The sequence below is a fragment of the Capsicum annuum genome, chromosome 4 (assembly GCF_002878395.1).
Source record: "Capsicum annuum cultivar UCD-10X-F1 chromosome 4, UCD10Xv1.1, whole genome shotgun sequence".
In the NCBI taxonomy this organism is placed as follows: domain Eukaryota; kingdom Viridiplantae; phylum Streptophyta; class Magnoliopsida; order Solanales; family Solanaceae; genus Capsicum; species Capsicum annuum.
The window spans coordinates 100,214,360-100,280,767 of record NC_061114.1 but is presented as its reverse complement, the minus strand read 5'-3'; the positions used below and the strand labels follow the sequence as shown (position 1 = coordinate 100,280,767).

Genomic DNA, 66,408 nt, shown 5'->3' with positions numbered 1-66,408 from the left:
ATGCCCATGTTGTATTTGGTCCCTGTGATGTGCGTATTGAACCTTATGACTCACAAGATTAAGGCTTATCAGATCCAACCCTACTTTGTCTATTAAGGTTCTCAAAATGAGGCTTCTCGAACACAACCCAACTTTCAACAAGGGCCTTACTTAGCAAACAATGTTTTTCATTAATCGAAGAAAATGGGGCCCCAAACCCTTACTCCTTTGATTGAGCCTTTGGTAAACATATTAGAAAGACTGAGGACCTTAGGTATTATATAACCAATAAAGGGATGGATTCCTGTACATCCACCCATAACTTTAATCCAACTAAAAATTATGCTTATCACTCAAATATGTAAGGTCATGATATTGAGGAATGCTGCACTGAGGTACAAGATTCAGAATTTGATTGAAAATAAATGGTTAAAAGTTTAGTGAGGCCCAAGAAGCAATACCTATGATTCCATCACTACAAGTGAAATCTTTGTTCAAGGTGATCCAACAAAAATATTTCCAAGACGTTTGCGGAAGAAGCGTAAAATACATCACATGGATTGATATACAAAACTTTTTTGTTTCTCGTTACCATTCTCCTTTGATCCGTCTTATGGATAATAATATTTTTCTTGTCTTATCTATCTCTCCTTGTACTCATGAACTATGTTTGACTTGATTTCCATTTGGATACGTAGGTAGCCCACGTTGGGTCCGGTCTTAATCTAATAAAAATTTTCTTTCTACTCTATCCAATTCTAAAACTCTTCTCAAAATTTTACACCCCTAAAATGTCAGGCTAATCAGCCCAACTCTTGAGCATATAAAGACAGATTCAAATTAAGATCGTGATGTTCAAATGTAGGACAACTATTTCTCTTAAACTAATGTTTTCTTTGAGTGGATCAGGAATATAAGACTCCAATAGAAAATTAGGGCCGAAATTTTTTAGAATTCCTCAAAAATTTTCACCATGATGGAATACAAGTCCCAACGGTCCATGAAATAGAAACAACAACTAAGAAAACAAATCAAGTAAGGTGTGAATCAACACTTTTTTTTCGACTGACGATTTTTCTTTGAGTGCAGACAACAGGTGCTAAATGCAGTAACAATTCTGTGATACCATCAAGAAAGTTAGAATTACATCCCTAATAGGGGAAAAGAGCTAAGTTAATTTATCGTTCAACTTTGACAATATTAAAATTGACATTAAACTAAAAAATATTGTGTTCCTCATAAAACCCTAAAATCGACATTAGGTTCTTGTAAGACCTTAAATGAATAATATGGGGTTTCTTGTAAAACCCTTAAAACAATATGGGTGCCTTATAAAACCCTAAAAAAAATATGGATGCCTTATAAAACCCTAAAAACAATATGGGTTCCTGTAGAACCTTTTGAACAATATTGGATTTCTTGTAAAACTCTAAAAAAAAAAAACATGGGTTCCTATAGAACCTTTATTGAATAATATTGGGTTCCTTGTAAAACCCCAAAAACAACATGTGTTTCTGTAGAATCTTAATTGAACAATGTTGCGTTCGTTGTAAAACCTTAAAAATAAAATGGGTCCTTGTAGAACCTTAATTGAACAATATTGGGTTTCTTGTAAAACCCTAAAAACAACATGGGTTCTTGTAGAACCTTAATTGAATAATATTAAGTTCCTTGAAATGATATAGTTTCTATGCATTTCTTATAGATGTACATATTTTATATTGAAATAATATAATTCTATACACATCATATACCAAAAGCATATTCTATGCAACAATTATACAATTTATATATAATTCTTTATAATAATTATAGAGTTTCTACGCATATCCTCTATAACATTTAGCTGCAATTATCATTCAGATACTTATTTATACAATCACCATCTAGTTTGCATACACATTCTGCACAGTTTTTATATATTGTCTATATAATAATTATACAGTTTATAAACATCTCATATAGTTTCAATACATACATCTAGTACAAGTAAATATTTTATATAATAATTATACAGTTTCTACAAAATTATATTTAATTAATATTTTTTTACAAAAAAATATATTTTTAGCCCAAGAAATAATTGAAGAAATAAATAAATATATAAATGGCTCGAATAACCCTGATTGTTTAATGACCATTATATGAAATTTATTAGGCCGACTGGCCATGTAATGTCCAATAACCCACATGGCTCAAACGTGGGTCATAAATTTTGAAGAAGATCAGCCCATTCCCTTTTCTCTAGTACAAGAAATCAACAGTCCATGCAAGCACGGGTTCAATATATGTTATTTTTTATCACAATATGACACAAATAAAATTTAGATATAATTTTAAGAGTTAGATAAACATTTTCTATCTTTTGAATTTCTTAAATTGTTAATTAGTGATTTGTAATATTTTTTACATAATTTTTTAATAAGATATGAATACTCTCTCCATCCCAATTTATGTGACACGGATAAAAGTTCGACAGTCAATGAAATTTTTTAAATATTTTTTATATATTTATTTTAAATTCTTAATTAGTGTGATTTACAATATTTTTATATCATTTTCAAATAATATGATGAATTTTGGGTGTTGAAAATTGTAAAAGGTAGTTTGAATTTTCCCCCCACTTGTTATTTCTACAGTATTTTAAGATGTTTTATAATTAGAGTTGCTTAATTGACTTTCTCATCTTAAATTGATTAATGATATGAGTTAAGGATTGAATTACATGGCTCTCTCATCGAAGGATTAGTGTGGATGTCACTCATAACTATTTGAATCGTGACATCCTTAGATGTAAGTGAAAGGCAAAAAAATATAAGAAAAATCTAATAAATATTTATTACATCTCCTTTTTAATTATTGAATACTTTATAATTAATTAAGTACATAATTATTAACATTAAAACTTATATTTTAAATTATTTTTCTTTCTTTCTTTGTAACATATTTATTTTCCTCCTCACATTTAGATTTTGTTTCTTTTTTTCTCTTTCACTAATTTCGTAGCTTTTCATTTTAAATTAATTTGAAAACATTGCGTGCATTTTTTCAAATAAAAATTTAATTTATTTATTTATTGAAACAAAGTGTCCTTTACTTTTAATGTTTTAATTTTTATACGATTTTTTTTTTTTTTTTTATATCCGTTCAAAATTAACTTATATTACATATAAGGCATAGAATAAATTTGAAATCAAATACAAAGGTAAGACAAACAAATTAAGAAGAATAAATAAAAGCAATAGAAAAAAAAAAGAAAAAAAAATAAAAAAGGAAAAAAAAAAAAAAAGAAACATATATATTATTTTTTTGTGTATTTCAAAAAAATCTAAATACAAAGCAAAAGAAAATAGCTAGAAAAAAAGCTATTTGTATTAACTAATGCTGAATACAAAGGCAAAGGAAAAAATATGTGTATTAACTAATTTTAAATACAAGGCAAAGAAAATAAGAAGAAAAAACTCAAAAAAAATAGAAAAAGAATGTTATACATATAAGCGCGTGTGTATATAGCACTATAATTAGTAAAATTGAGTTTTGGCTCATGTCAGCACGTAAGGTGTAAAGAAATATCTTTCATTACATGATATGATTTATGTCAGGTGACAACAAGATGATCTAACATTTTATAATGAAAAAAATCTTGTTGGTGCATGCGTTTTAATGAATAAAAGTCTATTTTTTCTTGTATTTAGATTTAGAAGTGGTTATCATTGATAATCTTTTAATTTATAGCTATATATATTTTGTGGCCAATAATTACACTAGACATTTAAATCGTAGCCATTTAAATTTGTATTTACTATGATAAAATTTCTTTGTGACTAAATTATATGTTAAACAGAGACAATAATATATTATCACTAATTATTTGAATCATCAGTGACAAATATTAAGGTCACAATTAAATATAAAATTGTGGTTAAAGTTTACAATGATTAACTACAATTTGTAATTAGTAGCTATTGAATTAACATAATTTTTGTCGCGAAAATATTTTGTGTCCAATTTTTGATTATTTTAGGACAAAAAAAATAATTTGTCGCAAATTGGGTGCAGCTTTTGGTGACAAAATTATATGTCATTGATATTTTTATATTTGTAGCTAATAATATTCAATAAATGGCGCCAATTTATTGTTTGGAGGAAAACTTTAGTAGACAAAACTTTCCTGTGAAATTTTGCATTTCATCTCTAAAAGTATGTGCCTCATATATTTAAGCACGAAACGTGATTTTCTTCACGAAAAATAGACAATTAGTGACGAGTTTGTGTTGTCACTAATAATTTTGTAGCTAAATACCATATTTGTAGTAGTGTTGTAAAACCCTTAAAACAACATGGGTTCCTGTAGAACCTTAATTGAACAATATTGAGTTTCTTATAAAACCCTAAAGACAATATGGGTTCCTGTAGAACCTTAATTGAACAATATTAGGTTCCTTGTAAAACCCAAAAAACAACATGGATTCTTGTAGAACCTTAATTGAATATTATTGGGTTCCTTGTAAAAACCTAAAAAAACAACATGGGTTCCTGTAGAACCTTAATTAAATAATATTGGGTTCCTTGTAAAACCTAAAACAACATGGGTTCCTATACAACCTTAATTGAACAATATTGGGTTTCTTGTAAAACCCTTAAAACAACGTGGATTCCTGTAGAACCTTAATTGAACAATATTGGGTTCCTTGTAAAATCTTAAAAACAATATGGATTCCTGTAGAACCTTAATTGAACAATATTGAGTTCCTTGTAAAACCCTATAAACAACATGAGTTCCTGTAGAACCTTAATTGAACAGTATGGGGTTCCTTGTAAAACCCTGTAAACAATATGGGATCCTGTAGAACCTTAATTGAATAATAGTGGGTTCTTTGTAGAACCTTAAAGATGACATTGGATTCCTCATTTAACTTTAAATTGAGCTACTATGAAATCTCTGACGAGCAAAAGATGATTTTCCCTCTCTCGCATTTGAAACATAAGTCTTTCCCCTTCATTTTTCATGTCCTAAATTGTATTCACATTCCACATTTTAGAATCACTCTAATCTTGTCTATTCGTGCTATCATTATTCAAATCCTACTTTTCGCTCTTACATCTATCAACTCTTCGTTGCCTCCAATCTTACTCACTCTAATCTTACCAACCCGTGATATCATTATTGATGCCCCTATCCTTTCTCATTGACATTCTTTAGGAATATTGTTTGTTCCTGAATCTAGAACTACACACGACATGATTCTCGTAAAACTAGAGATATGTAGGTGACTTAAAACCAAAGTTTCGGCCACACTATTTTAAAACCACCTCTGTTGCTCTATGCCAACAAATTATTCTCTCGATCGGACAAATCCAGGTATTCTAAATCTCTTGCCTCCTCTCATGTGTCATGCGTCACTGTTGCCTCGTCCAAGCACGACAACAACTTTGAGCGTGGAGCTTACCAGTTTCCACACAAAGAAAAAGGCAACATTATGGACAAAGGTTTTATTTTTCTAATTGAAGAGAATTTTCTTTGTTTTTCTTTAAGCTTATTAACTACCTTTCATTAATCAAGTAACAATGAAAAATTTATAACTTCAGCGTACTATTTAGCTTGTGTGATACTTTGTCTCTCGGAGAAGATTATTTTTAAGTTTCACATAATTTTTGAATTAATTGCACTTTATATTGGTTGGTGTATCATGTTTCAGTATCGTACTTGAGTTGAAAGTTGTAAGTTGTTAAAGTTTCTTTATTAGATTTAATCTAATTTATTCTCTAAAGGAAAATCATTTCAATAACACGTGGATGTGATTAATTGTATTAAGTTTTTTTTTTTGGATTTAGTATAAGACCTCACAATTTGTCTAGGTCACTACTTCTCTTCAGTTAGACAAACTTCACAAAAATTTCACAAACAACTTATTCAAAATTTATTCCTGTTAACCCTATTCCTTTGTTCTTTTTCTCTTTTCAATTTTGTTTTTCTTGTCTGGTTTGTCTATGATTGTTCGGATAGATTAATGGTTAGTTTGTTGATGAATTAAACCTCATATGGGTGATTAGTTTGCAGTGATTATTTGATTAGAATATTGTAATAGTATTATTTCAAATCATTTCATGTTCTATGTTTATTAGTGGGTTATTGTTAATTATCATACTATTTTGAATTTTCCTTAAACTAATAATTTTCTATTGAGATCATGCATGTTTTCATCAACATAGAACTCTTTTTTAAAATCCACTTTCTTTTATGTTGCTTACTTTAGTAAAGTGTCTTTTTACTTTATTATTTTAATTTTTCTTTGATTAATTAAGTATTAAGAACATACATACTCTCACCTTTTTGAATATTTTTACATGTATACTATAATGAAATGCTGTTATTGAAAGTCAACCACGAGGGCGAAGGAGCCAACACGTGAAACAAAGCTCAAATGAAGTTGCCACCCCATCGGGGGTTAGGTACGTTTGGGAAATGATAACCAAAAAGACAAGCAATAGCTGACTTCTCATATGAAGAACATATAGCTTTATTAAAATATAAAGCACCTCATTACTCCCTTCTTTTCTTATTTCACATGTCACTATTTTAAACGTCTCAAAGACTTGACAACTTTTACTACTATACTACAGCAACACACTTTGATACAATTTATATATTACGCCTACATATTTTTTCTTCACATGAATGTTAAAATATTTTATTTAGTACTGTTAAATAAGTTTCTTTAAGAATTTCTTTCTTCTTGTCTTAAGGCATTTAAGAGAGTCGACGTAAAAATTTAAATAAAGGGAGTAATATCGCATTTGGCCCATTTCAGCCTTGTCATGCCCTGGTCCCACTCACATTTTCTCTTATCCTTTTAATTTTATTTATGTGTTATTGAATTACTTATTTACTTTTATTAATCCTTTACATCAATTCGTCACTAAAATTAAGGTAACACATATATTTGTAGTTTCTCCTTACTTTGGCATAAGTTCAATTTATAGTTTATCATCCTCCAAGTTTGTCCTCATGCTAAAAAGCAAAGAAGCTCGGTAGAGTCCGTAATCTGGGGAAGATGAAGATTACAAGAATTATGGTAATTCTGTTTATTATTTGCATGTCGCAAAAGGACAGTCTCGCATCTCTTGTATTTTTGTTACTCTTTGTATGATATGTACACTAGTTGAAAGTTTTCTTTAATTTTTTTTGTTACTTAGTAACATTGAGTGTGCAAAATAAGTGACCTTTTGTTTATCATATAGAATTCCCACATAAAATATGAATTCAGTCGGGAACCACCTTTGTAGACCTCAAGAGGTGCCTAACACCTTTCTTTCAAGGTAATTTGAACCCTTACCCAAATTTTTGATGAACTAATACTAAATAACAAAGTAGGTTCGTAGTTAGCCTAGAATGGTGCCCTAACGCACCTTTATTCGTTAGGTGGCGACTCTTCGCACTCCTTAAAGTCATTCCAAAAAAGAGTTGTCACATCGAATCCCACTTTTCACGAGAAAAATGCAGTGCAACACAAGCGCCTAGGGCATTACAGGTACATCCTCCCTCTAGTTCCTTGTCATTTTATTTGTAATGCATTGGGGATAATGTATAACTTTTTTTATGGGGGGGGGGGGGGGTCGAGAGTAACTATGTCCACTTGATGTTTTTTCTTGCCATGTTTATTTTTTTCTCGTGTGTTATCTAGTAGAACGGGCATGTTTAGGTTATTTTGATTGTGTTAATGTTGTGTCTTATCAATTAGTATATTTGCATTGTATATGCAAAAGGAGAATATGGAATGGATTGCAATTATTGTTTTAGAATTTTAAAAAATGAGGACCCATCAAAATATTTTGGTGTATGTTGATGTTCCGGATTTTGATGAAATATTTTACATTTTTTCCAAGAGATAATTGTATGTTTTCAAGCAAATACTGTTGTATTTAATACTGGATTTTAGTGTTTTCAGGTTAAGGAGTTAGCTGGAAGAAAAACATGAAAAAAAGCAGAAAAAGGTCACTGACGGTCAATCTGGCGGATAGTCAGCCATGCATTAGACTGTCGGAGTAATTGTCAGAGCTAAATAGAATGATCCAAGTAAGGAACTCATGCGATGCTCCAATTGGCGGACCGTCAGCCATGCGACAAACCGTTAACTTGGTCGTCAAGCTTAAATAGAACATATGATTCCAGAAGATCAAGCGACGGCCCACGCAATGGACCGTCAAGCCAGCGGTGGTCCACCAATATGACCGTCAGCCCTTAACAGAACTTGACCTCCAAGGACAACCTACGACGTTCTAAGCGACAGACCATCAAGCGTCTGACGGGCCATCAGTTCGACCATCAACTCTGACGCGGCTTTTCTAAAGTTTAAATTTTAAATCCTCTGCACCTAGGAACATATAAATATCCAGTTTAGGTTTTATTTAGGTATCGTTTATCCTATTTCCAACTTTGAACTTTATTGTAATGTAGTTTTCTTTAAGTATCAAGCTAGAATTTGGGATCTAAATATTTTTTATGCATATTTTTCTTTTGAAGATTCAAGAACAAATCTTGTGACTTTTGTAAGTATTTTCTGAATTTATTTATGAGAAATACAATGACTTCTTTTTCTTCTATAGAAATATGTGGCTAAGCACCCATAACTAGGGTTATGGGATCCTTGATGTGAAAAACTAATTGGGGTTGTGAAAATGTTTGATTTCCATAATTAACTAAAGTTGTATAAACCCTTCTTTGTAATAATGACCTTTCTTAGTTGCAAACTTGAAGGGTGAGCCTAAGAACACCACTTGTTCGAATAGAAAAGTGTTTGCTGGGAAAAGAAGAGGCTTACATGGGATCTAAAGGCTTTAACCTTTGGGTTAAGAGCTGATGCCTTAGTGGGATCAACCCACATTAGAGAATAATTGAATAAATTAACGTACTATTTAAGTTCGAGAGAATTAAAGGATAAAATACTTTTTCAGGTTAAGAAGCAAATGGGTAAATTTTAGGATTCAATAACTCTTGCAATTGAAGTAATTAATTAGAAAGTCAAAATAATTCACAACCCTAGCTATTTGAACATCTTGGTAACCATAACTCTAGTTTGTCTATTCTCATTGCATTACTATTTGCGATAAAAATCATTGTCTAGAATACTTACTGTTATGAATAACAAAACAAAGTTTACAAACCAAAACCCCCTTTTTTAATTCGGAACCTTTGATCAACAGTCTAGTAACAACCACAATACTTAGTGAATACAGTGTTCCCTGTGGGATTCGACCCCAACCTAGTTGGGTTATATATTTGACAACGACCGCTTACTCTCTAATAAGAGAGATGTAATCTTAGCATATCAAATTTTGGCATCGTTGTCGGGGAATATGGTTATCAATTAAGTTTGTGATTGTTAATTGACCTTTGGTCAAGTTTCCCAAATTTTAATTTTATTTGCTGTTTTTGGTTCATTACAGGTTTATTTTTGTTTATGTCATGCACCAGAAGTTTAGGAGAACCGCTATTACCCTTCAACCCTGAACCGCATCTAATTGGTAGAATGGAAGAACAATAGGAAGCTAATAGACTAGCCGACTTGGCTAAAGCATATTTTAATCGGCAAAATAACGGGCAACCAACTCAAGACCCTAATCCTGATGATGATGATTTAGGGGATGATGATCTGATTAACCCTACAAACAGGAAGCGCGCGGAGAATGTTGAGATAGCTACGAACAGAAATCGGGCAGCTAGAGGAAGAGCAAACTGGAGGTATGAGTTGTCCCCCAACTCTATAACAAATTAGAGGCAATTGAAAGGAGCTTTCCTAGAAAGGTTTTTTACGCCCTCCAGGATGTTACAGTCGAGGGATGAAATCAGCAATTTCAGGAAATTACCAAATGAGGCACTACATGAAACTTGGATGCGATTCAAGAAAAAGTTGACATAGTGTCCCAACCACAAGATGACTGATGAGCACTTAATGGAGACTTTTTATAGAGCCTTGAACTCTATAACCAAACCAACAAGAGATAATATAGTAGAAGGAGCATTTATGAAGCTTACATTTAATGAGGCTGCAGATATGCTGGAACGGTTGACTAAGATAAGTAGAGCTTGGCATACCAGGGATTTAGTAGTAGCAAGCCCTACTATGTCTAGTGGTATGTCAGTAGAGCAACATTAGAAAAAGGAGAAGCGTGACCAAGACATAGCACACATAAAAACACAGATGGATTTGCTTACTAAAAACTTATATTCGGGAAGACGGAGAAGGTAAAAGCTATTGGATTGCAAAGCAGAGCTGATTCTGATTCTGATGAGGAGGCAAACTATCTAAATAATCAGGGGCATTTTTAAGGCAATAACTAAGGGAATCAGGGTTGGAACTATCACGACAAGACTGGTTATAAAGATAGGGACCAAAGGAGTTGAAAGAACAAAAATAACAGAGTGGACTATATGTATCTCCTAAAAATTGGGATAATACAGCTACCAGTTCAGGCAAGATGTCTATGGAGGACATAATAGAGAAACTGTTAAAGGGAGTTGAGGCTACTAATATTGGGGTGACAACAATAAAGAGTGTCTTATCTTCCATGAGTCAGCTAGTGAATTTGCACTCAATTTCTATTAACCAATTGAAGTAGCAGAAGAGCACTCTTGGTCATATTTAATCAGAGAAAGAGTGGTACCTTGCCTAGCGATATAGTGCAGAATCCTCAGAACGATGGCCTTGCATGGCAGTTACCACTCAAAGTGGTAAATATTTATCTAGCCCTTCTATGGGTAAAGCTGTAATTGATGATGTTATTGAAGAAGAGTTTGATGTTGATGAAACCCATCCAGTGGAGTCTGAAAATCTGGATAGTAAAGCGAGTATATCTAACCATCAGTAGGGTGATGAGTTAGAGGAAGTAATGAAAAATAATAAAGAGGCAGTGGTTTCTGCCCTTCCAAAACTACCGTCGCCCTTTCCTCAAAGATTGAAGAAGAAAGCTGATGATACAAGGTTTAGCAAATTTATGGATATGCTGAAGCAACTGACGGTGAATGTGCCTTTAGTGGAGGTATTAGAGCAGATGCCTGGGTATGCTAAGTTCATGAAAGACCTAGTGACTAAGAAGAGAATAGTGAGCTATAAACCGGTATATAATCTTCATCACTATGGTGCTATTTCAACAAGGTCTTTAGAGCAAAAAAAGCGGACCCAGGAGCATTCACGATTCCTTATACTATCGGGTCTCTTGATTTTACTAAGGCCTTGTGTGATCTAGGAACGAGTATTAATCTGATGCCGCTTGCTGTTTATAATAAGCTAGGTTTGGGGAAGCCTACACCCACAAATATGCAACTAGTGATGGTGGATAGGTCGGTAAAACAGGCAGTGGGTATTTTGTATAATATGCTAGTGAAGGTGGCCAGCTTTATATTTCCTATGGATTTTGTTATTCTAGACAGTGAAGTGGACTTTGAGGTGCCCATAATCTTAGGTCGACCTTTCCTTGCAACTGGAAGCGTGCTTATTGACTTACGAGCTAATGAGCTCTTATTCAGGCTTAATGATGAAGTATTACGGTTTGATATATGTCAATCTATGAAGCAACCCAAGAAAATGAGTGTGTTCTCTATTATGGGTGTCTATTATGTGGATGAGAAAGAAGTGTCGATAGAGGAGAATTTGTTGTTGAGCCTTTGGCTGTTGTCTTGATAAATTTTAATAGCGAAGGTATCAAAAAGTATGAAGAGACTGTCTGTGCCTTTACTAGAATGGTATCATATTCTTATGCTCCCAAGAAGCTAGATCTAGATAACACCACCGGCGAAGCCACCTATTGAAGAGCCACCTGTGTTGGAGTTAAATGAATTGCCAAGCCACCTACGGTATGTGTTTCTAGGTAGTGGAAATATTTTACCCATGATTATTGCAGCAGATCTAGGTAAGCAGCAAGCGGGAGCACTTATCTCTGTACTTCGGAGGTATACAAAGGTGATAGGCTGGACTATTATGGATATTATTGGCATTTCTCTGGGTATTTGCACCCATAAAATTTAGCTTGAGAAAGATTGTACACCATCCATTGAGCATCAATACCGTTTTAACCCACCTATGCAAGAGGTGGTTAAAAAGAAGATCATCAAATGGATTGATGCAGGATTTGTATATCCCATTTCTGATAATAAGTGGGTAAGCCATGTCTAATGTGTGCCCAAGAAAGAGGGCATGACTGTTGTAGGAAATGAGAAAAATGAGTTAATTTTGCTCAGACCTGTGACTGGGTGGAGAGTTTATATAGACTATTGCAAGCTTAACTTGTGGACTTTGAAGGACCACTTCCCAATGTCTTTTATAGATCAGATGCTTGATCGGTTGGTGGGAAGAGGTTGGTATTGTTTCTTAGATGGGTATTCTGGCTATAACCAGATTTTTATAGCCTTGGAGGATCAGGAAAAGATGACATTCACTTACCCGTATAGGACTTTTGCCTTTAAATAGATGTTGTTTGGTGTGTGTAATGCACCCGCTACTTTTCAACGGTGCATAATGTCTATCTTTTTTATATGGTTGAAGACACCTTGTAGGTATTCATGGATGACTGCTCAGTAGTCGGTGATTATTTTGAGTTGTGTTTGGTGAATCTGAGTAAAGCTTTATAGCGGTGTGACGAGTTTAATCTTGTGCTCAATCGGGAGATATGCCACTTCATGGTGAAAGAGGGCATTGTCCTGGGTTACAAAATTTTAGCAAAGGGGATTGAAGTCACCGAGCTAAGGTTGAGGTTATTGAGCAACTACCATTGAGGTTATGCGGGCTTCAATCGGCGATTCATAAAAGACTTCTCAAAAATTTCAAACCTACTTTGCAAACTTTTGGAGAAGGAGGTAAAGTTTATATTTGATGATAATTACTTGAAGACATTCAAATGCCTAAAAGGGAAATTGGTTAATGCTCCTGTTATTATTGCTCCAGATTGGTCAAAGCCATTTGAGATTATGTGCGATACAAACGGAGTGGCACTTGGGGCTGTACTTGGTCAGAAAAGGGATAAGTTATTCTATTCTATTTATTACGCCAGCAAATCCCTAAATGGTGCTCAAAAGAACTACACTATTACTGAATAGTAACTTCTTGTAGTTGTCTATGCTTTTGAGAAATTCCGGGCTTATTTATTAGGAACCAAGGTGGTGGTCCACATAGATCACGCTGCCTTGAGGTATCTTATATCCAAGAAGGATGTGAAACATAGATTAATCAGACGGGTATTGCTTCTCTAAGACATTAAAGTCAAAAATATGAAGGGATGTGAGAATCAAATCGCAGACCACTTGTCTAGACAGGAGGGAGGTCAAGCACTTGAGGATGGGCTAGAAATTAATGATGCATTTCCAGATGAGGAAATCTTGGTTGTTGTGTTAGAAAGAGTGTTGTGGTATGCAGACTTTGCAAACTATGTGGTAAGCAATGTTATTCTGGAGAACCTTTCTTTTCACCAAAGAAAGAAGTTTTTTCATGACGTGTGGGAAGAGCCATACTTGTTTCGGCGTTGTGCAGATAATATTATAAGGAGGTGTGTCCCAAAAGTAGACATGCTGAACATTTTGGAAGCTTGCCATGCATCTCCATTGGAGGTTACTATGCAGGTGATCGAACTGCTAGAAAAGTATTGCAAAGTGGCTACTATTGATCAACTTTATTCAAAGATGGTTATGATTTTGTGCGGAGCTATGACCAATGTCAACGACAAAGGTCAATCTTAAAGCACCAAGAGATGCCTTTGACCAAAATAATGGAAGTGGAGTTGTTCAACGTCTAGGGCATCGACTTTATGGGGACCTTCGTAAGATAATATGGGATGAAATACATTCTAGTTGCTGTAGATTATGTATCAAAATAGGTTGAGACAGTCGCTTTGGTCAATAATGAAGGGAAGAGAGTTGTTGCGTTCCTTAAAAGGAACATTTTCTTTCGATTTGGGGTGCCTCAAACCATCATAAGTGATGGTGGATCTCACTTGTGCAACCGAGTATTTCAAGATGCCTTAGTAAAGTATGGTGTTAAGCAACATAAGGTAGCAACTCCATACCACCCACAAACTAGTGGACAAGTGGAGATTTCGAATAGAGAGATCAAAGTCATTCTTACTAAAACGGTGAATGCAAGTAGACAAGACTGGTTTAGGAAACTTGATGTTGCCTTATGGGTATATAGAACAGCTTTCAAGACACCTATTGGCATGTTACCATACCAATTGGTTTATGGCAAGGCATGTCACTTGCCGATTGAATTGGAGCATAAGGTGTTGCGGGCACTTAGGAGGCTGAACTTGAATTGGAATGAGGCAACAAAGTTAAGATTGGAACAGCTAAATGAGATGGATAAATTCCATCTCGGTGCATATGAAAGAGTAGATCTTTACAAAGAGAAGATGAAAAAGCACCATGACCAGAGGATTGCAAAGTGAGACTTTCAGAAAGGTGATTGGGTACTCCTTTTTAACTCTAGATTGAAGATGTTTCCACGTAAACTTAAATCCAAATGGTCTGGCCTATTAAAAGTTAACCAAGTTCACTCATCTGGAGTAGTTGAACTTGAAAATAAAGATGGAAGTGTCTTCAAAGTTAATGGGCAATGAGTGAAGCTGTATATCAGTCTAATAGACTCGATAAATTTCATAGCTACTATCAATCTCGATGAAATCTGAGTAATTGAGATAACTGAGTCGTGCCACGACATTAAATCAAGCGCTAGTGGGAGCCAACCTACAAATGTTGTTGTAATCATAGTTAGATATTATTTGTTGTTCTTGTGCAATCTAATGTTTTTGTGAAGTGTGCAGAGCTAAAAATACAAAAAAAAGAGTTCTAAAGTTGAAAAGGGGTTTGACGAAGAGATCGACGGACCATCAGGTTCACGACGGATCATCACTTGAACCATCAAAGCCATATAAAAAATTGGACATTATGGATAAGGCTTGATAATCTAGTTGGCAGACCGTCGATTGAGCCATCATAGCAATGCATAATTTCCTGGTCTCTGGTAAGGTGCGACGGCCAACTAGACGGACCGTCGGACATCTGACGGACCGTCAAGTGGGCTACTGAAGAAACCCTAAATGCGGGTCGAGTCGAGCTAACCTAAAATGTTATTTAAATCTCAAGAAACCGACCCAATTGTCTTTTAATCCAATAAGAGAAAATGGTTACAGAAGTTGATACCTTTTCAAATACTGCAACTGTTTAACTCCCTATGAATTCAAAGAATTTGGAGTCAGTTATTTCCCCTAGGACTTTTTCTCTCTTTTTTCTTTCCTATTTAAACACACACACACACCTATCTTATCCTTATCACAACCAAAGTAGAAATCACTGACAAAAGTTTTAAGTTGTTTTTATTTTCTAAAGTTGCACATTGAGTAATGAGCAACACTTTGAAGTCAAGGCATGATCAAACTTCTGTCAAATTTTGGTTGAAATAATGAATTCAAATGCAAGAAAATTTCAATACTACAAAAAGAATTTCATCTTGATTTCTTCTTTTGCCTTGTTGATGATACTTTTTTATTGTCAAACTCTGATATAGTCTGTTCTGGGTGAAGTCTGAATAACCCCTATGCTTGAAATAGAAAAGGTTGCTCTTAAATGTGAAATTGGTGTCATTATTGTGCTAAAAATTGATATTGTACACCAAGTGTTTGAAAAAATGTTGAAGTGAAATCTGAAACTGAAGAAGGGTTATGACGACTACCTTGGCGGACCGTCGATCTTTTGACGGACCATCGGGTGGACCATCGCAAAAGTCCCAAGAATGTTACCCACTGGATAAGCTGCGACAGACCACTTAGCGGACCATCAGTCACTTGATGGACCGCCAGTTCAACCGTCACAAGACTCTGAAAAATCAATACTTACTGTTTAAGGCTGACGGTCAGACCGGCAGACCATCGCAACATTAACGGACCGTCAAGATGACCGTAAAGACACATTCTCACTTATTTTAGTCTGTTTTGACTTGTAAACTAATTATTTTTCCTACTTTCAGACATTATGGCATACAAACTCCCTTTGACTAGAGGTGGTGGTAGAGGCCGGGGAAAAAGCGAACCAGCCAGGAGTGAAGAGACACCTACCTTTACCACCTGGTAAAGAGACAGGACAATCCCTATACTCTCTCAGTCTGAAGAGGAGAGTGAGAGAAGCACTACCAGTACCAGTTCAAGCCCTGATGAGGAAGAGGTCAATACATCAAACCTCAACCCCGTTAAGGAAAAAACTGGCCCTATTGAAACAGATATCAAGAAAGCAAATGTAATAAAAACAAGGATCCTCAAATGAGGGAAGAACTTAGGTGGAAACTCGAGGGATTAAAGAATAAATTCCTTGACGGAATGGAGATGACAGCAAGCAGGGCAACCAAAAGGTCATTCTTTGGAGAATAACAGATAGTGACAACAAAGTTACACAAATATCCTGAGCTAGAGCATCGCTTTAATGACTACGAATTGGACTGGATGAGCAAGTCACCCGGATTATATCAGCCAAATTTGGTAAGGGAGTTCTTTGCTAATTATTTGGCATTGGCAGAAAAGGATTGTCCAAAGGGTTCAAAGATCTCAGATTTCCCCAACAGGGAGTCATTCCCAGTCTGAGGAGTCAACATTGATATATCGGCTCAAACCATCAACAGGATATTGTTTGGGCCTGAATATGAAGCGTCACTTGTTGTTCCTAATCTTGAGTACCGACTAATATCTACATCTACTTAAAGACCTTGGTTGGCTGGTCTGCTGACTGATGATGGTAACCCCTCCTGGGCAACCAACCCACGTGAGTGTATTGCTAAGTCCTCCCTTAGCTTCAGAGCTAAGTTCTGGTGGGTTGTTGTTAGATTGAGGTTGATGCCAACCAGAGGTAATGAAAATTTAAATAGCCACAGGGCGGTGTTAGTGGCTAGTTTAATTTTAAGGATGAAGATTAATTTCGGCCAAATAATTGTTGATGAACTATTTGTGAGGGCGCTTAAAGTAGTAAGTGCACTACCATTCCCGTGTCTAATCATGGAGTTATACAAAAAAGCAAATGTACCCTTGATTCAACGTGTTGGAAATAAAGTCCGAGCGACACATAAGAAAGACATTGAGAAATCAAAAGATAATTCAAAGTTTGAAATGCGGGTCACTAAACCTCCAGCCTATCAGATGCAAACCGCGCCAGCCCCAAACACTTCAGAAATCCCCATAGGTATGCCGTTGCCCATCGCCACTTATGTGCCACCAAGTATATCTATAGGGTCAGGGTCTACGCCACTAATGGGTGGAGCAGATTTTGTAGAATATAGGTTAACGCAGGAGAATTTTGCCAAGTCGGTGAAATTGCAAATGAAATTTCAGAAATAACTGGGCACATAGGTTTCATAATTCAAGCCTTTTGTTGATCAAATTATGGCAGAAGTAATCCGTTCATTCCAAAATATTCAGTTGAGGATGGATCACATAGAAGAATGTATCAACAAGAATTTGGATGAAATATCCATTCCACATCTTACAAGGTTCATTGTGGAGTTTAAGCAGACACGGGCTGACATAGCAAAATAAAAAAGCAAGCAGTCTCAGCAGCCTGTGTTTGACCCAGCCCTGGTGATGAGTGATGATGATGAAGGAATTGTTGATTTAATGGGAAAGCCACTAAAAGACAAAGGCAAGAAGCAAGTCAATAAAAATGCCGAAAGAAAAGCTGCAAGAAGAAGAAAGGGGAAAACAATGACACCTGAAGAGAGAGAAAAGTATGATATGAGGAAATCCTCAAAAATATCAAGGAGAGATGAAGATAAAAGATGGAAGAAGACAGCAGATGAAGCTGCAAGAGTTTCTACGAGTTCTACCCCAACAAGAGGGCCCAGTTCAGACCTAGCTCGGGTAATACCTCTAATTTTAGAGGAGGAGATTATGAGTACCCCTACCACCATAGAGGTCAACATTGCCGCAGGTGAGGATACTAGAGCCTCAGCATATTTCACAGATGCCTCGGATGAATAAGAGGCATTACAAGTATTCCCATTCCTCGTACTTTAATTTAATGCATTGAGCATAAAGCATTTATTTTCTGTGGGGATGAGTGTACTTGTCCACGGGGGTTTTTGTTGCCGATGTTCTTTTTCTCCTGTGTGCTATCAAGTAAAACCGGCATGTCTAGGATTGCATTCTTCTTTTCTTAGGTTGTGATGTAAATATTTGTTGTTAATGTTTATTTATAAAAGCATAATTTATTTTAGCATCTTGGTGTGTATATGGATGATGAATGACGTTGGTATAAGGCTATGAACATGTTTGTGTAACTATTTACTGTTGTCTTTTAGCATATGTGAGCAACCTTTAGTGAATCTGTAATTGGCATTAACATATAAGATATGCATAACATATGATAGAAATCTTAAGAGTAGTAGAATGAGTTTAACTCAATTGCTTGTGTGTGAGAGTATTTGTGTTAGTTCTTGCTTAGTGTAGTACCAGAACTTGCCTTGTTCATTGATGATGTTTTGTGGTTGATTCTATAGGATAGGATAGCAGGAATCCTTGTACATTCAGTCCATTTAGCCAAAATAATTAACCCCACCAAAAAATATTTTCCATTTTTGAACCCTTTTTGAGCTTGTATTAGTTTTCTTCGGCACCAATAACTCTAATTAACTCTCTTTAGATTGTTAACACCTAACTCTGGCCCTAGTCCAATATTGGACATTGTGTACCTAAACTCAGGCAAAACACCTAAGTTGAGGGTAGCTATTAGCAAGAGGTTAGCTGTCTAACGAAAAGTTGGTTTAGAGCTTAGCTTAAAGCATCTGGCCCAAGTCTATTCAAGACAATATGTACCTTGACTAACTGCATAAGCATAAGTTGAGGGTGACTGATGCTTTTATGTATATATATATTAAAAAAAGGGAGATAGAAGAGGGATATTATGGTAAAGTATAAATGAACAAGAGAATAGTAAGTGAGTTAGTAAAGTAATGGCCTTGGTGGGTAGAGTTCAAGGGCAAAGAGAGTTAAATCTTAAATGTTGAGTCATTTTTTCCAAAATCCTTCCTTACCTAACCTGAAGCCTCATTACAAGCCTAGAAAAGATCTACTTGATCTTGGCGAATCAACCATAAGGGAGCGTTAGATGATAAGGGCAAGCCTATGGGTATGTTCGCTATGCTTGTAACTTCTTTGATGAGTGTGAGAGTTTGATTTGCATTCTCAAACTATAAAGAGTGGTGGATTTTATTGACTGTGAAGGCAACTTGAGTTACACTTGGTTTGTTGATCTTTGTGGGATATGATATCCATGTTTGTGTATGTTGAATTATAATCAATGTCGGTTGTAGATCCTGATGTTTTAAGACCATATGAGTGAGATGACAAGCGAATGGTTGTGTGAAATCTGATTCAATAGTCGATTGTCTATCATTGTGTTATTCATGTATGCAATTTGATGCTAAGTTGCTTGAGGACAAACAATTGTCTTATGTTGAGGGTGTTGATGTTCCGTCTTTTGACGGAATATTTCACATCTTTTTCAAGAGATTATTGTATGTTTGCAAGCAGCTATTGTTGTATTTAATATTGGATTTTAGTGTTTTAAGGATAAGGAGTTAGCTGGAAGAAAAACATGAAAAAATAGCAGAAAAAGGTCACTGACGGTCAAACTGGCAGACAGTTAGCCATGTAATGGACCACCGGAGTAACCGTCAAAGTTAAACAGAATGAGCCAAGTAAGAAACTCATGCGACAGTCCAATTGGCGGACCATCAGTCATGCAACGGACCGCCAACTTAGCCGTTAAGCTTAAACAGAATATATGATTCTAGAATATCAAGCGACGGCCCATGCGATGGACCGTCGAGCCAGCAGCGGTCCGTCAACATGACCATCGGCCCTTAACAGAACCTGACCTCCAAGGATAACCTGCGAAGGACCGTCAGGCATCCGATGGGCTGTCAGTTCGACCGTCAACTCTGACGCGGCTTTTCTGAAGTTCGAATTTTAAATTCTCTACACCTGGGAATATTTAAATACCCAGTTTAGGTTTTATTTAGGTATCTTTTATCCTATTTCCAACTTTGAACCTTATTGTAACGTAGTTTTTTTGAGTATCAAGCTAGAATTTGGGATCTAAATATTTTTTATGCATATATTTCTTCTGAAGATTCAAGAACAAAGCTTATGATTTTTTTAAGTATTTTCTGAATTTATTTATGAGAAAAACAATGACTTCTTCTTCTTTTTCTATGGAAATGTGTGGCTAAGCTCCCATAACTAGGGTTATGGGAGTCTTGATGTGAAAAACTGATTAGAATTGTGAAAAAAATTGATTTCCATAATTAACTAAAGTTGTATAAACCTTTCTTTATAATAATGACCTTTCTTGGTTGCAAACTTGAAGGGTGAGCCCAAGAACACTACTTGTTTGAATAGAAAAGTGTTTGCTGGGTAAAGAAGAAGCTTACACGGGATCTAAAGTCTGTAACCTTTGGGTTAAGGGTTGATGCCTTAATGGGATCAACCCACATGAGAGAATAATTAAATAAATTAACGTACTCTTTAAGTTCGAGAGAATTGAAGGATAAACTACTCATTCAGGTTGAGAAACAAATTGGTAAATTGTAGGATTCAATAACTCTTGCAATTGAAGTAATTAATTAGAAAGTCAAAATAATTCACAACCCTAGTTGTTTGAACATCTTGGTAACCATAACTCTAGTTTGTCTATTCTCATTGAATTACTATTTATAATAAAAATCACTGTTTGGAATACTTACTATTACGAATAACGAAACAAAGTTTACAAACCAAAACCCCCCATTTTAATTTGAAACTATTGATCAACAGTCTAGTAACAACCATAATACTTAGTGAATACAGTATTCCCTGTGGGATTCAATCCCAACCGATTTGGGTTATATATTTGACAACGACCACTTACTTTCCTATAAGAGAGGTGTAATCTTGGTGTATCATATGTACATGATGCCATTTTGCTATATTGACTACTATGGATCCGTGCTTGTCATTAGTAGTATATGAAAGTGGCAATGTTTCTCAAGCTTGAGTATGAAATGAATAGTTGGTGGTGATTATAATGTTCCATGTCAGGAGTGTGTGAGGTTTTTTTATCTTTCTTATTTTGTGTATCCATCTAGAACCTTTTCAGTCCATTCTATTAGGTAATAGGTTGGTTGTTTAGGAAAGGATAATAGGCCTTGTTTTATTTCTATCCATTTATCCTAAATAGACCATCCAAATGATATAATTTATCCCTTTGATCCTTGTTTAAGCTAACTAAACCTTTTTTGTGAAATAATCATTCACCTTCCTATTTTTGCCATTGAGAATCTGTTTTGGTCCTGGTCTTTCCTTGGATATCATGTACCCCAACTCAGTAAAATCGCTTAAGTTGAGGGTGGCTACTATAGAGGCTATGACAAGTGAAATTAGGTATGAAAATATTGGGGGCTAATATAAAAAGAAAAAAAGATCTAGGCAGCTAAGTTTGGAAAAAGAAAGAAAAAGAGAAAGTCAAGTCAAAAGAGTTGTGCACCCAGGAATATAAATCAATTAAAAGAAGGGTAAATAAGGGAAGAAGTAGCAAACATACTTGAAAATAGAAGTTTGTAGATGACAAGGAAGGTTGAGTCACTAATTCCAAAATATATCCTACCTACACCCAAGCTTTTGTTGCAAGCTTAGTAAAGTCCTGTAGTGATACTAGTTGACCTTCTGAAAATCGAGATGGAATGGTAAGGACAAGCTAATGGTATCACATGGGCAGTGTTTAAAGTTTGTTGTGAGAGTGAGAGATTGATTTCATTCCTTAAGTAAAACCCAATATTCTATGTGAGAGACTTCTTTGTAGTGAGGTCATGCGGATAGCACTTTAGTCTACTAGCTATTCGATTGACTACTTTGAGTGCATGTAATGTTGCCCATTTTTATTATAATACCAATCATGAATCCCTATTTTTTGATTGGTAAGTAATTCATGTATATGAAGTCACTAATCTGATAAGGTTAACTTTAATTTACAACCATTGTTTCGTTTCTTAGAAACATTGATGTTTACATAATATAGTAGTGTTTGGTTGCTTACGAATGAAAAAAAATTCTAACGTGAGTGTGTTCATGTGTCGGCATTCTGACGGAAGATTTGAGGCTTTTGACTAAGAATAATTTTATTCTCTTAAGTAACCTTTGTCATTTTGATTGCATATTTTACTTTTTTGTGTAAAAAAAGTTGACATGTGAGAAATCAAGAGAATCAGCTAAAAAGGTAGTTGACGACTTGAATTAATAAGTTGTCAACTTGCTGATGAGCTGTCAACTAATGTCTTCAATCTTGGGTAAAACGTAAGTCAAGAAGACTTTAGTTGAAGACTTGAGTTAATGAGCTGTCAACTTATTGGCGAGTCGTCAACTTATTGACGAGCCATTAATTGATGTTTTTAACCTTAGATAGAATACAAATCAAGAAGAATTTAGTTTAAGACTTGAGTTGATGAGCTGTCAATTTGTTGACAAGCTATCAACTGATGTCTCCAACATTATGCAGAATAGAAATCAAGAAGAATTTGGTTGAAGACTTAAGTTGACAAGCTATGAACTTATTGATGATCTAGCAACTGATGTCTTCAACTATAAGCGGACCAAATCTGTAATTTATTTTGAATTCAAATTTTCCTCTACTATGAATAGTAGCTTTAGAGTTTTTCTCATTATCTTTATACTCTTTTGGTTATTCCTTTAGACATTATTTTGTGGAGAAGAACTTGAAGTTTCGAATTTTATTTTGGGTATTTGAGAAACATTATGGATCGTTGAAAGAGAATTAAAGTTGATTCCATATTTTGTAAGCATAAATCTTTAATTTATGAATTCTTCTTCCATATTCTTTGTTAAATTCATGAATAGCTAAACTCCCACAGCTAGTGTTGTAAGAGCTATGGTAAATTATTGTTTGAATGTTAATCCCTCCGTTTCAAAAAGAATGACCTACTTTGACTTGGCACAAAGTTTAAGAAAATAAAGAAGACTTTTGAATCTTGTGGCCTTAAATTAAAGTTACGTCAAATGTACCAAAAATTTCTTTAATCTTATGGTCCTAAAAATGCCATGTGGAAAGTTGAAATTAAAGTATTGCCAAAAAATGAAAGGAGTCATTCTTTTTAAAATGGACTAAAAAGGAAAGTAGATCATTCTTTTTTAAATGGAGGGAGTAATTGTTAGTGAGGTTGAATGATTATGGGATCATATTGGTAATCCTGTCATTTTAATAGACTTCTATTGGTTGCAAATAGTAGAATATGCCTTAAGTTTAATTCGCTTCAAATAAGGAACAAAAACGGAAACATGGATTGTCAATGAGGATTTGGAGACTTTAACTCTTTACCTAATGGTTAATGCTTTAAAGAGGTTGACCAACTCAAAATGAAATCAAACTCAAATGTAATTTTCTTCAAGTTCGAAAGGATTAAAGTATTAATTACTAATTTAGGTTGAGAAACACTTGGGTGAACAGTAGGCATTAATAATTTTATATTTCCTAAACGTCATCAGAATCCTTCTAAAAATTGATATGTAATTATGATACTAGCCATGGTAATCATAACCCTAGTTCAAATTCACTACTGATTTATATTTATACAATTAATTATGTTTCCTAGCAAAAATTGGAATATCGTTTACAAATTTTCATAATAAACCCCTCCCCTATTTCATGAAAATCGCCCGCTATCATTTATTTAAATCACACACATCTTAGTTAACACCATATTCCTTGTGGGATTCAACCCTAATCTCTATAGGATTATATATTTGACAACAACCACTTATGCTTCTTTAAAGGGAGTTGTAGTTTGGGTGTATCATCCCCGCACCCCCTACCTGATAGTCATCCTAGTATACCCGACCTTAGGCTTAGAGAGGCCTCCTAGCACATATTCTGATTGGGGAAACTCTTCGTGCCCATTCTCTACCTCTGGGTCGACCATGAACCCTACTCGGCCTTAAATCGGGGCTCTTATATCGAGAGTCGGCTCAGTATCCCTAGTATTCTTGAACCTAGTCATCACCATCTGCGTAGAAAAGAATGGAATACATATTTAGAACGTTGGGTATGAACAACCTACACAACATGGTGAGGACTAGGTTCAAGAATGCTTGAACCCAGTTCTCACCACTTGCGTAGAAAAAAATGCACTACATGTTTAGAACATTGGGTATGAACAACCTGCATGACAAAGAATCAAATTAGAGAAGTTTTTTCTAAAGACATCTTATAGCCTCTCGAAGATATATACAGACGTCTATGTACAGATCTGCGAGACTGTATTAGTCATCCTGCTCTTACACTTATGAGACCATTGAACCTAGCATTCTGATACCAAGTTGTCATGATCTAAAAGTTGAGGTCATGATGGCACTCATCTCCGCCCATCCTTGATAAGTAAGCCAAGTTCCTAAAATACAGAATAGGTCTTGAATGAAGTCAGGCCATAAATATGAAAAAAATGTAGAAGTCTAAACAAAATTCAAAATCATCCCAAAACCTAGCATCATAGGTACGAAGGGCATCTAAGTACAAATCTAAACATCTAAAAGTACTACTTAAGTCTACCTCTGATAATAAATAAAGAAATAAAATAGAATAAAAGGAGGTCTGAAATGAGCCCCAAACTCTAGACCGCTCTAGTACCTCGAATATCAAATATCATAGCAATAATCAGCCATAGTAGGTCATACCCAAGCTGGTATCTACACTGAAAGAGCACAGAAATAGGAGTGAGTACAGTCCACTTATACTCAGTAGGTATCTTAGGCCGACTGAGCAAAGTAGGAAACAAAATAAGTAAAATATACTATGAGCATGTCACCTGCATAGAGAAAAGTTCTCAAATGATAGCTCACGCCGTCTTCACTAACAATTATACAATACATGGTAAAAAAGGATATCTACACATGAATATACACATAGAAACTAAAAATATAAATAAACACATTAAGAAGTACAAATGATGCGATACAATGCAAATAGTGATAAGATATTTCATATACATTTTTCAAGTCTCAGCTCTTCCAAGATAGGATTCATGGAGGGCTCAAAATTTGTATAATTTCTCAACCTCAACTTAACCTTACCAGTAAATAACCTCAGCCTAGGATTTCTAGAATATAATGACCAACCTTGCCAATAATCACCTCGGCCAATGTTTTTTCAAAAGTGATACATTTTTTTTCAAACTCAGTGTTCCTCAATGATACAAATATCTCATGAATTTCTATGTATGAAATGAGAATGATATGCTCGCAATCACATCAGTATGAAGATAACTGATACATTCAATATGTGTATAAGTAAGATCATAAATAAACTCAATATATCAATAATTCATGATATTAGTTTTGGTTGGGCACCACTACAATAAACATGCATGTAAAACATCATTAGTATCATATCAATCCTTAAATCGGGCATTTATATCATGATAAAGGCAAATAGTGCTCAATAAGGCCTATAATATCTATTTTCATCCCCCACACGGGCATCATATTAATAAATATGGCATCTAAATACACATATAAGGCCAATGATGCCAAATAAAACCCTCTAGACTGCGGGGAGGGAGGGGGGCTTTTAAGTAGATGACTTACTAGCAACATGTAGTATATAATATCATGTGTCAACAACAACACATCACACAATATATAATAGCTCGAAAATCATATCTCATAGTTATTTTTCCCAACCAATAACATGTTTTACTTATTCATCAACTAATCAACCTCGTCTGAAGAAAGTTAAGTCATAATCTACCTCAAAACATTGAAATCCAAGCTTAAAGTCCTTCAACACTGTTTTTCGCTTTTGAACAAACTCGAAATCAGCTACAACATTCAAATATAACATCTACATATTAAAAGAAAGCTAATGATACCCATATTACCAATATTTAAGTCGGGTCCAAAATGAATTTGAAAAGCAAAAGGGATAAAATTGAAATTTTATTTTACAAATACATTCTCCAAGGTTAAAGGAAACTAGTTGCAAACCCACACAAAAATAAGTTAAAAATAAGGTCCAAATTAAAAAAATATTTTAAAGCTTTTCCAAAAAGATCTTCAAAATCTTATGTTAAAATGTTTTGATGATATAATTCAATGTAACGTAATGAAATTAAGGTTTTAGAGCTTACCCAAACTCAGAGGGTGAAAAAAACCCTAAAAATTATCCAAAGTCGAAGCTCAAAGTCCAGAAATAGTAAAACAAGATCGTGAAATAGAGTATTTTATACAGCGATGGCCGCTTAAGCGGCTTGAGGGTTGCTAAAGTAGCCAAGCCACTTAGGTCTGCCATCACTTAAGCATTCAAGTGCTACTAAAGAAGATACTGCTTAAGTGACCCCTGGTCTACAAAGGGCTCTCTAACCGGCTAAATAATTAGTATCTACAAATATATTCAACCAAGACGTAAACACCCACCCCAAAACTAGCATAATACTACACTAAATCATAATGGAGCTTAATCTAAGGGGAAGGTAAGCCTAGTCTACCAGAACATTGTCGAAAGCTCGAGAAAATCCACTATATCAGGTTTTTTCCCTTCTGAGATGCCTCCGAACGCTGCCATATTGTCAAAATAATAATATATGCATTAAGATAGAAATAATTATACCCATTGAATATAAATATTTTAGGTCAAAAGTCAAGCTAAAAATCTCGTGTGGAGCCCGCTTACTGAATCATAAATTTTAAACTATCTACACTTCCCTCTAAGCTCAGGATCATTTACCTTAAAAATGGGTGAAATTTAAGCATAAATGGACCCCCCAAATCAGCGCCAACGTAAACTACTGCTTTAAAGACAATCAGAGAATTAATCAAGAAAATAGACAAAAACTTACAAAAATAATGATGAGAAAATAACCAAAATGACGTCCCCTACTCATCCAGACCCCTAATGATTGATCTCCATAAGTCTCTAAGATCCTAGGGTTGTTATGGTGAAAGACTTAGGAAAAATAGGAGAGAAATCGAGCTCCACAACTTTAAATACACCCAGGGGTCCCTTCACTGTGATCGCGGGGACCCTGTCGCTAATGAGTCCATCAACCCGGCCAACTTATTACGAACACGAAGGCCAGATTGTGAACGTGATGACCAACAACCTTGGTCTTCGTGAACACGACCTAGGGACTTGCAAATACGATGGCTACTGACCTTGTCCTTAGCGAATGCAGTTAAAGCTTCAGAAATACGAGGGCCATTGTTGGCTTGCACCAGCCGAAGCTACACCAACAAACTTGGAAATTTGTCAAGTTTTCGATTGGACCCTCGAAATTCGCTCAAAATTTTGTGAACACAAATAAACTATGCTACCCTACCAAATTTGACATTGTTGACTCAAAAAAGCCATCAAAATTTTCATCTAAGGTTATTTCGATTGAATGTGGATCCCACACTCAATGATTTATTTTAATCAAATTCCCCCCAATACCCTAAAAAGAGTCCAAAAGTCTTGGAACCTGAACTAAGGGTCCCCCTAACCTAAAATTGATATTCCAGAGTTAACGAAACTGTCACAATTGACATACAAGACTGTTCAACTAAAGTTTAGGTTCGATACCCAATTTTTAACAACGAAAGCTCCAAAATAGAAAATTGGCACGAAAAAACAAATGAACTGCCTGGTGACCAAACTATCAATCCCAGCAAGTCATAAATGACTTGGACCACTAGGAAAAAGCTCTAAACATCGAAAATCACGAAAATGCTCCAAGTCATTACAAACGCATATGAATCTTCTATTTATTTTTAACTACTATTTTGAATTTTTAGCAAGTTTAAGTTGCATAGTTGTAAAGGTCCTTTCACTTTACATGTCTAACATCCATAGAAGCAATATACATATTTAAATATAATGATCAACCCTTAAAGAATCAAAGGGGCAAGCCATTGAAGAGTTGATGGATATGTCTTAACCAAGAAAATTAAAAACAGACAATACACTGCACCACATATATACAATTAGATAATTAGAGTGTTGAGTTTGACCATATTTGTTAAGAAGTGAAATTTAAAAATGTTGTAGTGCATGTGAAGTAAGTAGACTAAAATCTAAGTAATGATTAAAAATAATAAAATATTTATAATTATTTATAATAAAAAACTAATATTATATATTTAAATAATATTAAAATTTCTATATATAATTTATCAGTTCAATTTGACTGTTTTATCATTTTTCTTTGTTGAATCATAACTAAATCAAATAGTAATGATTTATAAAATTTAAAACTAGACCAAAACAAAATCAAATCAAATATTTACTTTTTTAGTCGGTTCGATTTAATTTGCAGTTTGATTTTGCTTTTCACCGAACCATGAAGATCCCTAATCTAACTTAGCTTAAATTTTTACCCAAGGCCCTAGAGGAAATTGAAGAACGATTTTATATGATATCTAGAAACATGACTTTATTTGGTGATTTTTTTTGTGATGATTAAATAAATTTAGAATGAGTTTTTCTTATAAAATAATTTAATGACATTCAACAAATAATTATTGACTTTAACACTTTATTTGGTTGATTGTTACGTATTTTTTTAATAATATATCATATTATATTGTATTATAATATATATTATGTTATGTTGTGTTTTATTGTATTCTGCTGTATTGTGTTAATGAAAGTGATACTATCAAAATTATTAGAGAAAGTTGACCAACTTTTATTATTAAAAAACAGTATTATCAAATGCATTTTTTATTTTTATTTCTTCCTTTTTATATTACTTGTTCACTTTTTTCCTTTACGTGCTCTTAAGAAATTATAAATCTGAAAAGTATATTTATTAATTTACCCTTTGAATTTTTTTTAGTACAGTACTCTATTTATATGCTTTGTTCATCAATATCAAGGTTAACAAAGGACAAACTTTTTAAAAATTTTATACAATATTTATATTTCTTAAAAATAATGAATTTTAAAGTAAAATGAAATAAATAGAATTAATTCTATGTTGATTTTATTAATTAACAAATAATATGGTATATACATTTTTAGTAATGTGGAAATCTAATTAAAACAGAGACTAAAACAACAGTTTAGTGTACTAAAGTTCTCCCTCTATAGGATTTGGGCAAAGACTAAACCCCAATAATATATTATACACAATCTTATTTTATATTTCTGACTGTTTTCATGACTCTGAACTCGTCATATCTATTACTAATATATAAGTGAGGATAAGCAGCTGAAGCAGACAGCTTGTGGATGACATGTCTGCTTCAGCAGCTTCAACAATAATTTTACTATATCATCCCTAATTAATTATTATAAGTCATTTTTGCATTAGAAAATTTCTAATATATAAGTGAGGATAAGCAACTGAAGCATGGAGCTTGTGGACAACATGCCTGCTTCAGCAGTTTCAATAATGATTTTACTATATCATCCTTAACTAATTATTAAAAGTCATTTCTGTATTAGAAAATTAATATTATTTAATTAAAAAAATAAAGTAGATATTTATGACATGTCAGCTTCAGCTGTGATTTTACTATATCATTCCTAATTAATTATATAAGTTATTTACATATTAGAAAATTAATAATACATAATTAAAAAAAAAGTAAAATAGATATTTATGACATGTCTACTTCAATTGCTTCGATCGTGATTTTACTATATCATTCATAAAAAATTATTATAAGTCATTTACGTATTAAAAAATTAATAATATTTAATTAAAAAAGTACTATAGACATTTATGACATACTTCAATCGTGATTTTATTATATCAACCCTAATTAATTATTGTCGATCATCTAAGCATTAGATTTTATTAAAAAGGATAAAATAGACACATCATTATAAGTTAACTTTTGATGTTTTAAATTAACTTGACGACTTATATGGAGTCGGCAACTTAAATTTTTTCCCACAAGTATTTTATTGTAATTTTATTATATTGTTTGTAATTAGTTAACTATTGATGTTTTAAATTAACTTGGCGACTTATATGGGGTCCACATAAAAATTTCACAACGAACTTTTATAGTAATTTTATTATATCACTTCTAAATAGTTATCATAAGTCATTTAAGTATTAGATAATTAATTATTATATGTCATTTACATATTAGAAAATTAGTATTTTTTAGTTTAAAAAAGTAAAATAGATATTTATGATATGTTTGATTCAGCTGCTTACCATACCTAATTAATTATAAAAGTCATTCACTTATTAGAAAAATTAATAATATATAATAAAAACAGTAAAATAATATTTTTTGGCATGACTGCTTCAGTTCCTTCAATCGTGATTTTATTTTATCATTTCTAATTAATTGTTATAAGTCATTTACATATTAAAAAATTAATAATATTTAATTAAAAAAAGTACAATAGACATTTATGTCATACCTACTTCAGCTACTTCAATTGTGATTTTACTATATTACCCCTAATTAATTTTTATAGTTCATCTAAGCATTAGAGAATGGATGATATTTTATAAAAGAAAAAAAACATAAAATAGACACAAAACTATAAGCTAATTCTTGATGTTTTAAATTAACTGGACGACTTATATGGAGTCCACTTAAATTTTTTTCCATAAGTACTTTTTATAATAATTTTATTATATCGCTTCTAACTAGTTAACCATTGATGTTTTAAATTAATTTGGCAACTTATACGGGGTTCACTTAAAAAAACTTCACAAGTAACTTTTATAGTAATTTTATTATATCACTTCTAAATAATTATTATAAGTCATTTAAGTGTTAGATTATAAATAACATTTAATAACAAGTATAAAATAAATTAAAAAATTATAAATTACAAATAATCAGATAAAGTACTTTTCAATAGTAATATCTATGTAAAAAAAAGGTATGAAAGTAGTACACCTATTGAGATCTAAATGATTAAATTCAAAGAAAAAAATTAAATACATCGTTATGATCTAAGATCTGAGTGATTAAAATAATAATTTTTATTAGGTATAATTAAATGAAGCATAAAATACGTAAATAAGGAAATTACATTTTATTTTTTTTAACAACTTTTTTTCGTTTTGGTGATCGACATACTTGTCGACCACTGTTTGCTTCGTAATTTTACTAATTAGGTATAATTAAATGAAGCATAAATTACATAATTAGGAAATTAAATTTTATTTTTTTAACAACTTTTTTGTTTCGATGATCGATTTGTCGACTACTGTTTGCTCCGTAATTTTACTATATCACCCCTAATTAATTATTATATATCATTTACGTATTAGAAAATTAATAATAATTAATAAAATAAATAAGTAAAATAGACATTTATAACATGTCTGCTTCAGCTGCTTCAATCGTAATTTACTACATCACTTCTAATTATAAATCATTTAAGTATTAAAAAATTAATAAATTTGATAAAAAGGTAAAATAGAAATAAAATGATAAATTAACTCTTTATATTTTAAATTAACTTGACATCTTAAATGAAGCTCACTTAAATTATTTTCACAAGTATTTTTTATAACAATTTTGCTATATCACTTTTAATTAGTTATTATAAGCCATTTAAGACATGCCTGCTTCGTTACTTCAATCTTGATATTTGCTTAACTCTAGAAATTATATCGGTGTCACTTAAATTGAAGTAGAAGAAAAAATACTATAAATTAGACTAATTAAAACTTAAATTATTTAAAACTATTTAATAATAACAATTTGTTTCACTACTTTCATAATCTATAATCTATAATATATTAAAAGTGTGAAAAACTCTTAGAAAAGTAATTCGAACTTTTTGCCCTTCATTAAAAGACTCTGCTTTAGATAAAATCGTCTTTCACCATTATTTATTATAATATTAAATATTGACTATAATAAATATATTAGAAGTGAAACTCCTAAATATAGAAAAAACCCTCAACTAATCCTAATTCTACCCAAAATCACCATCCTAATTTAACCCCAAATCCCCAATATATAACTCCTAAGCTCCTACCTTATATTAATTATTTATTTTGAACCAACACAAACATACGAGACAAACACTGTTTATTTGGGTTTAGATACAATTTTCGCCCTAGAAAAATTATTTTGAACCAACACAAACATACGAGACAAACACTGTTTATTTGGGTTTAGATACAATTTTCGCCCTAGAAAAAAAAAGGTTTAGCTTTACTATTCATTATTATTCTTTTCTCTTTTTTTGTTTCTTTTAGTTATTAAATTTAAAATTTGTATTTGAAGTGTACAAAATCAATAGTTAATAATAGATTCTCTTTTTTTGATAATTTTTTGTGTTTTTTTTTCTTGTTGAATTCTTTTTAATCAAACTCTAGACTAATTTAAATTTGTCTCTCCTTCATTTAAGAATTTAGTGAATTATTTGATTAGCGTGAGATTATTTTCTAAATACATTATATATTTTTTAATATTAATTTTTTTTAGTAGGTTGCTTGGTTAAATCATATTAAATATTATGATTACTATTTTTTTATGAGACATTATTTTTATTATTTCTCTGAATCCATGTTATAAATTAAATTCTGAAATTATGAATGAAGTGTACAAAAAGAGTATGACTATATTTATAGTGGTAGAAAAGATATACAAACTATTTAATCAAGAAGAGGAATTGAAATGATATGAAATTTACAGGTCAAATTTCCTAGTTCTACACTGGAATTAAGTTAAATTGCACAATTTTATGGATTAACAAGCACTAGCCATCGACTTACTAATGACATCAACTGTAATTTAAGAATTGTCCATGTATTTCACCTATCTTATTTGTATTTTATATATTTATTAATATTATATTAGTAATTAAATAAAATTTTCATCTTTACACATTCAGCAATGTTGAATTTAATTATTATATTTTTTTTATTTATATAAATATTACATTTAGTGTAACGTTTGAACTCATTAAATTAAAATACATGCATAAAATATGTACACTTAAATTAATATATTTTATTTTAAAAATTAAAACTTAGTATTGGACCCGTGCTCAACATGAGCCTATAGCCCCCCTGTCTTAATTACATGACTCAAATTTTTGTGCAAACACTTCTTAAACTAAAATTTTGTAATGTGTCGCTTATAACGTTTTCTGATTTGGCCTTTCATTCTCAAAAACAGGCACCCTGACACAGGTTGAGCGAGAGGACGTAGTTCCTCTTCGTGTCCCTTTCTGACACATCACAAAAAGATTAGTCCACTCCTGCTGCTCAATTGCGATTTTACCGAGTCTAGCTCTTTCAACACTTTCTTCTGCTTCCGGACATCCCATTCATTTCTTGAAACTAAGGTTCAATTCATAAAATCTAAATATTAATTGTTTCATTAATTGTCTTTTTATTACTCTCTCCATTTCACAAAGAATCCTTTTTTTTTTTTTTTTATAATATTCTAATTTTAATTTTTCATGTGACATATTTTGGCTATCCCTAGAGTATAACTTTAATTTTAGACGCTAAATTCAAAAGTTTCTTTATTTTTTTTTAACTTTATGTCAAGTTAAAGCAGGTATTTTTTTTTTTTTTAATGGAGGGAGTAATTTCTTTTTATGGAGTTCTGTTTTTATTTTTATTTTATTTTTATTTTTTATATAATTGTGGGATTAGCCAATTGGTACTTGTGATTCATGTGAAGCCTTTACGTCTTGGAAGCTTAACTTATTTATTTTATCTTCAATTCCTTCTAATAGTTTTGGCAATTCCTGTATTTGTTTAGGTTGTTAATGGATTCTTTTACCCCAGTGAATCTATCTCTTTTAGTTAGTCATTTTGCTTATCTATTGATGCTATAACTTGTTTCAATCGAGCACAACACATGATATAGTGCTCTTCATAGAATCTTAGTTAAATTTTTTTGCTTTTTTGCACGTGTTCTCAAGCATATATTAGGTTGTTAATTTAACTGCATAAAATATGTCATCTTCTCAACAGCCTCAGTTAGAATAGGCTTAAGGTTTTACGGTTTATTGATGCTTTAAGTGGTCAACTTATTTATGTAACGTGTACTTGACAACATGTGCAAAAGATTCTTCAAATTTGAGCCGAAAGTGTCTGATAGAAACACTTTATCACGTGTTCAAGTGCTCAATTGGTACAAGCAATAGTTCGCGTTTCCAAATGAAATTGTTTGTCAAGTTTAAGGGGTTAGACTGTTGATGTATTAAGCTTTTCATTTTTGATGGCACACACTTTAAAATATGTTTCTTATGTTTGGTCCAAGTAATTGTTTTTGGAGAAGATTAGTGCTTAAAGCCTGTCTGTTTTGATTTTGCTCTATTTTAAGGTAGTTGTTTAAGTGAAAGGTGGTTTTTGATAGTGGATTGATGCATATGAAATTGGTAGCAGGAGATGCAACCAAGGTTAATCTTGGTTATGTATTCCGAATAGCATTGTGACCATGAGGTACCCAGAATGGTAAGTGGCTTTGTGAGAATTGGACAAATGGTCGAAGTAATTCCATTTCTCATAGTCCAAGAGTGGAAGTCTCTGCAGTACTCTGAAGCATTCAAGAAAATTGCAGTGAAAATGAGTATATTGTGAGTTAGGTATAATGTACTGTAATGATATACAAACAAGAGACACAAAGCAAATGTTGATTGAGTTTGAGTTATTTGACATATGATTTTTTGTGAGAAAATTAGTTGCGGAGCCTTGTATTAAGAGAAATTAAGTCTTACCACTCGGCGTCAAATCAAAGCAAGTGTTTATACCACAACTGGTTATTAATTAAAGAAGAAAGAAAATGGAGGAATCGACATGTTGTGATTGCAAATAAAAGTAGTTTGTTGCATTACTTCATGAAGAGTACTAATTGTATAAAGGTATGGATAAAGTGGTAATTTATTGCAAAGGATTGTCTCGGTAGTGTGGAGAAGATTATCAGTTCTGTATGTTACAATTCTTGATTCTGAGTAACTGATAGTAGTTGCTGCGAAAACAAAGCAAAAAACATGACACATAGTGGTTTGACTTGTTTTCATGGCATTTACTGGAGAAGGTCATTTTATAGCGGACCCTGAATTTACTTCTCAAACAAATCAGTAGTTGAGTTTGTATTTTTCTCTATTTTAGGTTAGTTGTTTAAGTTAAAGGTGACTTTTGATATTGGGTCAATGCATATGGAATTGGTAGGGTGAGTGAAAACAAGGTCTAATCTTGGTTATGTATTCGGAATAACATTGTAACCAGGAATGGTCCAGAATGGTAATATGTTGGTGACATAGTAAGAGTTGGACAAGTAATCCCATCTCTAACAGTTTTAAGTGTGGAAATCTCTGCAGTACTCTGAACCATTCATGTACACTGCAGTGAAAATGATTATAATGTGAGTAGGTAGAATGTAGTGTAGTGACATACAAACAAGAATTGGCACCAAACAAATGCTGATCGAGTTTGAGTTATTTGACATGTGAGTTTTCGTGAAAAAAATGAGTTGTGGAACTTTGTACTGAGAGATATTAAGTATTACTAGTTAGTGTCAAATTAGAACAAGTGGTTATTAAGAAAAGAAGAAAGAAAATAGGAGAATCGACTTGTATTGATTGCAAATAAAAGTAGTTTGTTGCAGTACTATTCGACGAAGATTTAATTCTATAAAGGTTGGGATAAAATGGCAAATGTTGCTAAAGAGTTTATAAAAAGTACAAATCTTTGGTCTCATCCTCGACAGTGAGATATACCATAAGATCAATAAGTTGATCTGAAAGGATTGTCTCGGTAATGTGGAGAATATTACCAACTCTGTATGTAAGGTTTCTTGATTCTAAGTACCTGATAGTAGTTGCTACAATACCGTGATGCTATAGTGTTTTGACTTGTCCTAATGGCATTTATTGGAGAAGGTTATTTTATAGTGGGTCCTTACGTAACTTTCAAAACAAAATCAGTACCTTTTTTTTAATAAGTACAAATTCTTACTTGTTTTGTACTCTATATTTTGTAAGGGATATATAGGTTTTGGATTTAAACAGTTTTAGGGCGTGAAAATTCAGTTTCTGAGTGCATTTCTGAAGTCCCATGTCCTTACATGTCCTACCTTTGTGCTTTATATGGGCTGCGAAAGTTAATGTTCTCTATATCTACTCATTTAATGTGTGCTTTATGGTACAGGGATGCTAGGAAAATCATTTGCTACTCCTTTGCTGACCTTCAACCCTGCGTCATGCTGCTCTCCTGGCGTGAGTATAACTTCTCCTTACATTTTTGTTGTTTTTGTATTTTTATAGAGGCCATTGAGTGGTTAGATTCATTTCAAGTGAGTGACATTTAATATCAAGATCCATGAGTTTAGATTACTGTTTTTCTTATACAGCTTGTATAAAAGAGGTTTTTCATTATTAACACAATTATTTACCTTATCAAAAAGGATTCGTAAGTTATGGCTTGGGCCACTAGGTCCAACTAGGGGTGGCAAAGGGCGAGTCGAGTTGGATATGGGCGGGTCGAAAATGGATCATGTGAAAATGAATAAAATATCCGATCCGATCCATATTTGATATGGATAGAATGGATAAACCCAATGGATAATATGGATATCCATATTATCCATTACTTCTTGTTATGTAAAGACAAAAGTACTCTTATATTACAAGAAAAACTACATGGCTTAGCAAAGATATGATTCTAATTATTTAATTTAGACTAAGTTTTGATTAATTACAATCCATAGCCTCTCTTGCTAATTAAATGCAATTCATAATCTCTCTCTTTTATTTCTCCCATGATTTTCTCTATTTCTCTTTCATTTTTTTCTTATCCAACTCTTTTTCTTCTCTTTTTTTTTTCTTTTTGTTTTTTTTCTTTTCTTCTTTTTTTCCTTTTCTTTTTCATTTTTTATTTTTTATTTTTTTACTTTTCATCGTTCCTCATTTTTTCTTTTTCATTTTTTCATTTTTTTTATTTTGTTTTATTATTTGTTTTTTGTCTTTATTTTGTATTTTCTTTTTCTTTTTTTCTTTTTTTCGTTTATTTTTTTCATTTTATTTGTTTTTTAGGCATTTTTTCCTCTCGTTTGTTGTTGTTGTTGTGTTTTATATTTATTTGTATCATACTATATACTTCAAATAAATTTATTATTTGTATTTGAATAGTTTAGACGTGAATATGTATATTTTATCATTTGTATTTATACACAAACAAGTATATTAATTAATTGTATTTACTTGATTCTAAAATATACAAATATGCATGTATCGTTTACTAGAAATGTATCGTTAGTATTTGAATGTCAAATTTATCATTTGTATTTGTATAGAAAAAAATCAAACTAGAAAAAGAGGGGGAGGGGGGGGTGGGGGGCAAGAAAAAGAAAAAAATACAAAGAGAAAATGAGAAAGAAAAAATAAGGAAAAAGAAAAGAAGAAAGAGAAATAAAAGTTAGAAATAGAAGAGAGAGAAAAAAATGAAAAGAACGAAACTAAAAAGAAAAAAAGAAAATGAAAATAGAAAAAAAATAAAAAGTAAAAAAATGAAAAAAGAAGAAAAGGGTGGTTCAAATAATTTAAATGAAAAAGGTCAATTTTGTAAAAAAAAATTAAAAAATTAAGAAATTTTTTTTTTAAAAATGAGAAATATTTTCTATTTCAAAAAAATAAATTGAAAATATTTTTCTTCATTCTAAACACACCCTTAATAAATATATTTTAGAGGTTGCTACATCTTCACATACGCCATACTTTAAGGAGAGTGTAATTGGTGGATACCCACGGGTTATCCATATTTAGAATGGATAATATGGGTTGACCCATATTTGATCCATTATTAAATGGGTTGGATAACCAACTCATTTAACATGGATAAAACGAACGGATAACCATATAATGTATCCATTTTGTCACCCTTAGGTCCACAACTTACTATGTTAATCACTTCATGTTCTTTTTTTTAATCACACCATCTTATTTCATGTCATAGTACTTGATGTATAGACAATACTAATTCAACTTATATAATGTAATAGTAGTAAGAGTAGTAAGGGGTCCTTGTAGGGATATCTGATAACAAAAATATTTTATATTAGTATTAATGAGAGAATATATTACAATATTGGTTGAAAATTAAACATAGAAAACCAAGGGTGTGGCTTAGTGGTTCAATGAAGTTAGGTTGAGTACCATGAGGTCTCAGGTTCAATTCCCAATAGAGACAAACACTTGGTGATTTCTTCCCATTTGTTATAGCTTTGGTGGACAAAGTTACCTGGTACCTGTTGCTGGTGGTCGCAGGTATTTCGTAGTAGAATTAGTCGAAATGCGTGCAAGCTGGCCCGAACATCACGTTTATCAAAAAAATGAATCCATCACATCAAAGGTAGTAGTTAGATAAATTAATATCCTGAAATTTGTGTATAATAATTGTAATAATGGAGTTCCTAAGGGTATGGTTTGCTAGTTAATAAAGTGGGCTAAAATCATGGGAAGAGTAAGGTAGTTTCCATAGACACAAAATTACTATGTGCTTTTTCCCATCAGTTTTTAAGTTTTGATATACTGGGAGATAAACAGATGTCCATCGGAAAAGTTAAGGTATGCTAAGTGGTCCGGAGATGCATAAAAGTTTATTGGATCAAAATCATACAAAATTTGAATTTGATTCTTATTTGCTTGAGTCTAAAATTATTTTGGGCTTAAAAAAATTAAGAAGCCTATTTTATTGAAGTCCTCATCAAGGTTCTTCTCAACTTGAAGCCCAAACTCATGCCACGTGTCAAGTGGCGTGGCATCCTTGTCAAATTAAAGACCAACAAACTGAGGCCACACGATCAAAGAATGTGGCAGGCTAAGTCAAGTTTAACGGCCAGTGAAACATCGCCAACTGTCCCAAAAGACATTTTTGACCAATCACAAGCAACCTTGTCACACAATATTTGTGATAAGCTTGATGATTTGATGGACCAATTATAATAAGACAGAAGAGGTTATTTACACTTGGACTACCTACCCATACAACTATAAATAAGAGGGTTATATAATTTTCTGAGGGCATTCTACAAGCATCGGAGAAAGCTTTCGCATTGACTACACATCTCTTCAAAGAATTAACTAACGGAGTTCTATCCGGAGATCAACATGATAAGACAAAGTGTTTTCTGACAATCTCTGGACTTCCAAAGCATTTCTACGAGGTTCAAATCATCTGAAAGTTCAAGAATTATGCTACAAAAGCCCTCGAATCACATAAAAGCTTAGGAGAGAATAACAGAATTGTACCTGCAAAATTCATTAAATAAAATTATTTTTTTAATTTTATCTTCACTTGCAGTTATTTTTTAGCTCTATAAAAATTTATTGCGAACCAATTTTGGCACACCCAGTGGGACCAAATCTGCCCTTCAACTCTTCTCTCACAAATCAACTCTGCAAATCTGAAGCCAAAAAATTACAAAGATGGAAGAGTCCTTGAAGACTCGTCTTTGAGTTTCATCAAGTCTACACACCGACAAGCCTTGAAATATTTGTAGATATCAAAATTTTTTGGAACTTTACAAGAAGAATCCAAGTTCTGCTAGAGTTCTTGGAGGCTACTCTGCCCAAAACCCTTGATTATGCTTATATAAAGGGGCAAATATTCCCTGAAAAAGGCATCTCCAATATGCCACAAATTCATGTGATAATAATAAAAGATCAACCATCTCCAATATCCTACAAATTCATGGGATATTTATAAAAATCAACCATCTCTAATATCCCACAAAATCATGGGATATTCATAAAGAGATCATCCTACGTTCGAGAAAAACGCTACGAATGACCCTCAAATTACTGAAAAAACAAGAGAGAAGAATCAATGAAGGAACAAAATTGTACCCATATTGTTTATTAATAAAAATTCTTGTTTATTCATATTTTATTTATGATTGCAATTTATTTTTGTCACCGTAAAATTTGTTGCAAATAAATTGGCATGCCTAGTGGGACCATTTCTGCTCTTAATCTTTTCCTTCTGCAAATCAAATTCAACTATTGCTATGGACTTCACAAAGGCTAATGGAGAACTCTGCTACTGCCACATCTGATGAACTCAGCTATGTTATCCCACTCATTCGGCAAGTGTAAGACCAGTGGTTGGGATGGATTTTGAATACTTCACTTCTTTGGAGAAGGCAAAAAAGAGCTAATCTCATATGATGGTTGAAACTGCAACCCGGGGGGGCAATTTGACATCCTTGCATGTGCTGAACTCTCTTGGACCGACGTCAATTTTAGTGAATCTGAAGATTCAACAGATTATCCAGTTTCAACAAAGGTCAATGCGCAACTGATATGGATGAGAAGTTCGCAATGATGGAACAAACCTTTAAAGTTTTAAAGAAATTCGTTGAGGATAAAGATCCTCAAATAGCTCAACTTATGAACAAGTTGGAGTCCTTTGCCCCCGGAGAATGAAGCCACAACTCTGCTTGTCCACCCGAATTTACTTTGCAACATAAGATTGTTGATGAGTCACCTGTGAAGACCAAATCACCTGTTCAGCAGTTGCAAGACATGATAACTAACTCTATCAGGGCTCAATATAGCGGAGCACCACTGAGTTTGTTGTGTTACTCCAAGCCTGACATAAGGCGAATTGATTGTCTACCCATGCCAATGAACTATCAACCACCAAAGTTGCAGCAGTTTGATGGCAAAGGAAACCCGAGGCGACACATTGCCCACTTTGTCGAAACTTGCAGCAACATTGGAACACATGACGACCTCCTGATAAAACAGTTTGTTCGTTTGTTGAAAGGGAACTCATTTGACTGGTATATCAACCTGGAGCATGAGTCAGTTTATTGTTGGAGCAGCTCGAGAAGGAATTTCTCAATCGATTTTACAACACTCGTTGAATTGTGAGCATGATAGAGTTGTCCGACACTAAGCAAAGAAAGGATGAGCCTGTGATGGATTACATCAATCGATGGAGATCGTTGAGTTTGAACTGCAAAGATCGCCCTTGTGAAATATCTGCTGTAGAAATGTGCATTCAAGGAATACATTGGGGCTTCTCTACATACTATAAGGAATCAAATCCTAAACATTTGAAGAACTTGCTATACAAGAGTTAAGCATCGTGAGTCATGGGAAGACGTCTCTGTTTGTTGAACTTACGAAAGAAAAGAAGGAATTCAAGTGAGGTAGACCTCAAAGATCCAGACTAAAGAATTCATGGCAGTGAAAGCAACTTCTGTAAAGGTCACGACGAAGCAAAAAGTGAAGAAAGCTAAAACCCTTAGGCATTATCTGAGGGAGGAAAAATGTCACCTAACTTTGAAAGAGCTAGAAACAAAGGCTTACCCATTTCCAGATTCAGATGTACCTACGATCCCTGATGAATTGTTAGCCAAGAAAGTCATTGTTCTTCCTGAATCAAAGAGGCCCGAGGAAATCAATAAGGTTAACGATTCCAAATACTGCAAGTTTCATTGCATCATTGGCCGCTTGATGGAAAAATGCTTCCTCTTGAAGGAGAAAATCATGACACTAATAAGTAAAGGAAAAATCATCATTGACATAGATGAAACAGTGGACGCAAATCATGCTAGTATTGTTGTTGATTGAGAAAAATGCTTTATGCCGCACACTATGTGAAGCACCGTCTTATTGTAGCTTGGGAGCTTCAAGCCGATTGAATTTGATGTTTCAAAAAGAATTTTTGAAGGTCCAATAGAGGTAGACGACAATTCTGAAGATGATAAGGATGGCGGTTGGACTCTGTTTTTTCATAAGAAAAGAATACATCAAGCGGCCCCAAGAATACGACTTCTTAAGCCGAAAGTAATGGGGAATAGCGTGGAGCAGCTACGACCATAAAAAGTGTTAAGTTTAATGCTAGTAAGGGTGATACAATCCAAATGGCCTTCGAATCATCAGAGAAGATGCTTATGGGTCAAGAGGCACTTGATGACTCCTTGGTGGCTATCAAAAGGTGCCAATTGGATGATTGTGATGATCAAAAAGGGTCAAGGGACATCAAAAAAGCCAAGAGAAGGCAATACGGGGCTAGAAGGCCCTCGGAAGAGGACATACGCCCTATCTGCTTTGGAGGTGCGCCCAACCCTCTCTAGATCCGCTAGAGCGGGTCAAAAAAGCGCACTATACCCTTGGGAAACGCTCCATATTCGCCCCATATGCTCTAGAAATGCTCAAGCACGTGCTTAATGGGCTTCTATGTTTTTGTCTTTCCTAAATGCGTCACTTTTGGCCCATAAGATGTAATAACTACCCTGGACTATAAATAGGACCTTATTTCATTTTAGTAAGTAGTTATTGAAGAATTATGAATGTATACACTTGTGAGTGTGTTAGGCAAGTGTAGAATCGTTTGTGTTGATCTACCATTTAAAAACATAGGTTGCTTGGTAATCCAATTCCCTTGAGGTCTACGTAGGAGTTAGGTGCTTTGTTTGACATTGAATAGATGGTTAGAAGTTTAATATACCTTTAGTTTGCTATTCATTCATGCATAGTGTCTATCTATTATTTGTTCTCTATCTATTTTTACCTTCGAATTCGTATCTTAGTTGTAGTTTTCTTTTTCGTAGATTGTTTCAGTATCATTTGGTCAGAGCCGAGCTTGATATCGTTTCCACAAAGTCAATCTTGGGTTTGTTATCTCAAAAATAAAAAAAAGTTTGTCAAAAACATTTTAAAGAAAACCCCCAAAAATGTGTTGTTCTTGAGTCCTTCTTGTTTCTATGTTAAGATTTGAGAATTTTCGTGAGGCTGCACAAAAGATGAAAAAGTGACGAACCAGAATTGAAAGTCTGATTTCAGAAGGATACCTGAGCAGATCCGGATAAAATATGAGCATAATTTTCACGTATAACGTAGCTTCGCGAGTCTACTTCCCAACATCACAAGTGGTTCGTGATTTAGACACTCCCGCAATGCGTTATGAATTTTTTTCCACGGACGCTCCAAGCTGCCTGGAAATTCAGTTGTGGAAAAAATAAAAATAAGAAGAAGATCGTGAGTTGTATTGTCGCTCAAGCTGAATTATAATGACTTAATGAGGCTGTAATGTCCTTTTATCGACTCTAAACTCTGAAAGGCTCCAGTTTGTTTTTGATAAGGAATCTGCTGAACAATTTGTTTTCAAAAAGGATTAGGATGTCCAAGTGTAAAAAATAAGTCAAATTCCTAATCTTCTTTGAAGTGGGATAACATCATTATTCAATCCTATTGAAATTCGATATAATACTAATGCTCAAATCCTATGTGATTTTGATATGTTTAGTTTTAAACAGAATTTACACTCCTAATCAAGGGAGTCACGTTATTCTACGTAGATTATCGTGACTTTAAGGCCGAGTTTTGGGAAAATGGTCAAGTCTTGTCGACAAAAAAGGAGCCTTCGGTGTGTATTAATTGGTTGGCTTTAGCACGTCAATAAGGAAATTGAGACAAAATTGAAGAGTTTTACTGTATTTTTTTCTCATCAAATTCGAATATTTTGCGAGGATTAAATTATGCGCGCGCACACATACAAAAAAAGCTCCACAAATACATCAAATGTCTTCTCTAAAAGGTCCAACAAATCAAACACCTCAACGAACTTTTAAGTAGGAGGCATCTGTAGACGCATAAAAATTTATTAGATCACAATCATACAAAATTTAAATTTGATCCATAGTTGCTTGGGTCTAAAATTATTTTGGGCTTTAAAAAAATAATAAGCCCATTTTATTGAAGTCCTCATCAAGGTTCTTTTCACCATGAAGCCCAAACTCATGCCACGTATCAAGTGACGTGGCATCCCAGTCAAAGTAATGACCAACAAGACGAGGCCACACGTTCAAAGAATGTGGTAAGCCAGTCAAGTTTAACAACCAATAAAACATCGCCAAGTGTCTCAAATGACATATTTTTGGCGAATCACAAGCAACCTTATCACACAACATTTGTAATAAGCTTGATGATTTGATGGACCAATCAGAATTAGGGGTGGGAATGGTATGGTATAGTACGGTATTTGAAAATTCGATACGGTAATTTTGGTATTCGATTTTTTAAAAATACTATACCATTAAAGGGGAGCCTTGGAGTAACTGGTAAAGTTGCTTCCATGTGACTAGGAGGTCATGAGTTTAAGCCTTGGAAACAACCTCTGACAGAAATACAATGTAAGACTGCGTACGATACACCCTTATGGTGGGCCCTTTCCCGGACACCGCACATAGTGATAGCTTTAGTGCATCGGGCTGCCCTTTTTTTATACCATTGTCGTACCATATTAATTCAGTATGGTTTGGTATTTTAATGTCGATTTCGGTATTTTGCGGTATGGTAATCGGTAACCATAGTTTGTTTAACTTTGAGAATATATGTTCGTATAATTGAGTATTATTACTTCGACTTTTCAAAAGCACTCTCAATTGTTGTAATTACACATTACACATGTACAAATATTCAAGAAGTACAAACAACTCTTTTTGTTAGTCAATTACACACACACAAAAGACGTTACAATCAAGATAGAGTAGTCAAAGTTCCAATATCTTAACATTTTTATAATAGCACTAAGTTTTATATTTGTTAATGTATGTGTGTGTATACTTCGGTATGATATTTGGTATTTCGGTATGTCATTTATAAATATCGAATACCGTACCGTATATTAAAAAAAATTTAAAATATATACCATATATCATACCAAATACCATAATACCAAAACTACAGTATCAAAAATTTTGATTTGGTATGGTAATTCGGCATACCATACCATGCCCACCCCTAATCAGAATAAGAAAGAAGAGGGTATTTACACTTGGACTGCGTACCCTCTACAACTATAAATAGGAGGGTTAAATAATTTTCTGAAGGTATTCTGCAAGCATTCGAGAAAGTTTCTGCGTTGACTACACAACTCTTCAAAGAATTGACTAACAGAGTTATGTCCGGAGATCAACTTGATAAGACGAAGTGTTGTCCGACAATCTTTGGAGATCCAAGCACATTTCTATGAGGTTCAAATCAACCGAAAGTTCGAGAACTACGCTACAAAAGGCCCTCGAATCATAGAAAAGATTAGGAGAGAAAATCAAGAGAATAACAGAATTGTACCGGCATAATTCATTCAAATAAAATTATTCTTTTTATTTTATCTTTGGTTGTAATTAATTTTCAGTACTACGAAAATTTGTTGCGAACAAGTTCGGAGACGAGAGAAAGTATAACTAGAATCGAGTAATAGTTGGTTTTCTTGATAATGATAATTCTTTCATTTTTATATGATGTTCCATCTTCTGTATTACGCCAATATATGCTCTGATGAATACATAGCTCATAATTTCTTTTCCTACTCAACAGTGTGATTCCAGCTCAACAACAGCAAGCAGTCTAATAGGGTATATAAATTGCTCTAATAACATTACATCTAATGTCACTATGGGATCTTGGAAGTCCAATTATCCATCCAGGAAATGGACGTTGCACTCAACAGCTACTGACAATATAGCATTAACCGAAGAAGAGAAGAAAACTTGGAACGATAGCAGACAAACTCTTTCTGCTTTAAAGTTTAGCCCAGAGGAAGAAGACAAAATATTGGGAAAAGCATTTGGTCACATACATTCGCCTTACTGGTATGAAGAACGGAAGAAAGAGGTTCCACGATTAGAAGTTGTGAATGAGATACTGGATTATCTTAGGAGTTTAAACCTTACTGATGATGATCTCATTAAACTTCTCAAGAAATTTCCAGAAGTTCTTGGATGTAGCCTTGAAGATGAAATGAAAAACAATGTGGAAATTTTGGCAAAGCAATGGGGGATTGAAGGCAAAACTCTGAGAAATTTGCTTCTTCGAAATCCAAAAGTTTTAGGCTACAACGTCGATTGCAAAGGTGATTGTGTGGCTAAATGCACTCGTTGTTGGGCTCGGTTCTAGTTGTATTCTTGCTTTTCATTCTCTTCCTTTTCTTTATGTATAATATTTTACACGATATCATTCTTCAACCGTTGTTTCGAAGTATAGATGATAATGAGGATCTAGTGGCAATCTAATGTGCAGAGCCAAATCACTCCCAATGCTTCCTTTGTTTGGAGCTATTGCTAGTAATGGTCCTCCGCGCTTACGTTCTGTGATACATGGAACTTGCTGGTCTAAATCATTTTCGATTATTTGTTTACAGTGGAAGAGTTATTAACCTTCCCAAATAACAACAAACTGGGGATTTATGTCCGGTGAAATTCCCAAAATCCAGATTTAGTGTGGGGAGTAAACTTTGTTCCAGTTCTGTACGTAATCCAAATTTGAAGAATATTGAAGATCCTCTTTGTTGTATCGACTTCAACCCAAATTTTAGTTGTCTCAAAATGATACATCATGTGACGAATGCCATCATTTACTTATTCTATTTTTTTCTGTGGATTTTCGTGATTTATTGTCTTCACTCTTGATATCTTATAATAATTAATTTCATTTACTCTACTAAATTATAATTATAATGATTTTTAGTTTTCACTCAGTACGTCATTTAAAACATATATAAGTACACTTGTGATAATACATCGAAACATCCCTAAACTTGTAGGCAAAACTTACTTTAGACCCTAAATTTATATGACAATTATTTACCCCCTTTAATAACTTTGAACTGAATTTATTTCACCCCTTAGATGCCGAAGTGAGATTGTGTGTTGCTGGGCGCGTCGAAGTCCTGTCTTTGCCTTTTATTTATTTTTTTTAAAACGAAAATCTTCTCTTAAATTTTTTGAACGGGTATAAATTCCAAATCACCTAACCCAATTTCATCCTCAAAAGCCCTAATCTACTTCTCTTCTTCCTCAATTTCTCAAAATATGCTTCCTCTCTGAAATTTAAGCATAATTTTGAGATTGGTTTCTCTTCCATTTCAAATGTAAGTGCTCTTGAAGAACCATAATCTATTTTTTTAGCACACAATGAGGTCGGTTAATTTGACTAAACTTTGTACGGAAGAAAATGATAATGCTTTGTACAAAGAAGTTCGTTGTAATCATGGATTTTTGTTACATATGAAGACATCTTGGACTTCGAGGAATTCCGGCAGAAGATTTTGGGCATGTCCTTATTATGGGGTAGATATCATTTTTTTTGCTTTTACTATTCTGATAGACTTGATTAAAGACTAATTCATTCTTTATTTTTCACCATTGAAGGATTCAAGATCTTGCGACTTTTGGTGTTGGAGGGATAGAGAAGATATTGATCCGAATCCAAATATATGACTTCTAAACTAATAGAGAAATTAGGTGAGCTTGAGAATTTAGTTGAGTCTTCTTAATATATTGACAATCATGCATCGATTAATGAAGTTGAAAAAGTTGAGTTGAATAAATTTGTTGAGAAAGCTTCTCATGAAGTAGACAAGCCCAAAGATGATAATTGCGTTGATATGAAATTGGAGAAGTTGGAAGAAGAGGTTGAGAAGATAAAAAAAACAGAGAAGAAATGGAGAAGAATTGCTAAATTTGTTGTGTTTTGTTGTTCTCCACTCCTAATAGCAATAAGCTATTGGCTTGGGATGATACATATAAAGAAAGGTTCAATGAGGTTACCTTAAGGTGGTTGTTGTTGTTAGAAGATATCTAGCTTATTTTGTGATTGGTGCTACTTCTTTAAGCTTATTTTGTAATCTACTTTGGCTGGTGATTGTCTCTTGAGCACTTGGTTGTTGTATTTTGTAGTGCAGCTTCTTTTAAGCTTCTTTTGTAATGTATTCAGCTATTGATTGTCTTGATATATATGAAGAGAGGTAGTTGAATTGATTGCATTATAAGCATTTGTTTCTTTGTAATGGTGCAACTTCTTTTGTAATGAAGTTAACCACAACTGCTTATAGTCACAACTAGTTAAGCAAGACTGCAAAAACTATCATTAACCACAACTGCTTATAGTCAAATGAGAATTGTGCAGACACAGGAGCATAAATGCTTCAAACAAACATTTTTCAACATAATGCAGTCACAACTTCTTATATTTCTAACAAAAATATGTAGCCAAAAGTGCAGTCACATTTACATCATGCAATTACACATCAAATTAGTGCAGTCACAGCTGCATAATTGAAGTCACTAATCAAAATAGAAATTGCCTAAGTGGAAGTCACTATTGTTTCAGTACACAACATCAATACACAAAAACAAAAACCAGACTGCTTCTACTGAAAGGCTGATGAGCTTGTTTGGCTTAAATGATTCACTTCAGCAACATTTGACCTTGTCATATCCTTCTCTGTGCTCAAGATCTTGTTGTGTCGTAGCTTTCTTTCCTTTCCATTTCACACTGGATTTGAGTTTGTGATGTCCAAGATGTTCAGTCACTATGGAGGAGTTCATAGACATTCCAGGCTAAAAAAATAAAGTAGAACAAATTTATTTTAAGACTATTAAAAGATAGACATTAAACTAGAGAAATTTCATCAAATTTAACTTACATTGAGAATTTTATAACCACTTTCTGTTTGAAGCACCCCCATTCTAGCTATCCTAGGTCTTTTAAAAGGTGCCCCTTTACCTCTTCCAACACCAGCAGCAAGTGTAACTCCTCTTTTTCTACCAATACTACCTACAGTAACATCAGAAGCAGGTCATCTTCCTCTACCAACACCATCTATAGTAGCAGTACCAGCAACTCCCCTTCCTCTACCAGCAGCAGCAACAGCAGCTCCCCTTCCTCTATTAGCAGCAACAGTCGTCCTTCCTCTACCAGCAGCAACAACATCAATTCCCTTCTTTCTACCAACAGCAACAACTCCCCTTCCTCTACCAGCAGCAACAACACCAACTCCCTTCCCTCTACCAACAGCAGTAACATCAATTCCCCTTCCTCTACCAGTATCAGCAGCAGCAGCAACAACCTACAACATATAATAAAACTATAATAAAATAACAGAGAAATGAACTAGTAGTAAATGACAAGTCAATTGTTACCTTTGTAGACCCTTTTGGTCTTTCTATTCCTTTTTTTGTGCCTGCTGCTGTAGAGGAACCTACACTGGATTTTGTTGAACTTGTAGCCAAAGGACAACCCTTCTTATTATGACCCTTGGCATGACATATGCTGCAGATCATCTCAACACCATGTTTAGACAACTTTCCAGTCTTGTTTTCACTTTGCTCCTTTCTTCTAGATTTGCCAGGTCTGCCTGGCATTTTTTTTATTATTGGAGGTAAAACAGAAGGGTTGGTTAATTTTGACCATATTTGCATATTAGCAACAGGCTGGATGTAGTAACTATAAGTTTTGATGTAGGTTTCCTTGGTATACCAATGTGCAACATAATGAATTGGCTCTAATCTCCTATAATGTAATGCAACTATGGCATGACAACAAGGTATACCTTTCAACATTCAAGACCTATAAGTACAACTTCTATCTCTCAAATTCACTATGAAAGTATTGTCATAGCTATCCTTAACTTCAAAACCAAACTCACCATTCCACTCAAGGGTACACTTCATTGATTTTGTTATGTTTTCTTGCAATACTTTTAGCGCCATTGGAGAAATATCAGTTAACCAAGTATCAACAAACTCTCTCAATTGTCCTATTCTTCTCATCACCTTGACCCTTATTTCTTCAAGCATTATGATAATATTTTTGTGTTTGGGCCCCAATATCCATGAATTAAAACTTCCAGTCATGTTGTTGTCAACACTGTCACAACAACTATGATACTTGAAGTACATTTTGGACCACCTTTCTATGTTGTACCACAAAAAATCTTCATAAATTTTATCACCTAAATGCTCCATATGATCCAAATTTCTTCTCAATTCTTGCTCATATGTGGATTTGGCACACTTCCAAAAACAATTTCTCCTTTCAATACCCTTCGAAACTTTTGAACCAGTTGGCTAGAATATGCCTTGCACACATTCTTTGTTCTGCATTTGGCAGCAATTCTATAATTGCATTATCAAGACCCTTCAAGAAATAATAAATGTTAGAGATTATAGTTAAAAAAAAAAAGAAAATATAGCTAAAAGAAAAAAATAAAGATAATTAACAATAAATGCTTTACCTTCTGCATATAAGTGATAGCAGTCACTTCAGACCTATCTCCTAGCTCAAGATAATTCTTTACAAGTCTTATAAACCATCTCCAATTGAATGTGTTTTCAACTTCAACCACTGCCTAGGCTAGTGGTAGCATCTGATTATTCCCATCTTTACAAACAGCCACAAGTAGTTGACCTTTACAAACACCTTTCAAAAAGCAACCATCAAATCCAATACATCTCCTAGCACCAGTTTTGAATGCTTTCTTCAAAGCATCAAAGCATATATAAAATGATACAAATTGTTTTTTACATCTTCAAAGGTTTCTTCACTAAACCTCACCACACACGTGCTACCTAGATTGGTCTTTAAAAGATCATCTTTATAATCCAGATTCCTTTTAAACTCCTCTACATGGTCACCCATGATCTGTTGCAACATAATATTCCTAGCTTTTCTTGCCACTGTCCTCCCAATATATACCTCCAATTCTTTTTTCACCAAGTTTTGAAACTGAAAAACTCTAATACCAGGCTCAGATATAATCCTGTCCCTGTATTTCTCTGCCAAGTACTTTGAATTCACAAGTTTGTTTTTGGTTGTGGCATTACATATGTGGACTGGATTATACTTCTTCACCTGAAAATCTCCAGTTCTAGAATCATGGCTTCTAAACAACAACCATGGACAACCATTAATACATTTTACTCTCACCCTTTTTGGTTCATTCACATACTTGTCTAATTCTACATGTTATTGCACAACATACATAGTAATAGCTTTTCTAAATTGCTGAACGTTTCAAACAAAGACCAAGCTCCCAAACTATTTTTTACAAGTAGGATCAAAGACAATTCTCTTATGATTTGTTTTTGTTCTTCTTGTTTTTCCTTCTCTTCTTCCATATTGTTCTACTTGATCATCTCCATCATTGCCATCATCACTATCTACTTCAAAGCTAACATCTACATCAAAATCAAAATATGGCTCATCTCCGGCTATTTTTCCCTCTAAAGTAGTTTTTTTGTTGGATAAGAACTCATCATATCCTAAGTCAACTCCTTTTTTACCTAAACTAACCCCTTTAGTTTTAGGCTTTTTTTCTTCCTTTTTTTTCTTCAGATCTCTTCTTTTTGGTAGCTCTCTTTTCTTTCCTCAAAACTCTAACCTCATCATGAACATCACTACTATATTCATCTTCACCTTCATCATAATATGAATTTACAGTATCGTCAAATTCACTTTCCCAATCAAATAGAATTATTGGGACATCTGATGCAGTAACAAAGCTAGTACTACCTAAGTTTTTCTCACCATGAGGAGCAGCACAACAATCACTACCCAAGATATGCTCTCCACTAGCAGCAACCCCACCACCATAACTATTGAAGTTTTGCTAAAAAATAGCAGCAACACCACTACCACTACTCTTTTCAACCGTACTAGTAGAGGGTGCACTACTCAAGTTCTGCACAACAGTTGCAGCAACACCACTACCGAAAATTTTCTCTACACCACCTAACTCCTCACCATTAGAACCAACAACACTAAATACATTACACTTTCCAACACTAGTAGCAACAGCACCACTGTTTAAATTTTCACTCACAAAAGTCTCTTGAGGTGTTGCAGTCTCTACAAAGCCATCTTCAAACCCTAATTTTTCACTAATCCCACAGTCTTGACTAGACTCTTTGTCAAAAGAAGTAGAAGATTCCCTACCCACATGGGAAATATATTCAATGGTAGGTGCTTTAGGAACCACATGGGGTTCATCTACTAAATGTAATACATATAGCTGAACAATATCTCCATTTAAAGTTGAGGTACAATACCCAAAATATCCCTATCACAAGTCGCTTTTACTAGGTATACTTTTAGGAGGTCTCATATAGACAATGCACGACTCAACATTATAACCAATTTCTTTAACATACCCAACAAACTCATAGTATGAAAATCTGTCAATATCAATACTAAAACAATCTGTAACAATACCTCTATGGTACTTTATACGAGCCTTTTGCTGTAACCTTCCTCCATGATGAAACCTCAAATAATATAAGCAAAATCCATAGTTAATATGAAAAAAATTAAAAAAACAAAGATCTTTACAATAAAATCAATTTTTATAGCATAGAAAAATCCTAAATCCAAATACAACAACTTAAACAATTTACGAAAAGCCCTAAAACTAACCTATTAAAACCCTAATCAAGTTGTAAATCATATGATTTTGGGTGAAATGGAGTTGAAAATTAACCTAAATTCGCAATTTTTGGCAGCTAAAGTGAGAGAAATGTAGTTGAGTGAGGAAATTAGGGGTATTTATTAGGGCTGGGTTAGGTTTTAATGATTAGGTTGGCTTTATTAGGGTTGGGTTGGGTTGGGTTTTAGTAAAGGATGGGTCGGGTTTTAGTAAATGTATTCTTAAATGACGTGGATGAATAAAAAATGTGCATGTCCAACATTACCTAGTCCTGACTTTGGATAATATTTAGAGGGGTGAAATAATTTTAGTTCAAAGTTGTTAAGGGGGGTAAATAATTACTAAATAAGTTTAGGGTCTAAAGTAAGTTTTGGCTACAAGTTTAGGGGTATTTCAATGTATTATCTCAATTGAAAACTATCCATCATGCATCAAATTTTCCCTTATATTATAGAAGGGTGTGTTGCCACTAACAAGCAGCATTCTATCAGCCTTGCTTCATCACAAGCGGTGATGTGAGTGCTGCGTAGGAATTAAGCAAGCCCCATTTAAATCTTACTACTATTGTATCTTATATTCATTAAGGTTACGCGTGCTAAAAGTATATTTCGCAAATTTTAGTAGGAATAATTTATAGCTTGTTTTGTTTAGCTCTTTTAAAATTGTAATACATTCTAATATAAACATTATTTAATATATTCTTTGTAAAAAACAAGTCAAAAAAATCATCCAATCAAGCCCATTTAAAATCTGTCAACGTTAATAATATTTAATAAGTATTCATTTTACACTTGATGAAATGATTTACCACCATACAAATATATTTAACATATTTTAGATAGAAAAATATTGAAGTCATTTCATCATTCTCACTTTTTTGAAAAATATTTTGAACAAATATTGGGTATAATGACCCTCGCATTGAAATTAAGAATTTTTCGTGTTTTGATCATTTTATCCTTCCCCATAGTTGCTAGATGTTGATATTGGGTGTGGGATGGACGACACAGTCCCCAAGGCCTTCGGGAAGGTTTTGGGTGAGTTTGAGGTTATTTTGAGGCTTTAAGAGTCAATAGTTGACTTTGGTCAACATTTCTTAGTCTGAGTGTTTGAATGGCAATTTGGACTGCAAGAGTAGATCCATCATGTCGAATTGGGTCGGTAGCACAGTAGGTTCGATCTCGGGACCTTTATATCTCATTTCGTCCTTTGTTTGGAAAATAGTAAAAAGGAATTTTGAAGGTTAATTTTGTGAAGACAATCCTTTTTCGAAAATCCGACGTCATCACTAAGTCCGAAATATCAAAATTTGCTTAGCAATTATTGAATTAATTCTGTTGGGTCCTAAACGAATCCCGAAGGTTTGTTCGAAAGATTTCAAATCTTGTATTTTGTTAATGCTATAGTTATTGGTGTATATGACCTTTTCCCTTTGCACTCGCGACCTCTTCTATCATATTTGCAAAGCTGTGTTTTCCCTCTCTTTGCGTTCACGATGACCATGTTGCATTCGCGAAGAGTAATTTGGTGGGTTCTACGATTGCAATGAGTAACTAGTGGGTGGGGTCTGTTTCTTCATCACATTCTCTATGTCTTATCTAGGATTATGGGGTTTCTGTCAGGTTGACCTTCACATTCGCGACATGGAGATGTGCGTTCGCGAAGGCCATATCTTACTTGGACAATATTTAATCCCCATCTCGATCCAAAACCCACCACCATATTTCACATTTGGGAGCTTAATTTTAGTCGATTTGAAGAGATTTCTTTCGTGGATAAGTTCCCTAATCTTATATTTACCATTTCCCAATGATTTCATCTTTAAGACAACTTCTAATCCATGATTTTAAATGTGTTTTTGGTTTTTTTGCACGATAAATTATTAAAGGAGATTTTCTTCAATTCAAGGCCTAATTTCTACTCGATTTTGCATGAATTTTCAAATATAGTCTCCTTTTGATATGGAGAATATTATTCTTAAATAAAATTTTGGTTTACACCTTTCGTTTTGGACTCATTTTTCTAGCCCATTTTGGACTCATCTTAAATAGGGTCAAAATGGGTATCATTAAATTTATTTTAACTTGTAGATGCTATTTTTGAATAGATTGGATGCGTTTGATGTTGATTCGAGGGAGTCAAGCTTTCAGTTGAGGTTTTGGACTATGTTTGAAATTGCGGATCTCTATTTAAGGCAAGTTGAGATGTACCTTGAACTTTTTTAAAGTTCCTATGTGGTGTATGCTTGTATGTATGTATTATTGTGTTTCATTTAAAATTAGATGTCCTGGTTAGTTGATATGGTGGGCATCTCTACGGGTACCAAAGTCTTTGATGGATTATTGTGTTTCGTTTAGGATTGGGGGTCCTGCGTAGGTGATATAGTGAGCATCTCTATGGGTACCGAAGTCTTTAATGGATTGTACTTAGATAAATGCCTATTTTAGTTAGTTTTGCTACTTGTAAGTACCTCTAGGATGGATTGTAAGTAGATAGCTTGATGTTCTTGAATAGTTGATAGGGATTACCTATATTATGAGCTTTTATCAAACTTGATAACTTTCTAGAGGATAGTAGGTTAGTAAACACTTCGAGTATAAACGGACTTGTATTAGTTGCTGAGACTTTGTGTATGAAACAAACTAGGTTTGGGTAGTTCTATGATATGTTGTTGTTGGGATCTCCATTTATTTCGTGTTGCCTATGTGGTGCTTATGAGAACATGTTTATGAACTTGAGTAACTACTTGTGATTGTGTGGCCGATTTAGGGCTTATATAAATATTGCTTGGTGGATTTCAGAGCATATATTATTGTGATGTCCAAGTGAGGGCTTGACTTGATGTTACTGGTTATGTTTGTGCATTAAGTGACTTATTTATTATTATGTCTCCTGAGTGGGAGCTTGACTTGTCATCAGAGGGATTATCTGTGATGTCTCCCAAAACTATACCTCAATCAGAAGTATAATGCTATCGATGCAAATATAATAACCCAATTAGGTTAGGGTCACTCCCACAGGGAAAACGTAAATAGTTGCTTGACTTGTTGTAATCCGACGAGCAATATACGAAAGTAAATGAGGGAATTTTGTTGTCAATAGCAAGTAGTAACCAAATCTTGAGTTCTTTAGAGTTGTAAACAATATGAGACAAATGCTAGGTCTATGTTCCCCCGGGTTTCTCAACTTCGTAGATTTCTCATGAACAACCCACTATTCTGTTGTTATGCATGAAAAGCCCACAAGATTGTATTATGTCACCTTTTGAGTGAAAAATAAATCTCACCCTTTGACTTGGTTATCGTCACCGGATGTCTCCTTATTGTCCTTTGCTATGACCCCAGTTCATTTGAACCTTGGTTATCGGACCAAGTGATAAGATGGAATGCGGGGACTATAAGATGGAGGTAGAAATCCCAAATTACTATCCTAATCTTCTTTTCCCAACCACATGCTTCTTGGTTATTGAAAAAAATGTGAATACATGCTTTTATCTCAAGATGTTGTAGGTACTTGAAATCAATGATAGTGAAGAAGAATTAGGATACATTCATAAACCCTAGAACAGATGTGTCTCACACTTCCTCTATGTAGATAATTCACCAGGGTTCTCACAAACCCTAGCTGAGGAGATTAGCCACTCATATTTGTGCAAGAAACCATGATTATCAATGAAGAACACATAAAATCAGTTGCACAATAATAATATGAATAAACTCCAATGTCTTGAATTGAATAGAATCCCTAAGAATCTCAAGAACAATTGTAAAGTATGTAAAAGTATGTTGCAGAATGTAATAGAATGTTAAAAGGCATAACATAATCTAACCTAATAAAAGATAAACCCTAGGGTATTTATAGTATCTCAAAATAACAGTAAAATCCTATTAAAAATGGGAAAGATAAAGTTAAGTCGATAGTCGGTACGACTCGATCGTCACTCATATCCTTAGCTTATGAGTCATACCCTGCCCTGTCGTAACCATTCCAGTGTCTAATCATCCTATGGATTCAACTCTCTGTTCCTCTTACGACTTCAGCTCATTTGTCATAACTCTATATATGACTTGGATTCTTCATCCGTATCCACCTGGGACTTCAGTCTAGTCTGTGCAGGTCTTGATCACTGGTTTGCATAGAACATAGCTGTACGAGTTGTACTCAGAATTTTGTCTCGTATCCTTCTGATACTTTAATTTTTAGATAGTATCTTGGATTCTGTTGTGATCATGGTTTTAGTACGCGACTCGTATCCTGGCTTACGACTGGGATACTTAAGTTGTATCTTTCTCATACTTGTCTCGTAGATTTGACTTTTGGTTCTGTTACTTTTATGATCCAACATACGATTCATATCGATTGGTTACGACTCAGGTGTTGACTTGTATGCTGATCAGAGTTGGTCTTGTTCAGGTCTTTTTCTTCTCTTTTCGTTCAAACACTATTGTAGATCTGTTTTACCTGCAATTCACACCAAAGTGCATCATATCTAACAAAACACCCTAAGTTTACGCATAATTCGCGGTTTTAAGCATCGAAAGTGTAGTGTTTCCATGCCACATCAACACCCTCAACTTAGAATTTTGCATGTCCTCAGGCAAATAAAACCAAATACTATTTCCTAATCCTAAAGCTATGCTTAAAATAGGAAGATATCAAACACCCCATGGCAGTGATTTTAAATTAAATTTCAATTTTGTTGGTCCTTTCTTTAATTTCAACTTTTAAACTCCAACATGCGTATAGCAATTCAGCATATGTAGAAACAAGAAGGGATCTAGTGATGGCATTACATTGGTAATAGAGAATCGGGCATAGATATACTTTATAGTTGTCAAACAATCTAGCAGCCTAGCAACTCACCCATGTGCCTTCACAGTCAAAGAAATTCCATTCTCTCTTTATCTTTATCAATCTATTCTAGGATATACAAGTAACTCTCAAGCTCACAAAGAAATGTTATCGGTGTGCATAGAATACTATATGCTTTCCCTTATGCTCTTTTCCTAAGTTTTTGGACAGCTACGGTAAGATCACTATAGGACTTTATTTGGTTTGTAACGTAGGTTAGGGCTGGTATGGTATCTTTTGAGATTCTTTTTAGTGACTAAGCCTACTGGACACTACGCTTTTATGGGGTCCACACTTTCCATTTTTTCATTTATTTCCGCCCTTATATCTCCCTTTTCTTCTTTTAAGCATATTCCACTTGGTTCAGGCATGGCTTTCTAGTGTTTTTTCTTTTTCTTTTGTAATACTTCGCACTTTTCATTATTTTCTTTCTCATCACGCCTGCCCATATTTCGGTTATTTTTCTTCTACTCCTTTCTTCATTATATTTTGCTCTTACACATCTCTATCATAGCCACCCTCAACTTAGGCTATTGGCCTGAGTTGATGTGCTCAATGTCCATAGGATGACTTCGGTAAAAAACAGGTTTATTTCAAGTTAACAAAGAGGTGATAGGTGTAACCAAAAAAATTGGTCTATTAAAGGCTCAAACATTTGGATCAAAGGGATTTACTCATTTGGTTCAGGTATTTTAGGCTTAAGTGGACTTATACAAAAATGGCCTGTGATCACCTCCTACCTAACTATCCTAGACCTCGGTAAAAGCAACCATGCAATTTCTAAATTCCAACACAATCGGGAACTCAGTAAACCTTACGCGCCATTGCATAGGGCTACATAACTACGTGCTATTTATCCAACTCTACACTTGTTTTGTCCCTAATTGTACTATCTCTAATCCTAATGCCATTATCTGATACCCAACAGTCTCAACCATATATATAAATCACACAATTTATAAAATAAAAATTTAAAAGGGGGCTCAATATTTTCCACTTTTCAGCACAATTAACACTACTTCACAAAATCAGTTTAGATATTATCACAGAATTATCAGTGTTTCATCAACCACATCATAGGAATCAAAATCAGAGTCAAAATCATTAAAATCTTTAATTACATCCCAAGTTTTCAAAATCCATGAATATCATGGTCAAAATTACAAAATAACTGCTGCCATAGGCACGCTGATCTACTCCCAATCTCAGCTGCCTACGTCAACTTGTAAGTCATAACAGACTTTCAGTTTAGCTATATCTGAAAATTTTCAAACTGCTCCCAAAATTTTTGGTACCCCACCCCAACTTAAAAACATTGCACTGTTCTCAGTGCTACAAAAATAAAATAGAATAGGGAAAAAGGGTCATACTAGGTGCTCAAGGTGCCAGAGTATCAACATCTTCACGTGGGTCCTCAGGTCAGGTCCGAATCTCATCAGCAATTATCCCAAATGGGGCTGAATCAACAACAGAAGGGGGAACAACCTCGACCCCCTCAGCATCCTAAATGGGATCTCTAGACCCATCAGATCTGCTAGCCGTCTCTCGGTGCTGACCATCTTGGCTGCCATTACTCCTCGCCTTCTTAGCAGCTATGTCTTCTTTCCTCTTTTCTTTGTTTTATTTCTTCTTTGTATTCTTTTTTGCTATTTCTGCCTTGGTCTGCTCATCCACAGAGACTGTCCAAATATTTAGCACCTCGACTTTTGGTATAACCATCTCTACAATAGGCTCAACATCCACCGACCGCTCTGACAACTCAGCAACCATGCCCTTTATATCAACAATCTCTGCTCTAATATCAGCAACATTGGTCACCTACCCACTACCTAACTGGTGAGTGATCCTCAACTCAAATGTATCGAGGCACTCCTATATGCGCCTATCCTGAGCCTCTAGTTGCCATTTATCCAACTTTATACACTACCTTCCATGTTGTTAACTTTTCCAGTAAGTGTATCCAACTGAGTCACCACGTCAGTCCACGCAGCTTGAGAAATCATCATCACCCCAGGAGGTATGCCTTGTGGCTAGGTGGCATGGACTAAACTGGCGGTGGGGCACTAGAAGCTCCTACTATACTATAGGTGCAGTCTCAGTTTGAGCACCCGCTCAGTGGCCTCAGCAGTGGCAGCAGCATCTGGTTGATCATCTTGTAGAAAATCTCCCTCTATAGGATCTGCTTCCTTCCTCATAGGTCAGGCCATTGGGTTGGCTACATCAAGAATAGGCCTGATATCAAAAGTCTGACGGGCCTCTATTATTTCATCAATGCCCAGAATCTTAAACACCCCCACAGCTAAATATAACTGCTTGATCATACAGGGGTAGGTCATGTATTCCTTATTCTCGGCAATGACCCTATCTCGCGACTTTCAGGCTAACAATTGACCAATATCAAAAGCAAACCCATTTGTAAAACCAGTTATCATCACAACCTAGACTGGGCTCAACACATCATCACCTGTAGTGGGACATAGCCTGTGATGGGATATAGTCCACCAAGACTTACCCTTGAAGTTGAGGGTACCCTTCTTGATTTGTTGTGAATCTCCTATACCACCTACAACCCAAGTGGCATGCTCGTCATAAGCAACTATCCTCTCAGCTATCTATCAAAACTCACCATTTTGTCCTCATACCCAACGTGCGGTTGGTGATCTTCCTCATCTCTGTTATTCTATAATCCATCTCAGCGGTTCTTGCCATGGCCTGATATGCTGGGCCATTCAAAAATATTCCAATGGTTCAGGGAGAAATGTCAACAGGTACACTTCAAATAACCAGGAAAGAGCAGGCTCGTCCCCCTTCCACAGCATGCCCTATGGATATGATCGCTGCAAATCACCCTTGTAAGTTGTGTAAAACTCCCAGACGATAACCTTATTGTATCTACCTTGAGCTCTCATCATCCAATCAAAACCATACCATGTGAATCACTCTTCAAACTAAGGTAATTTAGTCATACCCGTAGTAGTAATCCTTCTTTACTCATACACTGCTCTCTTTCTCTTATCTCTCGATAGTTGAGACAACCCCATGTTGAAAGTCTTCTGTATGTTGGGGTAACCCCATCGTTCTACAATAGGCACCGAAGTAGGGGCTAATGCTAGTGGAGGGGGATCCTATCTGGCTATCAAAGTAACATCAACCTTTGGACCATGAACTTCCTCTGTACTCTTCTCCGTTGAACTAGATTCATCCTCATCCTCATCAATATCAAGTGGTACAAGTGTATATGGAGGAGATACAATTGCATTATTTCTCCAAGGTCCCTTTGGCGGTGGTGTATCAAAATCCTGGGGTGTTGTTTTCTTACCCTTTGTCTTAATCAGTACCTTTCCTTTATTTGTAATCCTTTTGGATGAGGTTGCATTATACTCCTCTCCACTGCTTTCTGAAGATGATTTGAATCCTAAAATACTGGTTTCTTCACTTTCAACTGGTGTTTGTTTATTTCCTTTCTTCGCCATAGTTTTTGATGAAGATGTAGTCTTTCGAGGCATTTTTCTTGCAAATTACATTAATATAAGTAACTAAGAAAAGAAAAGTTAAATCAAAATTAAATTTTGATGTGCCTTGATTTAGTTGGTTATGAGTGGTGGGTACCAGTCGTACCCACTGGTTATGATTCGTATACCTAAGTCGTAACCTAGATAGTGCATCATCCATATTTACTGGCTAGCTTACGACTCTTCCTTACCAGTTGTACCGTCTGGTTACGACTCGAGATCAACAGTCGTAAGTAGGTCAAAAATTGTTGTTCAATTTACTTTTGTTCCCAGGTAGGTACGATACATATGAACGAGTCGTAAGGTCTGGATATAACTCGTATGGTTGAGTTGTATCTAGTCCAGAACATTGAATTATTCAGATTTCCATGTTTTCTGTGGGTACGAGTCTTATTACGACTCCTATACCGGTGGGTACGAGTCATAAAGGGTCTCGTATCCATTGCAACATGGAAGTCCAACTTTAAAGTTTGACTCCGATAGAAATTCCTAATTTACCCACTACTCTAATTAGCTATAACCAGCAATGCAATTATACAAATATATCAAAAATCCCATTTCTAAACCCTAGTTTCTCCCAATTTCAATTTTCCATCGAAAAATCAAAATCATGCTATCAATAATCCATGAACTAAAGAAATTTTACTTTACCCAAGTTAACAACACTTCAAAGTACACATTTCAACGTACAATATAGCAAAACAAGGCCGAAAACTTACTTGGTAAGTGCAGATTAGCAGGTGTCGGTTTTGGGATCTTAGAAGCTTCCACTTTAGGTTAGTGATCGAAGTGGAGTTGTTGGTGCATAGATTTTGTTGAAATCAACTTGTGTTTGCAGATTAAAGTTCAAAATTTTGGGTAGAAAATTGCGGGTATGAGTGTGTGTTCTCGGGTGCCCGATCAGGTCTATTTTTATTATTTAAATCATAGGTCTGGGTCGGGTAAACCCAAGGATTGACCTAGTAAACTGAAGAACGAATTTTTGATACTATTTGTACCCAGGATTACGGGTCATTTCCTTGACTCGTATGAACTGGAATCTTACTTGGGTTTTGGAATTGGTACGACTCGTAGTCATGATCCGTAACCAAAGGCTACGACTCGTACCAAGAGTCTTATCTATTCCAGAACTTAATTTCTGATTCTGTTTCATCTCCCAAGTCCTTACGACTCCTACTCACGAGTCGTACCGTATAGATACGACTTGGAAAGAGTCCGTATGAAAGATTTCTAACTTCTTTGAATTTTTGATTTCTTTATTTAGTCCTGCACATTGAACAAACACATTACCCTATAAATAAAGTAAGTACACAAACATAGGTTGCCTCCCACGCATACTTAATTTAACATTGCGGCAGGATGTGGCTCAGTTGGATACTCAGATTTTACTAGCTAGCCTCATGGGTTGCCTCCTATGCAGTGCTTGATTTAACGTTGCGGTACGATAGAATTACTTTAATTACTCAGACTTCATCAAGGTCAATATTAGCTATTTCATTCACCTCTTCTATGTTTCTCGCATAGTGTTTTACTCTATGACCATTTACCTTGAATGGTTGTGAACCATCCTTCTGTAGTTCTAAAGCACCGTAGGGATACACTTTTGAAACTATGAATTGACCATGTCATCCAGACTTTAGCTTTCCAGGGAAGAAGTGAAGCTTGGAGTTATATAGTTGCACTTGGTCACCCTTTTCAAATACCCTTTCTCGATTTTCTAGTTATAATACAACTTCATCTTTTGTTTTTAACTTGCTGAACTTTCATATGCCCAGAGTCGGAATTCATCCAACTCATTGATTTTATTCAACCTTGATTTAGCTGCACCCTTCCACTCTAAATTCTGCTTCTTCAAAGCCTATAGTTCCTTATGCTCAAGCTCAATTGGCAAATGTCATGCCTTTCCATACACAAGTTGACAAGGTAAAGCACCTATGGGAGATTTATAAGCTGTACAATAAGCCCATAATGCATCATCTAACTTCTTAGCCCAATTAGTCCTATTGGCATTGGCAGTCTTTGCCAATATCGACTTGATTTCGCTGGTGGACATTTCAACTTGCCCACTAGTCTGCGGATGATAAGGTGTGGCCACCTTGTGATTTACTCCATATTTGTCAAGAATACTCTTGAATAGATAATTACAAAAATGTGACCCTCTGTCACTAATAATAGCACGTGGCATTCCAAATCAAGAAAAGATATTCTTTTTCAAAAATGACGTTACACTTCTTGCTTCATTATTTGGAAGTGCAATAGCTTCCACCTACTTTGAAACATAGTCAACAGCCACAAGTATGTACTTCATGCCACACGAACTCACGAAAGGTCCCATGAAGTCTATGCCCCATACATCAAACACTTCTAATTCAAGAATAAGGGTCATAGATAATTCATGTCTTCTAGAAATCATGCCTTATCGCTAGCATTGATTACAAGTGTCTGCATAATCATAAGCATCTTTATAGATGGTCGGCTAATACTAGCCTCATTGCAGGATTTTATGAGCTGTGTAGGCCCCTCCATAATGACCCTCAACTGGCGATGAATGACAAGGTTCAAGGATTCTTATCATCTCCACCTAAGGTATGCACCTACGAATGATTCCATCTATACAAATTTTAAACATATAAGGTTCATTCCAGAAAAACTTTCTTACCTCATGCATGAATTTCTTTCTTTGCTGATATGGCAGGTCTCCTGGGACTAGATAGCTTGCTAAGTAATTTGCAAAGTCTGCAAACCGTGGAATCAGATCTTGTGAAGTTGCTAATACCTGCTCGTTTGGGAAACTGTCATCAATCTCCACTCTTGTAGCCATATTTTGCATATCTTCCTTCTCTAGTCTAGATAAGTGGTCTGTAACCTAATTCTCAGTGCCCTTTCTGTCCTTCACTTCGAAGTTAAATTCTTGCAACAATAACACCCATCGAATCAGCCTAGGTTTGGCATCCTTCTTAGCCATTAGGTACTGCAATGCTGCATGATCAGTGTGTACTATCACCTTGGTCCCAATCAAGTATGATCTAAACTTTTCAAAGGCAAAAACCACTGCCAATAACTCTTGCTCTGTTACAATATAGTTTTTTTAAGCAAGATTTAGTGCCTTACTAGCATAGTAGATGTAATGAAGGATCTTTTCTTTTCTTTGGCCTAGTGCATCCCCTAAGGCTAATCCGCTAGCGTCACACATGATCTCAAAAGATGAGGAATAATCTGGAGACATAATGATTAGAGCAGTCTCCAACTTCTCTTTAAGGCTTTCAAAAGCCTTCATGCATGCCTCATCAAAATTAAATTTTACCTCCTTCTCTAGAAGATTGCAAAGAGGGCGTGCAAGCTTTGAGATATCCTTGATAAATCTTCTATAAAAACCTGCATGTCTTAGAAAACTTCTAATTCCCTTCACAGAAATTGGGTAAGGTAATTTTCCAATCACCTCAATCTTTGCTTGATCAACCTCTATGCCCCTCTTCAAAATCTTATGCCCAAGCATAATTCCTTCTTTAACCATGAAATGACACTCTCCTAATTGAGTACCAAGTTGGATTCTTCATATCTTTGTAGAGATTTTTCCAAGAGAATAAGACAATCGTCAAAGGAATCACCCAACACCTAAAAGTCATCCATAAAAACTTCAATGGTGTCTTTCACTATATCAAAGAAAATAGACATCATACATCTCTAAAATGTGGTTGGGGCATTGCATAGCCTGAATAACATTTGTTTGAATACAAAAGTCCCATAAGGATAGTAAAAGTAGTCTTCTCTTGGTCCTCCGATACAATAGTAATTTGATTATAACCTGAGTACCCATCAAGAAAATAGTACCATCCTCTGCCAGCTAACAGGTCTAATATCTTTTCCATTAATGGCATTGGAAAATGGTCTTTCTGAGTCCATGCATTCAACTTTCTATAATCCATGCAAACTCTCCATCCAGTGACTGGTCTCATAGGTACTAGATCATTTTTCTCGTTAGGAACAATAGTTATTCTACTCTTTTTTGAAATGTATTGAACCGGACTAACCTATTTGTTATTAGCAATAGAAAATACCACACCAATATCCAACCACTTGATTATTTATCAATTCAACACCTTCTGTATAGGAGGATTAAGTTGGCTCTGATGTTCTATAGATGGAACATAATCTGGCTCAAGCTGAATTTTGTAAGTACACAACCCAGGTGGAATACCCATAATATCTGCAATGGACCATCCAATAGCCCTCTTGAAATTTTGCAAAATTGATAATAATGCTTCAACTTTTGACTGCCTCAAATCAGTTGTAATAATGAATGGCAACATGTTGTTGGCCCCCAAAAATGCATTTGTAAGTGAGATTTGTAAATGTATTTGTAATAGGAGTTGTTGTTCTATTCTTCAGATCTAAATAAAGTTTCTTTGGTGCAAAATTGTAACCACTACCATGCAGTGCACTAACCAACTCTTCATATTCTTTTATACTCTCTGAGTCCAAATTCATGATCACATCTACAAGTGCTTTAACACATAGTCTTTCTTCAATAGGAACATTCGCATCAGAACCATCATCCCATAAAGTCATGGCATCGACATCATGGAATGAATTAGCTTCTTCATCATACATATTAATAACAGAGACCACTCTTAACTCATTAGTCTACTTCATGGATTTGCAAATGTCGAACATCACTTGTTCATCATTGAATCTCAACATTAGATGTCTAAGCTCTAGATAAATCAATGTCCTACCTGTAGCCATAAAAGGTCTGCTAAGAATAATTGGGACTTGAAAGTCCACTTCACAATCTAAAATAACAAAGTAAGCAGGAAAGATAAAAGAAGCTACTTTTACTAAAATATCATAAAGGATACCGAGTGGCTTATTCACACTCCTGTCTACCATGACTAGTCTCATGGTGGTGGGTTTTGGAGCATCAAACCCAAATTGTTGAATACCACAAACAGCATGAGGTTGATACTAGCACCCAAATCACACAAAGCACACACAAAGAGAAAAGATCCAATGGTGCAAGGTATAGTGATTGCACCAGGATCCTTCTTCTTCTCTACTAATGATCTAGTGACTACAGTACTGCAATAATAGACATTGTCAACTGGCTCATAACTAACTGCTCTTTTCTTTGTGATTAGGTCTTTCATAAACTTTACATATCTAGGCATCTGCTCCAGTGCTTCGACCAAAGGTATGTTGACTGATAGCTTTTTTAGTATGGATAAAAAAAATTTATACTTAAATTCTTCTTATCTCCTTTTCAATCTTTGTGGATATAGAGGAGGAGGTCTCGAAATAGGCTTTAACATAGGTACATGTTTCTTCTCATTTTATTCCTTCTATTTGTTGCTGCTTTCCATGTCAATTAGCTTATCATCACTCTACTTCTACTCATCAATAGTAGGTGTAGGTGGATCTACAGTAACCTTACCACTCTAAGAAGTGATGGCATGGCATTGACTATCATTTCTTGGATTTACCACTATATTGCTTGAAAGAGTGCCAGGCTATTTTTGATTCATTATGGCTGACATCTGCCCGAACTATTGGTCTAACTGCCTGATTGCTGTTGTATGTGATTCAAGTTTTTGGTTTAGTATTGACAGATCTTCTTTGATATCCATTAGAGAATCTTTTTGACTTCCTTGTCCTTTGACTAGCTTGGACAAGAGGACCTCCATTCTAGATTCTGTATCTCAGCTGCCTGGTGAAATTTACTTGTCAATCTTCTGCTTATAGTCATCCTTACGCCAATAATCACTGTCTCTTCTTCTGCTTCAATCTCTATATCTATCATTATAATAGTTCTAACCTTGATTCCCTTTCCCTTAGGCTCGATAATCTACCAATCTACGATC

The 66,408-nt window shown here is 34.4% G+C and overlaps 2 protein-coding genes across 4 annotated transcripts; both read left to right on the top strand.

The window, feature by feature from the left end:
* Nucleotides 1-10,869: 10,869 nt before the first annotated feature.
* LOC107854373 lies at nucleotides 10,870-11,660 on the top strand. Its single transcript, XM_016699383.1, has 2 exons — nucleotides 10,870-11,019; nucleotides 11,136-11,660. Exons 1-2 carry the CDS (start codon nucleotides 10,870-10,872, stop codon nucleotides 11,658-11,660), a joined length of 675 nt encoding a protein of 224 aa, XP_016554869.1.
* A 21,414-nt stretch (nucleotides 11,661-33,074) lies between these two features.
* LOC107854388 lies at nucleotides 33,075-46,292 on the top strand. 3 transcript variants are annotated; one of them, XM_016699396.2, is made up of 3 exons: nucleotides 33,075-33,304; nucleotides 36,123-36,190; nucleotides 45,302-46,292. In XM_016699396.2, the coding sequence occupies exons 2-3, from the start codon at nucleotides 36,125-36,127 to the stop codon at nucleotides 45,878-45,880; spliced, it is 645 nt and encodes a 214-aa protein (XP_016554882.1). In that variant the 5' UTR covers nucleotides 33,075-33,304; nucleotides 36,123-36,124; the 3' UTR covers nucleotides 45,881-46,292. The 3 variants fall into 3 exon arrangements, with proteins under 3 accessions (XP_016554882.1, XP_016554885.1, XP_016554884.1); XM_016699399.2 differs by having other exon boundaries at nucleotides 33,302-34,558; XM_016699398.2 differs by lacking the exon at nucleotides 33,075-33,304 and adding an exon at nucleotides 33,387-33,729.
* Nucleotides 46,293-66,408: the final 20,116 nt, after the last annotated feature.

Coding starts and splice junctions, on each gene's coding strand:
- LOC107854373 (XM_016699383.1), top strand. CDS start 10,870: ATGAAAAATAATAAAGAGGCAGTGGTTTCTGCCCTTCCAAAACTACCG. Junction 11,020..11,135: donor TGAATGTGCCTTTAGTGGAG/GTATTAGAGCAG, acceptor TATTTCAACAAG/GTCTTTAGAGCAAAAAAAGC.
- LOC107854388 (XM_016699396.2), top strand. CDS start 36,125: ATGCTAGGAAAATCATTTGCTACTCCTTTGCTGACCTTCAACCCTGCG. Junction 36,191..45,301: donor CGTCATGCTGCTCTCCTGGC/GTGAGTATAACT, acceptor CCTACTCAACAG/TGTGATTCCAGCTCAACAAC.